Source organism: Trichomycterus rosablanca, chromosome 10, assembly GCF_030014385.1.
Source record: "Trichomycterus rosablanca isolate fTriRos1 chromosome 10, fTriRos1.hap1, whole genome shotgun sequence".
NCBI lineage: Eukaryota > Metazoa > Chordata > Actinopteri > Siluriformes > Trichomycteridae > Trichomycterus > Trichomycterus rosablanca.
The window spans coordinates 28301762-28373850 of NC_085997.1; the positions used below are offsets into that span (position 1 = coordinate 28301762).

Sequence of the window (72089 nt, forward strand, 5' to 3'; positions counted from 1 at the left end):
TCAGAGTCTTTTGTCATCACCGTCTTCTGACCTTTTGTGATGGGCAAATCAAATATGTTTCTATTTTTAAAGACCCAACATAAGCTATAGGCAGTTTAAAATAACTCTATATGACATTACAAGAAATCTACCTGCTAATATCTTATTGATCTTCCTGTCCCATTATGTGTGATTCTTTTTTACTCTTCTGATTTAAATGCAACAGGACCCTCTCTAGGCTCACTCAGTAGAACATGGTAAAGGACTTGTGTTTTAAACCTGTGTTACTGATAGACATAGAGTAAATTTGTAAGGATTCCACGTGCTATGGAATCTGACCTTTTTTAATTCTGAGACACTTTTGAAACAGACCCTGGCTTTTGGACTTGTTGCTGATAACAGTCTGGATGGTCCTTTCCGTCTTTGGTCTGGAGCACACATCATCTATTTTTTTCAAAAAAGACCTGGAATGCTGATTCGTCTGACCACAATACACGTTTCCACTGTGTGATGGTCCATCCTAGACGACTTGGAGCCCAGAGAAGTCGACGCCGCTTCTGGACATGGTTAACATAAGGCTTCTTTTTTGCACAGTAAAGTTTTAAGTGGCATTTGTGCATGTAACTCTGTATTGTAGTGCTTGACAAAGGTTTGGCAAAGTGATCCCTCACCCATGTGGTTATATCAGCTATTGTTGAGTGGCGGTTCTTGATACAGTGCCGTCTGAGGGATTGAAGATCACAGGCGTTCAGCTTAAGCTTGTGCCCTTGGCCTTTACGCACTGAAATTCCTCCCGATTCCTTGAATGGTTTAATGATATTATGCACTGTAGAGGGAGAAATATACAAATCCCTTCCAATCTTTCTTTGAGGTACATTGTTTTTAAACATTTAAATAATTTTCTCACACATTTGTTGACAAACTGGAGATCCTCTGATCATCTTTGCTCATGAGAGACTCAGCCTTTCCTGGATGCTGCTTTTGTACCAAACCATGATTACAATCACCTGTTGACATCACCTGTTTGGTATCACATAATTATTTAGTTTTTTCACCTCATTACTAGCCCTAAACTGACCCCCATCCCAACTTTTTTTGGAATGCGTTGCAGGCCTGAAATGCAGGAATGGATATTTATTATTAAATGAAATGAAGCTGAGCAGACAAAACATTAAATATCTTGGGTTCAAACAGTCTGTAATGAAATAAAAGACAAAGTAAATGTAAGGAACACTGCATTTTTATTTTATCTGCAATTTCCATACTGTCCCAACTTTTTCTGATTTGGGGTTGTACATCATTACATTACCGAATAGGCCTTCAACATAAAAACCTTTAATAAATGATAAAGATCAAGGGCATCTTATTAGGTGGAGGTGATGGGTTTAAATGAAAATGTAATACAAGGGGGCTCATTTCTCTTTTCTTGCTGGTTTCAGGTTTATTCTGGTGGACAACTCACAAGACTGTCTGTATGAATGTTTCTATTTGACAAACATTGATAACAGTATTATGTTTTTGGTTTTTAAAACAGGTAATGATGTCTGAGGTGTAGCAGCGGCATCAGTACATAATCCATGTGACAACAACAAACATATTTTACTCAAACATTAGAGAACATCAGTATGTTGTAGGTACCTGAATAACAATTTGGCTAAAACTAAGATTATTTAAATTAAACTACCACTTTTGACCAGAAAATTTCAAATCACAATTGAAACATTAATCATCATCATTCTGTTTTGCACCTTATCACATTAAATTGACTAAGAGCTACGGCAGAATTACAACTATTCCATGTCCATGTCACCAGGGTGAAACGGTTAGGGTTTAATAAAGATTATGGGTGTGTTCGAAAAACCTAGTGAGCTGCCTTGCTGTCTTACTGCCTACGTAGGCAGCTGCCTAAGTAGAGAGGATTCTAATAAGTCATTGACTTATAAGGCAGGTTATTCAAACGCGCTACTTAGACAGCGATTCCACAGTTAGCCTCATGCCATTCAAACCAATCAATTGGATGAGGTGGCACAACGTGCTAGCATGTCAACTAACATCTCCGATCTCTGTGTACCGAAAATTGTTAAATTCGCTGACAAGCCCGAATTTGCAAATAAATACACTTGTGCAAGTTTATACAAATTAAAAATCAATAATAATTTATTTACGATTGAAAATTCGGTTTCTCCGCACCGTCCGCCATGTTTTAATTTTTCTGTGAGAAAAGTTGTGCCGAGCCGCTCAGGTGGAGCAGAGGTAAAAACACACGCTGCAACCAGAGCTGGATTTCGAGTACGTCGTATCGAATCCAGCTCTGCCTTGCCGGCTCGAGGCTGAGTGGCTGTATGAGCAACGATTGGCCGGTTGTTCAGTTGGGGGGCGGGACAAAGAGCCGGATGTGGGTCTCTCTCTGTCAGAATGCGATTACGACCTCTGCTGGCTGATTGGAGGTGCCTGCACAGAGATGAGGAAAGAGTGCTCTTAGGGTGTGTCTCTCTGCATGCAACGCTAGGTGGCGCCACACTCATCAATGTGTGGGTGGCAAAGATGCATCCGGCTTGCTGCTCATGTGTCGGAGGGGATGTGGGTTAGCTTCGATCTCCTCGGTCAGGACGGGGTTCGGCATAGACAGAGAGGAGGGCACGATGCAAATTGGACAACTGGACGCGCTAAAGGGGGAGAAAATGCAAAAAAGAAAAAAAAAAAGAAAAGTTGTGCCGCACTGAATGCTGGGATTGCCTTCACTGCTAAGGCAGCATCGGATGCTCCCTCGTTCTTGGGTCAAAATACAGTTGAAATTTTAAGACGTCTTACTAGTGAGCATATTAAGGCATCAAGGATTTCAAACAGCCTTCTTCTCGGGAGCGCACGTAGGATGACTTAAAATGCTGTTTATGTAGAGAGCGCACTAGGTTTTCGAACACACCCTTAATCACTACATCCATCCTATTATGGTGCTAACCGGTAATACACCCAGCCTCCCTCAGCCTGGTGTCTCATTTCTCCAAGTTCAGTCTCTCCCTCCTTGGGCTTTGTAAAGACAATACGATCATGCAGTCTGTTGGTCTGACCCTGCCAGAACTCGATCAGGAAAGGTCTGACAATGTAGCCTCCCCTACACACACACACAATAAAAAACATGAACTGCAGCAGTTTGTAGAATCAAAACGCATCATCAAGAAAACATTGTGTATTCCGGTATTTAACTATTTAACTGATTATTTAACTGATTATCCAGTAAGTGTCTGCAAAGTGGCACAACTGATAGAGTTGGTTCCACACATTAACATAAGTCTTGAAGACCCGTGTTTGATTCTTGCCCCAATTTCTCACTGGGTATTGACTGACAGTACTGACAGTTTAATCACATGCAGTTTGTATGAAATATACAGTCGAGTCACATTATTATGACCAATTCCTACTTTCAACAGTGGAAGCGTGTAGCTCATGAAGGAAGTCATGTTTCATGAGCTGGCTTGGTGGGTATATAAGGTGTGTGATAGGCTGCTGCCTACATATACTGTATATCCCTCATTGCGGTCATGGGTAAAAGTACTATGGGTAAAATTGTCTTCCCAGTAAGACAATGCGACACGTCACACAGCTAGAAATGTCCGACATTGGCTGGAAGACCATGACCAGGTACTCCCCTTGCCCCCTAATTCACCAGACTTTTTTTGAGCATCTGTGGGACCACCTCGATCATCATGATCACTCTATGCAGCTGTGGGATGCATTACAGCCAACATGACTCCAGATACCTGTGACAACCTACCAGGACCTTATTGAGTCACACCCAGCCCATCTAGCTGCTAGATTGGGAGGAAAATTGAGGGAAAATGCAAAAGTTCAGGGTTTTTCTGAAACAGTGAGGATCAGTTTCTCTCTGACATGTCAGTGCTTTGCTACTCTCTATTGCATATAAACAATTTGTCTCATTGGTGGTGCTTTGTAATGGTCAGTGACAAACTGGTTCAAAGTTCAATCAGGCTGAACTTTGAGTGTAGCTGAAGGCTGTGAGAAATGAGCATCAAAGAGTTAAACTTTCACAGCGCAAGGCCTGACTCGCTTCATAGGAAACAATGGTATGGTCAATACAAAAGTGGTTTAACCGTGTATTATGTAAATGCAACCTTAGTAAATATAAATGATGTTGAATTTGCAGAATGTATCAGTTTAACCAAAAAAGTCCTCAGTCATTGGTATGATCATCATGGCAACATGGCGGCACGGTGGCTAAGTGGGTAGCACTGTCGCCTCACAGAAAGAAGGTCCTGGGTTCGATCCCCAGGTGGGGCGGTCCGGGTCCTTTCTGTGTGGAGTTTGCATGTTCTCCCCGTGTCTGCGTGGGTTTCCCCCGGGTGCTCCGGGTTTCCTCCCACAGTCCAAAGACATGCAAGTGAGGTGAATTGGAGATACAAAATTGTCCATGACTGTGTTCGATATACAGTGGGGCCAAAAAGTATTTAGTCAGCCACTGATTGTGCAAGTTCTCCTACTTAGAAAGATGAGAGAGGTCTGTATTTTTCATCATAGGTACACTTCAACTATGAGAGACAAAATGAGAAAAAAAATCCAGGAAATCACATTGTAGGATTTTTAAAGAATTTATTTGTAAATTATGGTGGGAAATAAGTATTTGGTCAATAACAAAAGTTCAACTCAATACTTTGTAACATAACCTTTGTTGGCAATGACAGAGGTCAAACGTTTCCTGTAAGTCTTCACCAGGTTTGCACACACTGTAGCTGGTATTTTGGCCCATTCCTCCATGCAGATCTCCTCTAGTAAGTAAGTAAGTAAATTTTATTTATAAAGCACTCTTAAAACAACTTACGTTGACCAAAGTGCTGTACATCGAATAAGCATACATAACACAACAATATATTAAAAAAGTAAGAACCAAATAAAAAATACAGAGTAAGAGACAAAATAAAACAAATACAAATAGACTAAACAATTATAATTACCACGGCTCCTCACTGTTCAAATGCCAGCTTATAAAGGTATGTTTTTAGGAGTGATTTAAAAACAGCGGCCGAAGGTGCTTGTCGAATATTAGGAGGTAGAGTGTTCCATAGCCTCGGAGCATAAACTGCAAATGCACGATCACCTTTTAGCTTCAAACGAGCCCTAGGAACAGTCAACAAATTCTGAGTGGCTGATCTTAAAGATCGCTGTGCGGTTGCGGGAGAAAGCATACCACTGAGATAAGCCGGGGCTTGACCATTAAGCGCTTTAAAAACAAATAAAAGCACTTTAAAATGAATCCTGTGCTGAACAGGCAGCCAATGTAGTGAGGCAAGGACTGGTGTAATATGGTTTCTTTTCTTGGTATTAGTCAGTAACCTTGCTGCTGCATTCTGGACTACCTGCAAGCGCCGCAACAGAGACTGACTAATCCCAATATACAGAGAATTACAGTAGTCAATTCTTGCAGAAATGAATGCATGAATAACTTTTTCCAGGTCAGAATAGCAGAGAAAAGGCTTAATCTTCGCAATATTTCTGAGCTGGAAGAAGCTATTCCTTACCACAGAGTTGATTTGTTTATCAAATCGGAGGTCAGAGTCAAAGATAACACCAAGATTTCTCACAGATGTTTTGACACATGTAGACAAGTGACCAAGGTTATTGGAGACACTATTGATGTGATGAGGACCCCCAAAAACGATAACCTCTAGAGCAGTGATGTTTTGGGGCTGTCGCTGGGCAACACAGACTTTCAACTCCCTCCACAAATTTTCTATGGGGTTGAGGTCTGGAGACTGGCTAGGCCACTCCAGGACCTTGAAATGCTTTTTATTGTCATGCTGGAAGACCCAGCCACGTTCCATCTTCAATGCTCTCACTGATGGAAGGAGGTTTTGGCTTAAAATCTCACGATACATGGCCCCGTTCATTCTTCGTCCTGTCCCCTTTGCAGAAAAACAGCCCCAAAGCATGATGTTTCCACCCCCATGCTTCACAGTAGGTATGATGTACTTGCGATGCAACTCAGCCTCCAAACACGACGAGTTGAGTTTTTACCAAAAAGTTCCATTTTGGTTTCATCTGACCACATGATATTCTCCCAATCCTCTTCTGGATCATCCATATGCTCTCTGGCAAACTTCAGACGGGCCTGGACATGTACTGGCTTAAGCAGGGGGACACGCCTGGCACTGCAGGATTTGAGTCCCTCTCGGCGTAGTGTGTATACTGATGGTAGCCTTTGTTACAGACCTCTCTCATCTTTCTAAGTAGGAGAACTTGCACAATCAGTGGCTGACTAAATACTTTTTGGCCCCACTGTAACCTTGAGAAGTGAATGAACCTTGTGTAACGAGTAACTACCGTGTGTCTGTCATGAATGTAACCAAAGAGTGTAAAACATGACGTTAAAATCCAAATAAACAAACAAACAAATCATGGCAACATGGATCCTGTGAACTATGGTTCAAGCCTAGTGTGTAGATCCTAGGCTACACAGATATTAAATGCAGATATTAAATTGGTTAGGTTTAAATAGTTTAAACAGTTTGAGTGAGTTAATGTGTAAGTGAGTGGTGACATGGAATTAACTGGTTTTCCATTTTGGGGTTTATTCCTGTCTTGGGCTCAGTGTTTTTTGAAAGATTCAAAGCAAGCCTGATTAGGAGTGGTTAAAATGAAAGAACGTTTTATTATGCCTTCAATTAAACAAATAAAATATACAATGTTTTAACACATACCAATAATCTGGCATGGGAACTTCTGAGTCCTTGTGTTTCTCCTCCAACTCTGCATTCTTTTCATTTAGGTACTGATAACAGAACATTAAGGCAGGAATTATTCATTGTCTGCCACCTAGTAAGAAAGAAAAAGAGAATGCTAGAAATAATCGACTTGCCTGCCTGTTGGGTATCACACTGCTCTGCCTGCTCACCACTGCACCGATCTGACTGCTTTTAGGTCTTGAGTGGAAGTATTCGACAGAGCTCTGATGTGGAATTTTCTCTACAGTACCTTCAATACGAACCTACATGAACACAAAGTTAAGATTTTCATTATATGTTTACAATTGATAGGAAACAGACATTTTAAGACTTAAAGTCCAAACATGAACAGCATGATTATCATATTAGTAACATAACCAGAGAAGACATCATCATGTCACTGTAAATTTATGAGAAACCGGAGCCCAGGTGGCGCAGTGGGATATTCCACTAGCACACCAGCACCGAGATTCTAAACACCCCGGTTTGAATCTCAGCTCTGCTACTGGTCGGTTGGGTGCCATCTAGCGGGCACAATTGGCCGTGAACTGGCCAATTTGTGTCTGCTGGGTGGGGAAATGACCGGACCAAGTAGGTGGGGTGCAAGAACCCTGGTTAGCAGACCGAGGCACCTGTGCAGAAGCATGTGCGTAAAGAAGGGGTCCACTAGGACTGCGCACATGTCAGAGGGCACATGAGAGGCAATATACCCTCCTCGAACGCAATCAGGGATCCACAGCAGCAGAACACAAGCCGTAGCCTAGTGTTTACGGTACTGGACTAGTAATCAGAAGGTCACTGGTTCAAGCCCCACCACTGCCTGGTTGCTGCTGTTGGTCCCCCAAACAAAATCCTTAACCCTCAATTGCTCAATTGTAACTGTAATGTAAGTTGCTTTGGATAAAGGCATCTGCTAAATGCCGAAAATGTAAATGTAAGACAAACTGACTATGCTAAATTTGAGCAAAAGATAGAAAATGCATAAATAAATACAAAAAAATTTGAAGTAGCTTTTGTAAAAAAATCTTTAGGGTGACAGCTGCACAACAGGTAGTGTTAGTGCCAGACAGGCAAAGAGTACTTTTTTTTTTTTACCATGGTTACTGGCAAATTTTTGGGGGTTTCTAATCTTTTACCTTGTGTTTAGTTTTTTCTAAAACAGGACTTTGTTTCAGCACCAATGTAAGATAAAATAATACATAAATTAAGTACTTTTAAAACTTGAATATTGGTGATGCGTTACCAAATAAGCTTTTTTCACTTCAGTGTGACAGTTTACACTGACTGCCTGTTATATTTTGCATTGCTGCTTATGTCGTCCAAACTCCAGAATAGTTCTGACATATCTTGCTGATCTATGGAAACAGTATAGCTCAGCCTAACCCTTTGCTCAGACAAGGTGAGATTACAGTGAATCCCTAGAACCTACACTTACTCATTTACATCTAGGCACTATTTCGTGTGGCCAGATAATTTTTTTCATGTTTTTGTGAAGTAGGAGGAAACCAGAGTATGCAGAGGAAATCCAAGTAGACACAAAGAGCACATGCAAAACTCTCCACATAAAGTGTTTCAGGGAACACTGGGAGCCTGGTACAACACAGTTCCCATTGTATCATTGTGTCACCAGCTAGGTCAATAAAGTATTATAGTAGTTACTATTGCATAGCTACTCTAACTGCCCAGGTGGTGCAGTGGTCTACACAGACATGATTGGATGTGCCTGGTGGGGATAGCTAAAGCCCTGCGTCCAGTGTTTACTGGTGAAAGTCAACTGGCTTACGCAACTGTGTCTGTACCCACCTGTCTATTCAGTGGTTCCCAGTAGAACATGAGGCAGGCATGAGGATTGCTCTCCTAGGAAAATTAATTAGAGAGTACCATGTAAGAATCATTGTGAACATAAAAAACTAGAATGAAAGGGAAACATTCAAGTAGTGCATAAGAAACTACTATGTAGGGCTGAGAAAACTCACCAGTTCTTTACCTTTACGGCTTTCAAAGTTTGTGAAAAAGCGAAAACCTTCACTGTTGTAGCCTTTCAGCAGTACCATTCTAGCAGAGGGCTTCCCGTCTCTTCACACAACACAGCAAGCAATGGTCAGGCCACATCAGTATGGAATAATTAGCAAATAAATCAGTCACAATGTAATCTAGCTATTAACATATGAATTTGTAATATTCAACAGTGTATTACTTTGAAAAAAATCTTACTTGGTGGCTGTTGCAATGCACATGGCATTGGCTTCGCCAATTTCTGGGCACTTGGTAGCTTGTTCAAACCACTCGCCAAACTGCTTTATAGGGTCAAGGGATTTGAGATGATCCTCTTCAAAGGACTTCAAGAAACATGACAAAAACAAACCTATTAATGTTATTAAATCCTAATTCACAAGCAGGAAACATCTATAAAAGAGCTGGTACAATGAACACCCTGATATGTTCTACATTTCAACATGACAAATAATGGGCAACTAAAAATAATAATAAAATAAATAGTGAGCCCCTAAACTACAGGTGAATTACCCCAAAATTATAGAATGTTTTAAAAGACAACAGCACCATATGAGACAGATGCCCCCATCCAGCAACACAGTATTAACCCCAGCACACAGTAACAACCTCAGTACAGTGTCAACCCCAGTACACAGTAGGAACCTCAGTACAATGTCAACCCCAGTACACAATACCAACCCCAGAACGCAGTATCAACCCCAGTACACGGACAGTATCAACCCCAGTACACGGACAGTATCAACCCCAGTACACGGACAGTATCAACCCCAGTACACGGACAGTATCAATCCCAGTATCAACCCAGTACACTGTATCAACCCCAGTACACAGACAGTATCAACACCAGTATATAGTATCAACCTCAGTACATAGTATCAACCCCAGTACACAGAATTACCCCCAGTACACAGTACCAACCTCATTATACAGAATCAACCCCAGTACACAGTACCAACCTCAGTACACAGTATCAACCCCAGTACACAGTATCATCCCCAATACACGGTATTAACCACAGTACACAGTATCAACCCCAGCACACAGTATCATCCCCAGTACACGGTATTAACCACAGTACACAGTACCAACTCCAGTACACAGTACCAACCTCAGTACAGTGTCAACTCCAGTACACAGTATCAACTCCAGTACAGTGTCAACCCCAGTACACAGTACCAACCTCACTCAGTACAGTGTCAACCCCAGTACACAGTACCAACCTCACCCAGTACAGTGTCAACCCCAGTACACAGTACCAACCTCACCCAGTACAGTGTCAACCCCAGTACACAGTATCAACCTCAGTACAGTGTCAACTCCAGTACACAGTACCAAGTCCAGTACAGTGTCAACCCCAGTACACAGTATCAACCTCAGTACAGTGTCAACCCCAGTACACAGTACCAACCTCACTCAGTACAGTGTCACAAACAAACCTATTAATGTTATTAAATCCTAATTCACAAGCAGGAAACATCTATAAAAGAGCTGGTACAATGAACACCCTGATATGTTCTACATTTCAACATGACAAATAATGGGCAACTAAAAATAATAATAAAATAAATAGTGAGCCCCTAAACTACAGGTGAATTACCCCAAAATTATAGAATGTTTTAAAAGACAACAGCACCATATGAGACAGATGCCCCCATCCAGCAACACAGTATTAACCCCAGCACACAGTAACAACCTCAGTACAGTGTCAACCCCAGTACACAGTAGGAACCTCAGTACAATGTCAACCCCAGTACACAATATCAACCCCAGAACGCAGTATCAACCCCAGTACACGGACAGTATCAACCCCAGTACACGGACAGTATCAACCCCAGTACACGGACAGTATCAATCCCAGTATCAACCCAGTACACTGTATCAACCCCAGTACACAGACAGTATCAACACCAGTATATAGTATCAACCTCAGTACATAGTATCAACCCCAGTACACAGAATTACCCCCAGTACACAGTACCAACCTCATTATACAGAATCAACCGCAGTACACAGTACCAACCTCAGTACACAGTATCAACCCCAGTACACAGTATCATCCCCAATACACGGTATTAACCACAGTACACAGTATCAACCCCAGCACACAGTATCATCCCCAGTACACGGTATTAACCACAGTACACAGTACCAACTCCAGTACACAGTACCAACCTCAGTACAGTGTCAACTCCAGTACACAGTATCAACTCCAGTACAGTGTCAACCCCAGTACACAGTACCAACCTCACTCAGTACAGTGTCAACCCCAGTACACAGTACCAACCTCACCCAGTACAGTGTCAACCCCAGTACACAGTACCAACCTCACCCAGTACAGTGTCAACCCCAGTACACAGTATCAACCTCAGTACAGTGTCAACTCCAGTACACAGTACCAACCCCAGTACAGTGTCAACCCCAGTACACAGTATCAACCTCAGTACAGTGTCAACCCCAGTACACAGTACCAACCTCACTCAGTACAGTGTCACAAACAAACCTATTAATGTTATTAAATCCTAATTCACAAGCAGGAAACATCTATAAAAGAGCTGGTACAATGAACACCCTGATATGTTCTACATTTCAACATGACAAATAATGGGCAACTAAAAATAATAATTAAATAAATAGTGAGCCCCTAAACTACAGGTGAATTACCCCAAAATTATAGAATGTTTTAAAAGACAACAGCACCATATGAGACAGATGCCCCCATCCAGCAACACAGTATTAACCCCAGCACACAGTAACAACCTCAGTACAGTGTCAACCCCAGTACACAGTAGGAACCTCAGTACAATGTCAACCCCAGTACACAATACCAACCCCAGAACGCAGTATCAACCCCAGTACACGGACAGTATCAACCCCAGTACACGGACAGTATCAACCCCAGTACACGGACAGTATCAACCCCAGTACACGGACAGTATCAATCCCAGTATCAACCCAGTACACTGTATCAACCCCAGTACACAGACAGTATCAACACCAGTATATAGTATCAACCTCAGTACATAGTATCAACCCCAGTACACAGAATTACCCCCAGTACACAGTACCAACCTCATTATACAGAATCAACCCCAGTACACAGTACCAACCTCAGTACACAGTATCAACCCCAGTACACAGTATCATCCCCAATACACGGTATTAACCACAGTACACAGTATCAACCCCAGCACACAGTATCATCCCCAGTACACGGTATTAACCACAGTACACAGTACCAACTCCAGTACACAGTACCAACCTCAGTACAGTGTCAACTCCAGTACACAGTATCAACTCCAGTACAGTGTCAACCCCAGTACACAGTACCAACCTCACTCAGTACAGTGTCAACCCCAGTACACAGTACCAACCTCACCCAGTACAGTGTCAACCCCAGTACACAGTACCAACCTCACCCAGTACAGTGTCAACCCCAGTACACAGTATCAACCTCAGTACAGTGTCAACTCCAGTACACAGTACCAAGTCCAGTACAGTGTCAACCCCAGTACACAGTATCAACCTCAGTACAGTGTCAACCCCAGTACACAGTACCAACCTCACTCAGTACAGTGTCACAAACAAACCTATTAATGTTATTAAATCCTAATTCACAAGCAGGAAACATCTATAAAAGAGCTGGTACAATGAACACCCTGATATGTTCTACATTTCAACATGACAAATAATGGGCAACTAAAAATAATAATAAAATAAATAGTGAGCCCCTAAACTACAGGTGAATTACCCCAAAATTATAGAATGTTTTAAAAGACAACAGCACCATATGAGACAGATGCCCCCATCCAGCAACACAGTATTAACCCCAGCACACAGTAACAACCTCAGTACAGTGTCAACCCCAGTACACAGTAGGAACCTCAGTACAATGTCAACCCCAGTACACAATACCAACCCCAGAACGCAGTATCAACCCCAGTACACGGACAGTATCAACCCCAGTACACGGACAGTATCAACCCCAGTACACGGACAGTATCAACCCCAGTACACGGACAGTATCAATCCCAGTATCAACCCAGTACACTGTATCAACCCCAGTACACAGACAGTATCAACACCAGTATATAGTATCAACCTCAGTACATAGTATCAACCCCAGTACACAGAATTACCCCCAGTACACAGTACCAACCTCATTATACAGAATCAACCGCAGTACACAGTACCAACCTCAGTACACAGTATCAACCCCAGTACACAGTATCATCCCCAATACACGGTATTAACCACAGTACACAGTATCAACCCCAGCACACAGTATCATCCCCAGTACACGGTATTAACCACAGTACACAGTACCAACTCCAGTACACAGTACCAACCTCAGTACAGTGTCAACTCCAGTACACAGTATCAACTCCAGTACAGTGTCAACCCCAGTACACAGTACCAACCTCACTCAGTACAGTGTCAACCCCAGTACACAGTACCAACCTCACCCAGTACAGTGTCAACCCCAGTACACAGTACCAACCTCACCCAGTACAGTGTCAACCCCAGTACACAGTATCAACCTCAGTACAGTGTCAACTCCAGTACACAGTACCAACCCCAGTACAGTGTCAACCCCAGTACACAGTATCAACCTCAGTACAGTGTCAACCCCAGTACACAGTACCAACCTCACTCAGTACAGTGTCACAAACAAACCTATTAATGTTATTAAATCCTAATTCACAAGCAGGAAACATCTATAAAAGAGCTGGTACAATGAACACCCTGATATGTTCTACATTTCAACATGACAAATAATGGGCAACTAAAAATAATAATTAAATAAATAGTGAGCCCCTAAACTACAGGTGAATTACCCCAAAATTATAGAATGTTTTAAAAGACAACAGCACCATATGAGACAGATGCCCCCATCCAGCAACACAGTATTAACCCCAGCACACAGTAACAACCTCAGTACAGTGTCAACCCCAGTACACAGTAGGAACCTCAGTACAATGTCAACCCCAGTACACAATACCAACCCCAGAACGCAGTATCAACCCCAGTACACGGACAGTATCAACCCCAGTACACGGACAGTATCAACCCCAGTACACGGACAGTATCAACACCAGTACACGGACAGTATCAATCCCAGTATCAACCCAGTACACTGTATCAACCCCAGTACACAGACAGTATCAACACCAGTATATAGTATCAACCTCAGTACATAGTATCAACCCCAGTACACAGTACCAACCTCATTATACAGAATCAACCCCAGTACACAGTACCAACCTCAGTACACAGTATCAACCCCAGTACACAGTATCAACCCCAGTACACAGTATCAACTTAGGGCTGGGCGATATATCGATATTTTAAAAATATCGATATATTTTCATACGCGATATAAGATAAGACAATATCGCATATATCGATATAAATGTTGCGTTCCAGTTAGATCCGACAGTTCGTCTTTCTCTTCTCCCAGTTTGTCTCTGCACATGTTCACCTGCCCCGCCCCTCTCCCTCACTGAACACAACTCCCCCCTCCCCACCGCTTCACCAGTAAGTCCTGCAGGCAGCGATAGCATGGAGACGGATAAAGACACGACAGAAGCTATCGAGAGGAGCTGTTTACTAAAAAGAAAAATAATGACTAATTTTGTAATTATTTGGAGACGGTTCGAATTCAAAGTGTCAGATGAGCAGCAGAATAATGTATTCTGTAGAGAACGCCGAAAACAAGTCCAGATAAAAGGTTCCAGCTCCGTGTACCTTCATTCGTTTTTCACTTCAAATCCCAAAGTTAAAAAACAAGAAAACGAGTCGTTATTCGTTTCAAAAACCAACACAAGCGCATGCACGCGCTGACATGCACGTATTTACTTCACATTAAGTGTTGAGAAAGTAATAATAACGTAACGGTGCGTCTCCTGTTCTTCTGACTCTTGTGTTTGTATATGTGATGTGCATATATTTGCTCTATCTGTAAAAACAAACATTATGGGGATTTCTGTACTGGATGTTGTACGTGGTCGTGTTAGTTTATACTGGACGATCGCCCGACGACCGACACGTCATTTATTTATTTATCTTCTATTATAGTATTTCTTGTTGTCGGCCAGTAAACAACCAAACATTATTAAATTGCATGAACTAACTCTGCAGTAAACAAGGAGCAAACAGCAATTAAACAGCAAATAAAGCTGTTAAATAATAATAAAGTGCATGAAGAAGAACGCTGATTAAAATGCATTAAATGTTGTAATAGTTACACAGTAACATGAACGATTAGTTCTGCCTGTATTACAGAACTGAGTTCTATACAGTAAAAGAAAATATTAATGTAAATGTTAATGTTGTGGCGACATATACATAAAATAATGTATAAAGTCCAAACATGGGGGGGTGGGGGTTAACGAGGGGTTTACTTTAACGGGGTTTTACTTTTAATGTCACACAAGCTCAGCCGGAAACCGTGTCATTCCAACATCTTCCCTACACACTCGCTCCCTGCGCCCTATAGTACACTTAACATTCTTAAAGGGCCAGACAATATATTTGTAATTCACGTTAGACAACAGGAGATGCCTTAGAACAGTGGTTCTCAAACTTTTTAGACCAAGTACCACCCATTATCAAACCAAAACTTCCAAGTACCACCTATGTTTCTCATCACAGAACCACATATGGCACACATTAATTAGGTGTGTGTGTATATATTAGTGGTGGGAATTATGGCTTCTTGAAGGGAGCCGGATCTTTTGGCTCGGTTCCTTTTAAAGAGCCGTTCAAAGAAATGGCTCTTTGTTCTTCGGGAGGCGCTACTTGGTAAACTATAAGACACCCCCGATATTAATATCAAATTTTGCTACCTTGCCTTAAATGAATTCCTAATTCAAACAACACTTAAACGAGAAAAAAAAGTTACTTCAAAAGGAAAAAAACTACAGAGAAGATACGTACTGTGATTGCATCGCATTAAGTTTCAGAACAATCCTCTCTTGTGCAGAGATGTGACTGTTTGTTTCTGCTTTAAAACATAAGCGCCATGAAATAATCAGATTTAACACAATTAAACAAGTTTATAGTTTATTTCTCAATTATTTGCCATTATACTACTAGCTCTCTCTCTCTCTCTCTCTCTCTGTGTGTGTGTGTGTGTGTGTGTGTGTGTGTGTGTGTGTCGCTCTCCGTGATACTGAAAGTGTTTCGGATTTGAATATCGACAATAAACAGCTCTTATTACAATTTACGATTAATTCCCTCTACTGATGTGAAGCTGAATGGGTGGATTACAGTCTAGAACTGCGCAGAAATAAAAGACTCGGTTCCTTTCGTTCATTTCAAAGATCCGTTCAATAGAATCGGATCGTTCGCGAACGACTCATCACTAGTATATCTGCAGTTACCACTGACCATTTCAGTGAGTGCGCCTGTTTAGCGGAGCAGCCTCGTGATGTCAGGAACGAGATCAGTGAGATTCAAACGCAGATCTGCTCTGATAAAAGCAAGAGAGCTACTGATAACTTTTCTGATAACTTTACTGATAACTTTACTGATAACTTTTCTGATAACTTTACTGATAACTTTACTGATAACTTTTCTGATAACTTTTCTGATAACTTTACTGATAACTTTACTGATAACTTTTCTGATAACTTTTCTGATAACTTTACTGATAACTTTTCTGATAACTTTTCTGATAACTTTACTGATAACTTTACTGATAACTTTACTGATAACTTTTCTGATAACTTTTCTGATAACTTTACTGATAACTTTACTGATAACTTTTCTGATAACTTTTCTGATAACTTTACTGATAACTTTACTGATAACTTTACTGATAACTTTTCTGATAACTTTACTGATAACTTTACTGATAACTTTTCTGAAATTTCGAGATGGAAACCGCGAACGTGAAGTATAGACGTAATGAAGTACGGTGGCTGCGTAGCCCCGAATATTTTTAAAAACACATTCGTTTTAATTAAACTGATTTTATTAAAACAGAATTATAAGAACTTTGAAACAGATTTTATTAGTAATTTCCACATTTTGTTTCATTTTTTTTTTTTTTTTATAATTATTAAATTATTTATTTTTTCGGTGCATGTAATTACTTTTCCGAGATTATCTGGCGTACCACCTCGTGCTGCTTCACGTACCACCAGTGGTACGCGTACCACAGTTTGAGAACCACTGCCTTAGAAAACAACTTTTTTTTTTCTTAGAATAGCTCTTTTTTTTTTTTTTAAGCAAAAATAATTCTTGTGTGAAGCTTCCCCAGCATGAATATTAATAAAAGTGCCTGTAAAAAAATTGGAACATGTAGCTTTGTCTCAGAAGTGTCTTTTTGTTATTACCTTATGGAATAAAAAAATATCGAGATATATATCGTATATCGCCATTCAGAAAAAAATATCGAGATATAATTTTTGATCCATATCGCCCAGCCCTAGTATCAACCCCAGTACACAGTACCAACCCCAGTACCAACCCCAGTACCAACCCCAGCACACAGTGTAAACCCCAGTACAGTATCAACCCCAGTACAGTGTCAACCCTAGTACACAGTACCAACCCCAGTACACAGTATCAAGCCCAGTACACAGTATCAACCCCAGTACACAGTACCAACCCCAGTACACAGTATCAACCCCAGTACAGTGTCAACCCCAGTACAGTGTCAACCCCAGTACACAGTACCAACCCCAGTACACAGTATCAACCCCAGTACACAGTACCAACCCCAGTACACAGTACCAACCCCAGTACCAACCCCAGCACACAGTGTAAACCCCAGTACACAGTATCAACCTCAGTACACAGTACCAACCCCAGTACCAACCCCAGCACACAGTGTAAACCCCAGTACACAGTATCAACCTCAGTACACAGTATCAACCCCAGTACACAGTACCAACCCCAGTACACAGTACCAACCCCAGTACCAACCCCAGCACACAGTGTAAACCCCAGTACACAGTATCAACCCCAGTACACAGTACCAACCCCAGTACCAACCCCAGCACACGGTATTAACCACAGTACACAGTATCATCCCCAGTACACGGTATTAACCACAGTACACAGTACCAACTCCAGTACACAGTACCAACCTCAGTACAGTGTCAACTCCAGTACACAGTATCAACTCCAGTACACAGTATCAACCTCAGTACAGTGTCAACCCCAGTACACAGTACCAACCTCCAGTACACAGTATCAACCCCAGTACAGTGTCAACCCCAGTACACAGTATCAACCTCAGTACAGTGTCAACCCCAGTACACAGTACCAACCTCACTCAGTACAGTGTCAACTCCAGTACACAGTATCAACCCCAGTACAGTGTCAACCCCAGTACACAGTATCAACCTCAGTACAGTGTCAACCCCAGTACACAGTACCAACCTCACTCAGTACAGTGTCAACTCCAGTACACAGTATCAACCCCAGTACAGTGTCAACCCCAGTACACAGTATCAACCTCAGTACAGTGTCAACCCCAGTACACAGTACCAACCTCCAGTACACAGTATCAACCCCAGTACAGTGTCAACCCCAGTACACAGTATCAACCTCAGTACAGTGTCAACCCCAGTACACAGTACCAACCTCACTCAGTACAGTGTCAACTCCAGTACACAGTATCAACCCCAGTACAGTGTCAACCCCAGTACACAGTATCAACCTCAGTACAGTGTCAACCCCAGTACACAGTACCAACCTCACTCAGTACAGTGTCAACTCCAGTACACAGTATCAACCCCAGTACAGTGTCAACCCCAGTACACAGTATCAACCTCAGTACAGTGTCAACCCCAGTACACAGTAGCAACCCCAGTACACAGTAGCAACCCCAGTACACAGTATCAACCTCAGTACACAGTATCAACCTCAGTACACAGTATCAACCTCAGTACAGTGTCAACCCCAGTACACAGTATCAGCCTCAGTACAGTGTCAACCCCAGTACACAGTACCAACCTCACTCAGTACAGTGTCAACTCCAGTACACAGTATCAACCCCAGTACAGTGTCAACCCCAGTACTGTCATATCTAATGAATCTTTTCTAGATCATTGATCAGGTCAACACACTCTAAGCGGTTTATTAAAAAGTTGCAAAGAAATCAGCTCTCCCCAGGCTCTCAGGCTGCAGCGTACACAGTACCAACCCCAGTACACAGTACCAACCCCAGTACCAACCCCAGTACCAACCCCAGCACACAGTGTCAACCCCAGTACACAGTATCAACCTCAGTACACAGTATCATCCCCAATACACGGTATTAACCACAGTACACAGTATCAACCCCAGCACACAGTATCATCCCCAGTACACGGTATTAACCACAGTACACAGTACCAACTCCAGTACACAGTACCAACCCCAGTACAGTGTCAACCCCAGTACACAGTACCAACCTCACTCAGTACAGTGTCAACTCCAGTACACAATATCAACCCCAGTACAGTGTCAACCCCAGTACTGTCATATCTAATGAATCTTTTCTAGATCATTGATCAGGTCAACACACTCATTTTAAAATAAGCGGTTTATTAAAAAGTTGCAAAGAAATCAGCTCTCCCCAGGCTCTCAGGCTGCAGCGTTCTGAGTCTTCACCCCTCGTGGGAAGTTGAAGCACAGACCCCGTACTGTGCATGCAAAAAGTTTTTATACCCCTTGCCAAAACCTTCTGCTCGCAAAGTGACACGTACCCCTAGTCACCAACCGGTCCTAACTGGTTTTTTTTCTTCTGGCTTTTAGCTGGTTTATGGTTTTACCAAATTTTTAGGGGTGTGTGTGTGCGCAGCTGTTACGGAGAGCAGGATGTGCCTAAGGCTGAGGAATTTAACGCTCGCACACCCCTTTATATGGGGTTGTTCTGTACCACGAGTTATTTACCACAAATTTTATTAGGCACAGTACACAGTATCAACCTCAGTACAGTGTCAACCCCAGTACACAGTACCAACCTCAGTACAGTGCCAACCCCAGTACACAGTACCAACCTCACTCAGTACAGTGTCAACTCCAGTACACAGTATCAACTTCACTCAGTACAGTGTCAACTCCAGTACACAGTACCAACCTCACTCAGTACAGTGTCAACTCCAGTACACAGTACCAACCTCACTCAGTACAGTGTCAACTCCAGTACATAGTACCAACCTCACTCAGTACAGTGTCAACTCCAGTACACAGTACCAACCTCACTCAGTACAGTGTCAACTCCAGTACACAGTATCAACCTCAGTACAGTGCCAACTCCAGTACACAGTACCAACCTCCAGTACACAGTATCAACCCCAGTACAGTGTCAACTCCAGTACACAGTACCAACCTCACTCAGTACAGTGTCAACTCCAGTACATAGTACCAACCTCACTCAGTACAGTGTCAACTCCAGTACACAGTACCAACCTCACTCAGTACAGTGTCAACTCCAGTACACAGTATCAACCTCAGTACAGTGCCAACTCCAGTACACAGTGTCAACCTCACTCAGTACAGTGTCAACTCCAGTACACAGTATCAACCTCAGTACAGTGTCAACCCCAGTACACAGTACCAACCTCACTCAGTACAGTGTCAACTCCAGTACACAGTATCAACCCCAGTACAGTGTCAACCCCAGTACACAGTATCAACCTCAGTACAGTGTAAACCCCAGTACACAGTAGCAACCCCAGTACACAGTAGCAACCCCAGTACAGTATCAACCCCAGTACAGTGTCAACCCCAGTACACAGTACCAACCTCACTCAGTACAGTGTCAACTCCAGTACACAGTATCAACCCCAGTACAGTGTCAACCCCAGTACACAGTATCAACCTCAGTACAGTGTCAACCCCAGTACACAGTAGCAACCCCAGTACACAGTAGCAACCCCAGTACAGTATCAACCACAGTACACAGTATCAACCCCAGCACACAGACAGTATCAACCCCAATACACAGTATCAACCCCAGACAAAATGATGGTCAAAGGTCTGCCTCACTACTGTACCTCTTTGTCGCATTTGTACTTCTTTCTCATGTTACTCAGATCCATGATTGTGCTGCCACTTGTCGATTTGGTGCAGAAACAGGGTGCAAATGCAGCACGGTGGTGAAGAGACAGGGAAAATGCAGGTGTGATCGCTTTCCCAATAAACTTCAACCTGCTGTACATCAACAAATGTCTCATGCTGTTGGGACCTGACGTAACCAGATCATGACGTAGTTACGTAAAATGTTAAAAAACAACAATTAAAAAAAACCTGGCACAAGAATATTAATTATAATTATAAATGATAACATTTCTTGTTTCGTTTTTAAATTATTTTGACAGCACGTAACGTCTCTAATTTGACGGCGTTTTCAAGCTGCGCAGGTTATGCAGATCTATAAATCATTTCCACACAATCGTCTTGGAAGGTAATGTTATGCTAATCGAATAATACTGCGCACCAGAGCGGTAGAGAGAACAGAGTGGCGACACTCCCATAGGAAACCGTTGTAACGGGGGCGGGACATTTTTCTGCGCAGCTTCCGGGTTGTGGAGCTCTGAATAGTTCCAAACATCCCATAGAGCCCCATTCATTTCCACTACTTATCAAACATTTTTAGCTGTATGTTGCTTTGTTTAAACAAAAAAAATGAATTTAATGTCATTAATATACTTAATACTGTTATTGTTTAGCATTTGCTCAGCACTAAATGTTACATGTTTATCTTAATTAATAGGTATAACCCAATTTAGCTTAGTCAGTTAAGCTAAATTAATGACACTAGAGTCTTTTCACCTAAAATGAGTTGATTAATCAAGAGTCTTGTTACAGAAATGATCATAAAACATTAGAGCCATAATAAATCATGCTACTTTTACTTTCATTCTTAAGTACATTTGAAGGTAAATACTTTAGTACTTTAGTGGAGGTAAAGAGTATTTTTACTTTTACTACTACTTTTACTGGAGTAATATGTTACCTCGGATATCTCTACTTTAACTCAACTACATGGTTTGTGTACCTTGTCCACCACTTACATTAGACAAAATGAACGTGTGCATATTCATAATGAATTCATTAATGTATTACATGTAGGAATCAATTCACTGATTCTTGAGATAAGGGACAAAACATGTCCTACATTAAAAAGTATTCTTGTTGTTAAAAATGTAGAAATTATAAATAATAAAAATCCTTTAAAAGTGAAATATGAAGGATCTGTGTATGCTCATTAAATTAATTTGATATATTTTTAAATAATTTCATTACAATTTGTTAAAATGCAGGCTCTGTACTTGGAAAGTACATGTAATTTCACCTGTCCTCAGCATGAGGTCATAATGTCAAAGTGACAAAAAAAGTGATTAAAAATAATAAAAATGCATACATATACATATCAAATGAAAGGAATGATTTAATAAGATATCACATAACGCATAAAGTGAACCTTATATTATATTTTCCATTAATAATTGCCTATTAAAGTTGTGTCCTCACTTTCAGTCAACTCCGTAAGATGTTTTTATAATTTAGAATAAATTAGGCAAGGTCATGGTCAGCTATGACTCTGAGGCCCTCTTTCCACTTCCTGTTCTTGGTGGATGTAACAGTAGTGATTGTGGTCTGGTAAGTTTTCAATTTTCTGATATATTAAACTAACAATGTTAATACCACTGCAGTCACAGCTTTATCATGTCAACACCATCTTAACATTATGATAATCTTAGCTAAGAACTGTAGAATAAACAAAATCATTTTAGTTTAGATTATGGAGGCAGCTGGGAATTGAAGTAAAACCAAAATGGCTCCAGTGTACAAGACATGGTTAAAATGGAAAAATATCTAATTTTGTCAATTCCGTCAGACATCAACTCCGTCAGGTCTTATGTCGGGGCTATGCACAATGCACTGCAGCAAGTAGATACACCCCCAGATAGTCCACTAGATCAGCAGACTGAAAAGCCAACTATGAGCAGACGTGCTCTTGCAAATGAAAGGGAGAAAAGAAAACAAGGAAAAGGCATTCAAGGGAAATACATATTTTGAAAGAAAAAATTAAGAAGATAACGAAACAGTTTTCAGTTAGTTTGTTGCTCTTCAGCAAGTGAAGCCTTCCTTCTTCACACCTGTTTACGGTGCTTAAACAAACACTCTTCTGGCACCAGAGAAAGGTGAAATCACTGTTGAATGGAAGCAATGGGAGCGAGTTCAAGAAGAAACAGCTAGTGGGATCCACTTCAATGTGAAGCTGAACTTGCACATTGGGAATCTCTCTGAGCTGCTCCATCTATATGAGAAGAAACTTATAAGCGAGACCACGACACATGTTTTCCAGTTCAATTAATGTATGCCAAAGATAGACATTAAGAGTTCTCAGTCACTGGATGCCAGGTATATCCTAGTCTCCTAGTGTATGCCTGGAGATCCTGTTGAAAGCTGTTCTTTGGGTGGTTTCTCTTCCACTTTCCTTGAGGGTTTTATTTCAAAACTAGTCTGATCTCAGTTGTTAGTAAAATACTTTATAAGTTTTCATCTCCATTAGTTATTGGTCAATACCAGTAGTTGCTTGTGAACATCAGCAGATTAAGGTTTTTGTCTTTTTTTCAAAGAAATATGTCACTGTTTGTTCAGTTTATTGTGTTTATATATTAAAACACCAGCAGAACTACATGCAATGGTGTCTTTTTTGCTTAAAAACATTGATTGTATATGTTTAATATTAACAATAAATATACAAAATTTAGAAATTTCACAATGGGATTTTTCAAATTAGTGTGAAATTTGAACAAAAATGTATACAATTAATTGTATTACTTAACTCTGTTACAGAACACCGTAATTAGATACTTGAGGTCTTTACACTCATGTAGTACTGATCAAATTAAAATAGCATACTTTTTTGTGTCTGACGGAGTTGACATTAATCAAGTTATGAAGTGAAATAATGTCAAATTTTTGTCCCTTATCTCAAGAATCAGTGAATTATTAATAACTCATGAAATAAGAGATGAATGAATGCTATTTCATGTACCTGCACTATAATGTTTTTGCTACGGTAGTGTGTTTATGAATCTGTTCATTCAGTGCAGGTAAATCTTATGAATCCAGCCACATGGCTTAGTGTTTAACCAAAATGATGATTATTATTATGAGTCCTCAGGAAAGTGAAGGGAGATTAGTTCATGCAAAAACAAAAAAAAAACTCTTTAATCTCTGTACTGTATATTGTCTCTACTACTTAATGATATCGCATGATGTAATGTATGCTAATATAATGTACTGTGTGTTAACAAGTCATTATAAACATCAATCTTCCACTTCTTATACCAAATTGACATTAAAGCAGATGCAGTAAATGTAAAGGCAGGTGAAAATACCCAGAAATTGTACAAATGTTTATTATTTAGCGTTTAATATTTCATTCACTGCTGCCTGTCCCATATGAGCACGTGACAGTGAAGGGTTTGTTTGGAACTATTGGAGGGTTACATGAACCACGTGGCGGCGAGATCAAGGAGTGTCGCAACTCTCTCTATCTACGGCTCTGCTGCGCAGCAAGCTCGAAAAGCGTCACATCCGTTTCAAGATGGCAGCGACCTTGTGTGGCAGGATTCTTCCAAGAACAGGTATTTTTGCTATTTAATTGTTTGAATAAGATCGTTTAGTGTCTGTATTAGTGCACTGATGTGATGAGTAAATAAAAAGTCGAAGTGATCAGTGTATACAGGTTTCTACACCAGTTGAGTGAGGCTTGCTATTTGGCTTGTTGTTAAGTTTGTGGTTTCATACACTGTACGAAAGTGATATTATCCTGCACAAATCTGTCTATTTACTTAATTATTATTAATATAAGACTAAAATTAGAGTGTATTTTAGTGTAGAGTCTGTAAAAGGATCAAGAATGACAATAATGTGCAGCGTATGGGAACTCTGTACTGGCATACAAAACCCAGCCATGATTTTTCCCTTTAGATATTTAAAATGTCATATCAGAAATGCTGTTATTAAAATGTATGAAGTTGCTTGACTTTATCCCACGATAGACTTTCTCTGATCCTGAGTGGTACAATTCTATCTACCTGTCTGTCTATTTGTCTGTCTGTCTGTCTGTCTATCTAATGTCTGTCTGCCTGCCTGCCTGCCTGCCTGCCTGTCTGTCTGTCTGTCTGTCTGTCTGTCTATCTAATGTCTGTATGTCTGTATGCCTGCCTGCCTGTCTGTCTGTCTGTCTGTCTGTCTGTCTATCTATCTATCTATCTATCTATCTATCTATCTATCTATCTATCTATCTGTCTATTTGTCTATCTGTCTATTTATCTGTCTGTCTATCTATCTGTCTGTCTGCCTGTTTGTCTATCTGTCTGTCTGTCTGTCTGTATCTATCTGTCTGTCTGTCTGTATATATATATATCTGTCTGTCTTTATATCTATCTGTCTGTCTGTCTGTCTATTTATCTATCTATCTATCTATCTATCTGTCTGTCTGTCTGTCTGTCTGTCTATTTATCTGTCTATTTATCTGTCTGTATATCTATCTGTCTGCCTGTATGTCTGTCTGTCTGTCTATCTGTCTGTCTGTATATCTGTCTCTATATATATATCTGTCTGTATATATATATATATCTGTCTGTCTGTCTGTCTGTCTGTCTGTTTATGTCTGTCTCTGTCTGTTTATGTCTGTCTATGTCTGTCTGTATATCTATCTGCCTATCTGTCTGTCTTTCTGTCTATATATCTATTGTCTATTTATCTGTCTGTCTGTATATCTGTCTGTCTGTCCGTCCGTCCATCTATCTTTTGTCTGTCTGTCTGTCTGTCTGTCTGTCTGTCTGTCTAGATAGATAGATTAAACTGCAAAGCTATTTCCATACAAATCCATGTCTATACAAACGGTTCAGCATGCTTTCAGAGTAATGATTCGGAATGTCTCATCTTATTAAATAATTAAACAATAATTTATTCTTATTGGCTAGAAGCTAAATCACAATGTTTCAACCAGACAACACCAAGCTAAAATATATGTGCTTGCATTGACTTGTATTTTTTTAATTGTCAATCAGGGAGAATGCTGTTTAAGGTTTTTTTAAGCTGGTTTATGGTTTAGTGAGAAACTGTTACTGAAACTGTTACTATATGGTACAGTGCAATGGAAAAGTGGCTAGTAGACCTGTACTGCCAACCACAGTACTTGCTGGAAGGAAGTATTTTAGGGCTAAAATGATACATGTTACAAGTATGTTTTGGTTATACTTTATGCTTAAAGGATGTCCTTTATTATCTTATGCAGGATGTTTGCCATTGGTTCAGAGTGTGCGTCATGGCTCTAAGGCAGTAACCCGGCACAGAAAGCCCATGCACTTTCTCAAACAGAAGTTAATGGCTGTTACTGAATACATTCCACCTAAACCTGCTTATCCTCCTGGAGCTCTGACTCCTCGAGTTAGGAAAACAGAAGAGGTGGGTTTTCTGCTTATACCACGGTAACACCCACACACATTTTTTTCTTTTGTTAAAATTCATTAATAATATTCAAAAAATGTTATTTTTCATGATTTCACAGAGGCAAAAAATATTTAATAAATAAAAAAACTGGACTGTGAAGATTAGGCTGCTTTGAATATGCATAGACACTTTAATTTATGTTTTGCTACCCATATCATTTCTGTTCAAACTTAGAACTTTACTATAACTGTATTAAGATTTGTTGATGCATGTTAGTTTTATTTTATATATATTATAGACTATATTGTGTAATGCAGAGCTTAAGAAATACAAGTTAATACCAGTAAATACATAGCATAGAAATAAATTAGTGCATTAATATACAACAGGACTACTTTAGTGAATGTTATTAGATATCTTTTGACCAATTAGGATCCAGAATTCAGTGGGATATAATGTTCTTAAAGATGCTAATGAATACACTGTTAAATTGTGCACTGTTTATTATCTTCATTTACATTTACATTTTCGGCATTTAACGACTTACAGTACTGTGACAGTATACTGTCAAAGCAATTGAGGCTTAAGGGCCTTGCTCAAGGGCCCAACAGTGGCAACTTGGCAGTGGTGGGGCTTGAACCAGCAACCTGTGGATTCTAAGTCCAGTACCTTAACCACTAGACTACAACTGCCCTTCAACCCACCACAAAGCTAAAAGTTCTGCCTTCACAGTGGTAGCCAAGCTTACTAATGATTAACCAAGCAATTGCAGTTAACCAGATGTTTCCAGCTGAACATGACCTTTTGTAATTGTTATTGAAGCCATTGTTATGTATGTATTTTTATGGGAAATATTGATTAATTTGAACATTTGATGAGAACCAAGTGGTGTTACCTCTTGGTCTTTAAATTCACACATATTGAATTGCATGTTGGATGTCCATATCATACTGCATGACTTTTTAAACTGTGACTTGTTGTCCTGCAGGAAAGTGGCATGGTGAGGATGTTAAAGAGAGACCTGGAAAATGTCTTCCAGGAGAATAAGATGATTGCTGTGCTGCAAAATAATGCCACCAACGCTGAGGACATGCTGCTGCTCAAGCACCGACTTCGAAAACACAACATCACCGTCAAATTTTTTCCCAACCAAGTAAGACCAGCCAGTGTCAAATACCCTACAACTTTTACTTTTCGCAGTTGTAGAGGGTTTCTTACTGATTATTTCTTTGCACTTTTTGCAGGTGATGAGATCATTTCTGCCTGGTAGCCAGTATTGTAACATGCTGCCTCTGTTCATTGGACAAACAGTTTTGTTTGTCAGTAAAGAGCCAAAAGTAAAAGAAATGTTACAAGTGTTAAGAAGAATGCCTCAGGTGGTCCTCTTAGGTAAGCTTACCATACACATCTAAAAAAAGTAAATATTTGTTATGCCAGGACATGTTTGCTGTATGTTTGTGTGAGTTCTGAAAGGGAGTGACCATGTCACTAATATGATGTGATTTAGTACACAGCAGGACTAACATTCATTTATACAGATAATAAGGTTTGTCATTTTCTCATAAATAATTTTGACACATTAGGCAAATAATTTAATCATTTTAAATTGATGTACATTTGAAATAAAAGAAGAGACAAGTGATTGAACTCGTATTGGTGCACACTCACTACCTACATGTAGTTGAGCACAACACAAAGCAGTGGAGGCTACCCTGCTCACACCATGGACTTTTGTTATTTTTTTTAAATTAGTCAACATATGGAATTTGTCAGCTCCACTTACCATATAGATGTAGTCCATCTGTTTCTCTACATACCTTTATAACCTTCTTTCACCCTGTTATTCAATGGTCAGGACCCCAACAGGACCACTACAGAGCAGGTATTATTTAGGTGGTGGATCATTCTCAGCACTGCAGTGACACTGACATGGTGGTGGTGTGTTAGTGTGTGTTGTGCTGGTATGAGTGGATCAGACACAGCAGTGCTGCTGGAGTTTTTAAATACTGTGTCCACTCTATTAGACACTCCTACCTAGTTGGTCCACCTTGTAGATGTAAAGTCAGAGACGATCGCTCATCTATTGCTGCTGTTTGAGTTGGTCATCTTATAGACCTTCATCAGTGGTCACAGGACGCTGCCCACGGGGCGCTTTTGGCTGGATATTTTTGGTTGGTGGACTTTTCTCAATCCAGCAGTGACAGTGAGGTGTTTAAAAACTCCATCAGCGCTGCTGTGTCTGATCCACTCATACCAGCACAACACACACTAACACACCACCACCATGTCAGTGTCACTGCAGTGCTGAGAATGATCCACCACCTAAATAATACCTGCTCTGTAGTGGTCCTGGGAGAGTACTGAGCATTGAAGAACAGCATGAAAGGGGGCTAACAAAGCATGCAGAGAAACAGATGGACTACAGTCAGTAATTGTAGAACTACAAAGTGCTTCTGTATGGTAAGTGGAGCTAATAAAATGGACAGTGAGTGTAGAAACAATGAGGTGGTTTTAATGTTATGGCTGATCAGTGTATTTTTCCATGTTTATTATACAAATAAATTGTTACAGCCATACCCCCAGCCTACACTGTAAGTTAGTGAAAACTGTATAATTGTTGTTTTTGCTGTACTAATTTTGAAGAATGTTTCCCCCTGTTTATTCTCAGGAGCCTGTATAGAAAACACGCTTCTCTCCCGAGAAGGAATCGTTGGCTACTCCAAGCTGCCGTCCATAAGAACAGCCCATGGTGAGCTGGTTGGAGGTTTGACCCTGATGGCCTCTCATACTGTGTCCATGCTACAGAAACACCCTGCGCACCTCTCTGCTCTCCTTCAGCAGTACGTCAAACAGCAGCAGTCTCCGGAAGCAGTACAGCAGGAGACGGCACCCAAAACAGAGGATGCCACAGCACAGGGTTAAAAAAATGTATCAAAAATACGAGCATAGACTCTGATGAGGACACTGATGCTCATTTCACATTACATGAATTTCTGGACTGATCTGTGTAACAATTGATTGTTAAGATGTAATTGATCCGTTATGACCTGCATTCATTTTCACCTTGTTTCTTTCTCATGCAAAATAAAATATTTAACTAATCATCAGTTGCACATTAGCGTTCAATGTAGAAACAAATGCCAGGAAAAGTGATCTTACTCTGTTATACATATTGTTTACTTAAGTTAAATATGCTGTTGTCACAGCCAAGGATACAGTATACACTGATTAGCCATTACATTAAAACCACCACCTTGTTTCTACTCTCACTGTCCGTTTTATCAGCTCCACTTACCATATAGAAGCACTTTGTAGTTCTACAATTACTGATTGTAGTCCATCTATTTCTCTGTATGCTTTGTTAGCCCCCTTTCATGCTGTTCTTCAATGGTCAGGACTCTCCCAGGACCACTACAGAGCAGGTATTATTTGGATGGTGGATCATTCTCAGCACTGCAGTGACACTGGCATGGTGGTGGTGTGTTAGTGTTTGTTGTGCTGGTATGATTGGATAAGACACAGCAGCGCTGCTGGAGTTTTTAAACACCTCACTGTCACTACTGGACTGAGAATAGTCCACCAACCAAAAATATGTCCAGCCAACAGCGCTCCATCGGCAGCGTCCTGTGACAACTGATGAAGGTCTAGAAAATGACCAACTCAAACAGCTGCAATAGATGAGCGATCGTCTCTGACTTTACATTTGCAAGGTGGACCAACTAGGTAGGAGTGTCTAATAGAGTGGACAGTGAGTGGACACAGTATTTAAAAACTCCAGCAGCGCTGCTGTGTCTAATTCACTTATACCAGCACAACACACACTAACACACCACCACCATGTCATTGTCACTGCAGTGCTGAGAATCATCCACCACCTAAATAATACCTACTCTGTAGTGGTCCTGTTGGGGTCCTGACCATTGAAAAACAGAGTGAAAGCAGGCTAAAAAGGTATGTAGGGAAACTGATGGACTACAGTCAGTAATTGTAGAACTACAAAGTGCTTCTATATGGTAAGTGGAGCTGATATAATGGACAGTGAGTGTAAAAACAAGGAGGTGGTTTTAATGTTATGGCTGATCAGTGTATGTTGGGCTAATGGTGGTTACTTGTAGTACATGAGTTAAATACAACAGACGTGGGCAGGTGTAAAGACATGAACCAACATAGGCCAAGTTGTTAGAGATTATGGCTGTTAAATTACTTACAGTACTCAGCAGTACTCACAGGCAACTGAAGTGAATACCCACTGACGGTGGTCCGAGGAGGGACAGGCCATGAACCGACGACAGCATCAAGTCTTCTTGGATACAAGCTCCAGTCCACACCTGGATTTTGGCAGTTTATTCTATTATGCATGGCAGATTCTCTCAGGCTTCATCAGATTTGTTCAATAGGGTCTAAGTCTGGCGACAATGGTGTTGTTTTGGCAGTATGCTTCAGGTCATTGTTGTGTTTGGAAGAGGTTCTCGGGGATGTTCCATTTTCTTTTACTGTGTTCATTGGTCCCTCAATTTTTGCCAGTTTCTCTATCTCTGCCACTGAGCAGCACCCCATAGCATGCTCCCACTATGTTACACAGTGCGGATGGAATTAACCACTGCCATCTCATGTAGAATTAAAGAAAACAGTTTACACCTGAACCCTTATTTGATTGCCACAGTAAGACTTCAAATACTGCTGTGAATAAGACATTTAATGTTTTGACTTTATTATGGAAGATAAAGTGTAGACTGATAAATAAATATAGCAATTATATTCATTCAAAATTGTATCCAGAACACAATAAAGTGCAGAAAAAATCAAGGAGTCTGAATATTTTTTAATCCAGTGTATTTATTCATGTTAGATAACTGATTCGTCTTGATAATGGTCGCACTGAGCCTACCAGAGCTCCAAATCCATTCCATGCCTTATATGGATGGTATATTTACACTACACTTTAACATTTCATTTATCATTATATGGTCATTATATAGTGATTAATAATTAGAAAAGAAAATGTATAAGTAACATAGATTTGACTCAGAACCAGCAATTAAACAAATGAACTTTGCATAAAGTGGGCAGAGCAGAGTGGCAGTATTCTGTCTATTCAAAGCCATTCTGCTGTACTTCTAATTCCTGTGGCTTTTCCGTCACTAATGCGGATAATGATTTGCCTTTGAGAATGTTAAGACAGTACTAGTAGAGGACATGTAAGGAGCTATTCATAGCAAATGTTTTCCTTTTGGAGTCTAATAAGCAGGAACATTTATTTGCAAATTGTGAAACTTTGAAGCTTTGAAAAGATAAATTCTGAACAGTCTGACGTGGGCTGCGATCAGGAGTCTTAGGTAAGTGTTAATCATATGCAGCATACTTATGTCAAGTGCTTTCTTACTGTGTATCATGATTAACCTATAGAATAAGGAGTGTTGTACATTTTGTAAAGGGTATATAAATATAATACAAGTTAACTTCTGAAATTGTAAATCTATCTTGATACCCATTATAAATGATGAACACACTTTAAAATATAAAAATATAAATATAAATCTGTGTTATACATCTGTGTTCCTTACCTATTAAGGTAAAACTAGTAATAATTCAACCCTCTCTTTTTATTTAATATATGCAATCAACACATATCAAGTACCGTATAACAAAATTATGGGTGTTCTTTCTTAGGTTCCCTGTTTTTAGTTGCTTTCAGGATATTTAACAACAGCTGCCGAAGTAAAGTTCCCTTTGATAGGTTGGGACACCTAACTTGGGCAGTTTTTATTTAGAAAATTTTTTATTCCCTAGTGTTCCTCTTGGGTTTTTCTTATCTCACCCTCAGGATCATCTTACTTTTGCCACCCTTAATTATAACATGCCCCTATGTGTAGGTTTTGCAGGGTAGAATCTGTAGTCATTTTTATACCTTTTTAAATCTCGAGCCGTGGGTAGAACTGTCGCCTCACAGCAAGAAGGTCCTCGGTTCGATCCCCAGATGGGTAGGTCTGGGTCCTTTCTGTGTGGAGTTTGCATGTTCTCCCCGTGTCCGCGTGGGTTTCCTCCGGGTGCTCCATTGTCCTCCCACAGTCCAAAAACATGCAAGTGAGATGAATTGGAGATACTAAATTGTCCAAGACTGTGTTCGATATAACCTTGTGAACTGATGAACCTTGTTTGATGAGTGACCGTTTCCTGTCATGAGTGTAACCAAAGTGTAAAACATGACGTTCAAATCCTAATAAACAAGCAAACAAACAAATCTCGAGCCAACCAACTATCCCAAAACTATACTGCTATATGCTGCTATGTTCCTGCATAAAATTATTTTCTTTTATATAATTTATAATTATAATTTTTTATTTTTTACCCCTTATGAGTATGCAAAACACCTTAACTTTGTCTCTGGCCATTAAGGGTAGCCATATGTTTTTCGAAGGTGTAGAAAACTAAAGTACTAAGAGAATGCTCACAAAATTCCTCACAAGAGTGAGCGGTGAGCTACGGATCAAATCCCACTCTATCCACTCTACCAGTTGAGCTATCATGCCGATGCCAAAACTTTTAAGGGAATTAAATTACTTGCAAAGCCTTTGAGATGGCCACTGTATGTCACTGTATTCACTCTGCTTATATTTTTAGTGCCCGCATCGTTTTGCTTCCCTGCTTTTCCAAGTAAGTAAGTCTTTGGCACCCAGTCAAATCCCTTAATCCTGTTTCCACCTCATTAAGATACTTAGGTCAATCCTTCCCAGTGGTGATGCTTTCTATTATTCTCACCTGGACAGGGTGAGGGATTAAAAAAGACTAAAAATAAACTCTTTACCTATTCATTTGTCAGGAAAAGGTCATTTTAAGCTTAGAGGCTAAAATTGTCCATGTGATCAGCAACAAACTACGATCAAGCTTTGACATATTATTGTCTTTGTGGCAGCCTACAAGTCCAAGTGATGCAAAGCTCGCTTGACTGTGGATGGGTGAATGGCAGACCTGTTTTTGGATTATTCTTGGATTACATCTGACCATGTGGACATATTTCCTCTCAGCATGAGATAAACAGTGACAATGTTCAGTGGACTGAAGGCTATATGATATGAGCACAGTGAAGTTACCACATGTAATCAATGTAATGGTTAACCAGAAATTAGGAGGCGATGTCATAACATTTAATGACGTTATATAATTTTAAAACCACTACAATATTAAAATGTATACGTAATTTATTACATTTTAAATTCAAATTATTTTTTAAGCTTTTTTGGGCAACAAAAGATGTTCCGACCGTGTAGTCTCTTAGATTATGTGAAAATCAATGAAATTCCAACAAACATCTGCAAGTCTCAATAAAAAGTTACTGTTTATTTGCAGATTAAAAAAACAATTAGGTGAAAATGCCATTTTTAAGTTTCATTTAGAAAACAGGGAATTTGAACAAGCAAGTCCAAATGTTTACAAAAGGCTGTACATCTTCCTTACCAGTGTATGTAAACTTTTGACTTTAATTGTACATGCAAGAGGTAACAAAAATTCTAATCCAATTACCATGATGACCTTAATCCTCTCACTCAAAAGCTACTGGTAGATTATGATCATGTGCTACCTTGCTGTCATCCCATATAATGACCAGCCTGACCAGCACAGCATGTTTTGACAATTGATAACTGGTCTGACAAGCCTAATCTAGAATGCTAACCAGCTAATCCAACTAGAGCTGTTTTTTACTTCTTTCTTTAAAAAAAAAAATCATATTATTATAGCACTGTAGTTTTAGTGACAGCTGCTAGTTTGCAAAATAACTTGCTTTTACATTCTATCTTTGACTTTTGGTGTAGAACTGGAAGTAACAGGGATAGCATGGGCAGTACTTGCTTTTACTGACATCAAACTGTCCAGCCAGTCCAGCCCTGTCTGCCTGTATTCATACATGAAATGTATTTAACTAAATATCAGTACATTAGGAATAAATGTAATTTTTTATCAGCATTAACTTATTTATTTCATAAAAAAGTGGAAAATGGCAGCTCAGGTGGCGCAGCAGTAAAATACACTAGCACACCAGAGCTGGGATTTCTAATACATTGTATCGAATCTCAGCTCTGCCATTCGGCTGTGCGGCCACATGAACAACGATTGGCTGTTGTTTAGGGATGGGATAAACCGGACCAGGGTTCCTCATAACTGGTGCAATTATGACCTGCTGGCTGATTGATGGTGCCTGCGCAGAGTTGGGGAATAATGCTGATCAGGGTGTGGCTGTCCATGCACAAGGCTGATCCGCATATGAACTAACCTCGTGCAGGTGAAAAGAGGCAGTCGGTACTGCACATGTGTTGCGAAGCTCCTCAGTCAGCGGTGGAGAGTTGTATCGGTAGAGGTGAAGTGTAACTCAATCAGGGTAATTGGGTAGGACTAGATTAGGGGAGAAAATTGGGGGAAAAAGAGGAAAAAAAGAAAAGTGGAAAATGCCAGGCTTTTCAGGTTTGGTTTTAATATCCAATGTAAAAATAATGTAAAATCATTAAAATATCTAAAGCTTTATTTATTAAATATTCTGGCTCATGTTTTTCTACTGATCTTGACATTTAAATAGTGTTATTCTTATGACATTGTGTGCAGCGACCATAAGGACAGCTGGGAAGAACTATCCTTATTGCACAAACTACATCTATACAAGAAGAAAATCAGAAGGATCTAGTTTGTTTACACATTGTTTTTCTTGTTTTAGGAACAGGTTCAAAATGAACATCTAGTGGATAATAAATGAAGTCAAAGGTCAATTAAGAAATACAGAAAAAAGTATTAGTTTCAATATGGAGCCCTATGAAGCCCTGCTGGACCACAGTCAGTCCCTGATAAGTGGGCTGGACAGATCAACTGCTGGATGGAATAAACCCAGTCACTCCAGGAGCAGCAGCACTGCATCATCCCGTCACTCTCGACAGGTGTGTTCCTTCAACGTCTTTACTGGGAACTAATCCTATAAAAAACAAGAACTGATGTGTAGACCACTGGTTCAATTTCATTTGAAATTAAACCACTCAACAGTTACTAGTTAGTTTGATGTACAACCCCATAGATCACGAGCGTTCAGCTTAAGCTTGCGCCCTTGGTCTTCACACACTGAAATTCTTCCAGATTTCTTGAATCGTTTAAGTGAGAACAATCACCTGTTGACATCACATGTTTGAAATCACATCATTATGGAATGTGTGGCAGAAATATCAAATATCTTGAGTTCAAAGTGTCTGCAATCAAATACTAGAAACACTGCATTTTTATTTTATTTGCATTTTCCATTTTACTGTCCCAACCTTTTCTGATTTGGGGTTGTAAATGCTTTGCTCTCATGCTAACACTGCCCACTTACTAGATATGCAAAATTGATGGTTATTACATTATTCTGCTTTAACTTTTAGAACATGAAGGAATGGGATATTATGGAGGATCTGCAGACAGATTTGGGTGCCAGTGAAGACACCATGCAGGACATGGGTCATCCAGGCATCTGTGAAGGCTACCTGATGAAGAGAAGAAAACGGCCCCTTAAAGGTTGGCACAAGGTTAGTAAAACTCATTTAAAGCACTAAGCAGATGTTACTGACCAAAAGATGCTAGTTAATTCATACTATATGGTCAAAATGTGGACACCTCTCCTAATTAGTGAATTGAAGTATCTTAGGCAAACCCATTAGCACATGTTTTATGTTAAGGAACTCTAGTGGCCTGCCCAGAGACCTGACCTTAACCATACTGAATGACTTTGAAATGAATTTAAAATGTTGATTGGCAGCCAGGCCCTTTCTGATGACTTCAGTGCCTGAGCTCACAAATGATCTTTTCACTAAAGGGTTCCCCATAAACACACTCCAAAATCTTGTTGAAAATCTATCTAGAAAAGTGTGGGAAACAGTTATAGCAGCAAAAATTAATTTACTCTAGTTTTACTCCAAATGTGGTTTTGAAATGGAATGTTCTACAAGCTCATAGTCGGACGTCCACATACATCTAGCCATATAGTGTAGGTGTGTTACCTAGATTGGAGTAAAGTTACAGATTTTACTGAGTGGCACAGAACCAGGATCCTGGAGACCTGGGTTTGAAATGTGCCTTTGTCATTGCCTTCTAAGGAGTTTGGCATAATTTTTCAGGTGCTCATGTGGGTGTCATCTGGTATTCTCTTTCCACTGAAAAACATGCCAGTCATAGCACTGTCTACTCAAAACTGCCCTAGGTGTGATTGATTGAGAGAATCTGCGTTATGCCCAACGTCATAATCTGCATTATGTCTCCCGACTTAAGAATGTATTCCTACAGTACATTGCACCCAGTGCAGGCTCTGACCTCATAGCAATGAAGTGATTTCTAAAGGTTAACAAATGAATAAACTTAATGCTTAGTGCAATTTCTATAAATAAAACATTAACCACCTCTTATGAATTGTTATACATTTTTATAGGTGTCATGGTGTCAGAGCATGTTTGGTATTTATTGTAGAATATTGGCACCCCAAAACATACATGTAGGTGAATGGACTATAGGAAATAACCCATACTTTTTATTTTAGGGTTAGGGTTAGGGAAAGGGTTAGGATTTAGGGTTAGTGCGAGTGTGTGAAGGCAGAGGGTTAGGGTTAGGGTATGCATTTGCTTGTACATGCTTGTATTTAGTGTTTCTGGGTTAGTCCCTGGATCCATACTACTCTGACCAGAATAAAGCAATAGATTAAGCAGACTCAATACATACTTTTTTTTACAGAGATACTTTGTGTTGGAAAAAGGAATTCTCAGATATTCAAAAAATCAACATGATGTAAGTGGTACTTATATTGTTAATTATGTTTTAAGCTTTACATCATGTACAAATGTTCACATGCCAGTGTCTTCTACTGCTAATAGATCTTTAAAGGGAAAGTAAGTGGCTCAATGGATGTCAGTCTTGCAGTGATGTCTGTAAACAGAAAGTCAAGGCGTATTGATCTGGATACTGGAGACACCCTCTATCACATCAAGGTGAACTACACTTACATTAAATATTTTAGTGTTTAAGTTAGTATTATACTATACATACAGTACCTACAATGGATTTAGGTTGTATCCAGACCCCTTGACTTTAGGCACACGTTAATGGGTTGTCAACTTGATTTTGACTAGAAATAATTGCCATTTTTCCATCAATCTATGACGAATCATCCATGTCAAAGAGTTTTGAGTTTTGAGCAGTTTGGGGCACAAGGTGGCAGCTTGGCTTAAATCAGCAACCTTCTGAATACTAGTCTAGCCTAAATCAGTTACTTACCACTGCATTTTGCCAAATGTTAAACATGCCAAGCATCTCCAAATGACTGAAGCCACTGTGGTCCTGGGAACAGTCAAACAACTTATCAAAAATCAAGTAATGTACTTGATGGTAATACTGACTGAATCCACTGAAAATGCACACTATTGCATGTGTTTTAAAGGCAAAGAACCATGACTTGTACTACATATGGGTGACCAAACTGAGTGCTTACAGGATGTATAAGAGGAATGAAGCAGTACATATCCACAATGGCTTCTTGCAGGCCTTGTCTCATAGCAGCAACACAGTACAGAGGAATGATGCTGTGCAAGATGCGGTAAGTAAACATTGGTCAAAACTGACAAAAAGTATTTAGACCCTATATTCAATACTTTGTAGAACCTCTCTTTTGGCAGAATTTACAGTTGCATGTCTTCTTGGATCCATCTTTAAAAATTGCTCACCTGGATTTAGGTAGTTTATTCTACTCCTCACAGCAGATCTACTCGGGTCTTTTCATATTGGCTTGTGAGCAGCTGTGAACTGCCATCTTTAGGGCTCTCCGCAGATCTATGACCATATTTAAGTCTGGGCTTTGGCTGGGCCACTCAAGGATATTCAGTGACTTGTCCTGTAGCTACTGCAGTGTTGTTTTGGCCCTATGCTTTGGTTTATTGTCATGCTAATAAGTGAACTTTCACCTGAAGTCCGATTTTGCATGTGCTCAGAGTGACACTGGTTTATTCTTACCTCCCTGACCAAGGCCTGAATGTAAAATTTTGCTGGATAGACACTTTTAAAGTTGTTTTAAGCTTCTATCATTTTAAAGTAATTAAGTGTCCTGGGAACACTCAAAGCCTCGGTTATTGTTTTATTACTGTTATTGCCACAGTTTTACTGCAGGGATCCACAGACTTTTGTTCTGACAATGCAGTGTGAGCCCTTTAGACCCAAGTGTGTGCTTTACCAAACTATGTCCAGTCCATTCAAACTGTAGCAATTAAAAGTTTAAACTTGAAAGATTTTTATTAGTCATGTAAATATTAATAAACTGACCTTATCAAAGGTATTGCATAAAAATATTATATTCTACTGTTCCAGGGCATGTCTGGCTCATACCTGGGTGATATAGCAGCTCAGAGTGATGATCAGCACTCTGCAGATTCTGTTGTCAATGGCAAAGTGTGTGCCTGGCTGCAGCAGTCTAACAACCCAGAGAACTGCACACAAGGTATTCTAATACATGTCTTTGTTTTTAATCAGGTGATAAACACATATTCTGTGTATACATATACTCATATAGTACATTACCAGTCAAAATCTTAACACACCTCACAAGTGAAATAAATATACTTGACTGAAGCTGATTCTTTGACAAGAATTTGAGGCTGTTTTAAACAAAATGTCATTATATAAGATGGTTTTGATTTATTTAACATATTTTGGGCTACTGCATAATTCCATATTATATAATTCCTTATTTTATAGTTTTGATGTCTCCTCTATTATTCTAAAAGTCTTAAACCATGGAAAACCCATATGGGTTATTGTGTAAATACTGAAACATTGGTTAATTAACATAGATAAAAATTATTAGGAAACCTTGGGTAAATTTTACTACTATTTTGATAATTGATTACATATGTAATTGTATTTTTCCCCTGAATTATTTGACATCATTGAACAAATGTAATATTACACAAATAAAACTTAAGGGACCAAATCCAACACTTAAATCAACCTCAATTATCCAGCTAACAAATTATTAACATCAAGCCAATTTATATATTAAAATACTGTTTTGAAAAATATACATTACACATTTAACCCTAACAGTCTAACCAACCTGCTACAGTCTCTAAGCAATCTGCCCTTATATACCTTAATTTTGTTGTTTACAAATTTGTACAACAACTGCAGTTGTGTAAAGCAGGCTACAAGAGGGAAGAAGAAAAACCTCATTTTTAAACATGAAATGTATTAACAACAGAGATATGCTGTGTAGCTGACACTGTGTCTTGTCTCCACACCAAAACACATTTCACTACATTGTAAGATCTACCACTTTTGGTTTCAGTGATGTATGTTCCTTAAATTTAGACACCTTATTAACTGAAGTATTTAATCTTACACACATTCAGTAACTCTAACTGCTCATTAATATAATTCATGATATTAAAATGTGTTGGAGTTCAGTTCATTTGACTTTTATGTACTGTCTGCATTGCTGTATAGAATTAAATCGGTGTCAAATAGAATTAAATGATCTGAATCGGCTGGTGCAGAAGTTGAATTCTCTTGAGTCAGGAAGGACTGCTGGAAATGGAGAGCTTCATAGGATCATCAGCATGCAGGTAAAATAAACACTGCACATTCTCTAGACCCTATTGGGTCTAAAATATGAAATGTACAGCACAGTCCTGTAATCAGTTAATTATGTTTAATCCACAGAACCTTTCACTTGAGAAGCCCAAAAAGAAACTTGGCAGGTTATGGGGTCACTCTCACACACTTTCTCGGGTTGAGACTCTCGGAATGGTAAGTTTGAAAGCTTTTCACCATGAGCTGATGTTTGTTTTGGGGTGGCAAAATAGTATTTCCTTTCTTTTTCTTTTCTTAATGTGTTTTTTTAGAGTTTTTAGTTTATTGGTCTAGTTGAAGTGTTTAAAAATGAAAACTTTTAATCATGTAGTGAATTCCTTCTTTTTTACATTAAGCCACTGCGTAGGATTACTAAATCGGTGAGTCACCACAAAACACCATTAGTGGGGCTTTAAATGACTTAAATTCAAAAATGATTTTCTATTTTCCACAAGAATAAATTAAGTAAATTCACCATAAACTCCAAATTTCTGAAATTTCTAAAATTCTAAGCTAGCTATTCTAAGCTATGTATATTCTCCCTCCTAAATTAACCTAGGGGGCAAATATTTTATAAAAAAGTACGTTAACATCTGACTGTTGCATGGCTTAAAAAAATTAAGGAAATTAAACATAAATGTCATATGCAAGTAAACTTATCATAAATATATTCATACATCTATGAAATGAAAATAAACTGATTAAATCTTTATAACTGTGCTTTCTTTTCACATTCAGTTATCATCAAGCCAGCTGAGTAGTTCATCCCACCTGGGTGCCTCTGTTTCCTCCATTCCTGATTATGTCTGCAACCAACTGACTCCCACAGTCTTCGGCTCTCCCGATCGCCGAAAGCTTCACCAGGACATCTGTACTATGTCCCAAAGAGGTAAAGAACATAAACAGTGTGGCTATATTTATCACAGCAACACAATGGTTTCTCTGGATTTCTGAATCTTTAACAATGTTATGCATGGTAGATGTGAAAGACCTAAATTATTTGCAATCTTGGGTTAAGAAATGTCCTTTTTGACAATTCTCTTACATTGTCAATCACAAAAGTGGTTAGCCATAAGCCCGGGCCAAGATTAAGCTTTGAACTGCTGCTTATGTAACCTTATAGGATATCTGAATAAGCTTAAAAGGTTAACAGCAGAACAAGGGCAATAATTTGTGGAGCCAATTATGTTTTGGACTCATCAGGGCTCAAGCTAAGAAAACCTAATGAAAGATTTTACTTTAAACATAATAACAACTGGCCCTCGTAGAGTTCCCATAAAACTGTTATGCTCCAGTGATTAATGCTTGACTTGCACACCAACAGACAAGTTCCTGTATCTCAAAAACTAAAAGAGATTAAATAGTTTGCTCTCTTTTTCCAAACAGTTCATGCCTCTCTCAGAACTGTGCATGAGTCTCTGGTTCAGGAGCTCCAGCAGCAACAGCAGGCCTGGTCCAGCAGCAGGCTCCGCCAAAACACAGCTGCCCAGATTAACAACACATCTACCACCCTGACTGAGGTAAATGATACTTAGTGCAGTGTGTTGCATGAAACAAACAAAAATGGCAACAGTAAACACAAACTGCATCCTATGTGCTTTGTGTCTTATTGGTGTTAATAGTGTAAGCTGTACACTATGTAGTACTATACTATTGACACCAATAAGACTCTCTATTAAGTTAATTGCTACCTATTTATGAGGTAAAGGTTTCTTCAGACCTTTCTTGTTAGATACCTGCAATGTTTTAATAATTTGCATCTGCTTTATGTGTTGTACACTACTGTACATGCATTTCAATGTGATTTGTAATTTGTTTACTTGAGTAAAGTAAATTTTTTTTGTCCTTTGACAGTCTGAATCAGGACAAAGTTCCTCAGTGGCAGAGTCAGAGACTGAGTATTTTGATGCATGTGATGACATTTGTAAAGGTTTCTCTAAAGTATCAGATGAATCAAGTCTGAGTGATGCTTCCAGTAATTCAGAGCCTGAGGAGGGCCATGGTTAGTACCCATATTATTTGCATTTCCTTGTATATTTGATCTGAAGATCTACAGCTGAAGTTAAATGTGTAATGGGTTTTTGTTTTGTGACATTAACATCCTGGTGTAATCTTTAGCAACAGCAACATGGAAGTACCGTGCCAGCCTTTCCAAAGCGTCAGCAAAACCCAGTCGTATTCTGCAGAGCCGTGGCCGCCGCACTACATTGCCTGCAGTATGCCCCGATAACAGCCACGTAGGCCTCATGACTATCCTTTACAACAACATTGGGAAAGACCTGTCACATGTCTCCATGCCAATAGCCTTGAATGAACCAGTCAGTCTGCTCCAGAGACTTTGTGAGGAGCTGGAGTACTCAGAGCTACTGGATACAGCAAGTCGCACTGATGACCCTTATCAGAGGATGGTAAGTGCACTTATTCGACATGAATTAAAACAGGTCAACATTTTATTATACTCCTCCTAATATCTTTTCATATTTCTAATTAGGTTTACATTGCTGCTTTTGCAATCTCTGGCTATTCTACAGCTACATACCGTAACCGATATAAACCATTTAACCCTGTGCTGGGAGAGACATTTGAATGTATAAGGGAGGACAGAGGTTTCCGCTTCATTAGTGAACAGGTAGGTAAACATTCATACTGAAGTCAATCTACAACTAAGCTCTGATTTGTGTCATTTATTATCATTATATCCCTAGGTTTCTCACCATCCACCCATCTCCGCTTGCCATGCTGTCTCTGACAACTTCAGCTTTTGGCAGGGTAGGTCCAATTTTTACTTGCACTGTTTATTACAATATATATAAGAAAATACACACTATTAATATGGATTTGGCTGACTGCTCTTTGCATAAAAATCTTATCGGTCATGCATTGGCATGCAGTTGATGTTCCAGTTTATCACAGTGGTGTTAAATGGGGTCGAAGTCAGGGCTCTGTGCAGGCTTATATAGTTCCTTTACACCATATACACCGATCAGGCACAACATAATGACCACCTTCCTAATATTGTGTTGGTCCCCCTTTTGCATGCCCCATACACAACAAAATGTGATGCACTGTGCATTTTGACTCCTTTCTATCAGAACCAGTATTCACTTCTTTAGCAGTCTGAGCTACAGTAGATCGTTTGTTGGATCAGACCACACAGGCCAGCTTTGGCTCCCCACGTGTATCAATGAGCCATGACCCTGTCGCTGGTTTACCACTGTTCTTTCCTTGGACCACTTTTGATAGAGACTGACCTCTGCAGACCAGGAACACCCCACAAGAGCTTCAGTTTTGGAGATGCTCTGACATTTTTCCTGCTTCTAACACATCAACTCTGAGAATAAAATGTTCACTTACTGCCTAATATAACCCACCCACTAACAGGTGCCGTGATGAAGAGATAATCAGTGTTATTCACTTCACTTGTCAGTGGTCATGATGTTATGCCTGGTCAGTGTAGTTCTTAAGATAATCATCCACCACCTAAATAATACCTGCTCTGTGGTAGTCCTGTGGGGGTCCTGACCATTGAAGAACAGCATGAAATGAGGCTAACAAAACATGTAGAGAAATAGATGAATTACACTCAGTAATTGTAGAACTACAAAGTGCTTCTGTATGATAAGTGGAGCTGATAAAATGGACAGTGAGTGTAGAAACAAGGAGGTGGTTTTGATGTTATGGCTGATTGGTGTATGATTTTCCTATAATTTGTCACCTGTATGCATGTTCTGGATCAGAGATAAATTAAGGGCAATGTAACCCTTCTGTGTGCAGACCAGAGATGGAAAAATAAATTCTGGGGAAAGTCTTTGGAGATAGTTCCTGCTGGAATGGTAAATGTGACTCTACCAAGGTAAAAGTGCAGTAGTATGGATTACTTATCATTTACGTATCATTTAGACCAGCAGTTCAAAGCCTTCTTACTATGTGTCCACAAATAAATATTTATTATTATTATTTATTTATTTAATATTTAATATATTTTAAATAATATTCATTCTTTTTTTGTTATGGCAATTTTCCACATATTTCTCCCTGTCTACTCATTTCTCCCTGTCTCCAATTCCCATACTGCAATTCTCTTCCTGCTTGTACCAAGTTATCATGCAGTCACTGGCTGCATCCTTTTACCTGCTAGTGGTGAAATCTATAATCTGATCTAATCTGATCTCTATCTGATCTTTGATATCTGTTTAGATATGGAGACCACTATGAGTGGAACAAAGTGGTGACGTGCATCCACAATGTTCTCAGTCAGCACCGCTACCTGGAGCACTACGACGAGGCCACAATCCGCAACCTAAACAGTTCTGTCTGCACCTGTAAAATCACGTTTGTCAAGGTGAGTTTGTTTTCAAGCTGCTTCATTTATTTTGTTTTATTAAAAACACTGAAGTAAGTAGTAATTATGTACAAAACAATAATTTATTCCTTTGTTGTCCTTTCTTTAGTCTTGTTATTGGGGGTCAGATGCAAATAAAAATGAGGTTCAAGGACAAGTACTTGACCAGAGTGGTAATGTAGTGCACCGATTTGGAGGATTTTGGCATGAAGGAATCTTTTGTGATACACTGCCCAACCCACAATGTATCTGGAAGCCATGTAAGTAATCTACAGCTTTATTTTGGTCAGTTAGTAAACACTCACTCACTCATTTTCTTAACCGCTTTTCCAATCAGGGTCATTTCAATGGGCACAAGGCACACAGTAACACCCTGGACAGGGTGCCAGTCCATCACAGGGCAGACACACATACACACACACATACACACACCCATTCACCTATAGGGCAATTCAGTGTCTCCAATTAACCTGACTGCATGTCTTTGGACTGTGGGAGGAAACCGGAGCTCCCGGAGGAAACTCACGCACACACGGGGAGAACAAACTCTGCACAAAAAGGACCCGGACCGCCCCGCCTGGGGACCGAACGCAGAACCTTCTTGCTGTGAAGCGACAGTGCTACCCACCTAGCCACCATTCAGCCCCAGTTAGTAAACACTGCATTATAAAAGGTAGAACAGTGGTGCAGCAGGTAGTGTAGATGCTGCACAGATTTAGGGGCCTGGGCTCAATTCTTGACTCTGTTAACTTCTGAATAGTCATCGTCGTTCAGGGGTGCCAATAGTTGGGGGGGACTGAACTATATGATTAATATATTAATATATTACTTATTTAAAGTAGTAAACTCGCCATCTGCAGTTTTTGGAAGGTGGGTGGAAGTCTGCTTACCCAAAAAACCCACCAAAGCATGGAAAGTACACCAAACTCCTCAGAGACAGTGAATGAAGGGCAGTGATAACTCAGTGGTTAAGGTACTGGACTAGTAAACAGAAGGTTGCCAGTTAACCCTCAATTGCTCATCGTGTTCAGCTCATTGTGTAAGTCGCTTTGGATAAAAGCGTCTGTTAAATACTGAAAATGTAAATGTAAATGAAGGCACGGATCAAACAAAGATTTCCAGGATCTATGTTGCTGTGCAGCACCCATTCTAGTAGCCACCCAACAATGCCACTATATAGTATACAATTAGCTGTAACATAATGCACTCTAGATAGAAAAATGTAGTAGTAAGTGTATTGTCAATATATGACCTTTACTGGGTTGTAGATTAGATAAAGCAGGCAGGCCTATGAAAAAAGATGAAGGAAAAAAAAAATCCACATTTAGGATTGACTAAAGCCTTTAGATAGCATTAGAAAAATGGTACTGATCGCTTTGGCGTGGTATAGCCTTTACAATTCTCAGCACTCGTCCCTGTGTGTGTGTGTGCAGACCCACAGCCTAAAGACTACATGCTGTACTATGGCTTCTCCAGCTTTGCTATGGAAATGAATGAACTGACCCCAGAGCTTGAACCTCTGCTGCCCCCAACAGACACACGCCTGCGACCGGACCAAAGGTAAATCTGTACATCTGTAAGATTTTAATAGTCATGGTTTGAATTATGGAATGATTGGGGAGGTCTGACCCTTCTAATTAAGACTTGGAATCCCCCAAGAAAGAAGTCAAAGCATGTGTCTGTGCTGTACTGGTTTCCTTTTACATCTTGGAGAACAAATTGATCCCCCTAATATCATTGTAGAATTTGCACTCTTATGGAAACCCTAAGCAGACAGTATACATAGTATTAATTTCAATATCCTATCCTTTATTTGGTCAGGATGTTGGAGGAAGGGAGGGTGAATGAGGCAGACAAGAAAAAAGATGAAGTGGAGGAGAAGCAGAGAGAACGAAGGAAACATCTGGCTAAGAGAGGAGAGGAGCATATCCCTCGATTCTTCAGGTAACTTCACAATACAAGTCATGTAAGACTCAATTCATGAGTGAGATTAAGAAACCTCTAAATTAAGACAATGGAATAGAAACATAATCTAAGCTGTCAGACTCTTTCTTTTTTGTTTTATGCAGGAAATCTGTTGACGCAGCTGGTAGAGAAGTGTGGCTGACAAATGGGACGTACTGGAAACTCAGAGAAAATCCTGGATTTACTAACATTAAAAATGTGGAATTATGGTAAAGTCTCCAAAAGAGTTAAGATTTAAAATAGGAAACATAACCATAATAAAAACAAGGACAGCAACTATAGCCCACTAAGCAAGGTCTCGTATTATAGACACAATTTGCAAAAAAACAACTTACAATTGTGACTAAATACAATGTAAGCCTTGCTCAGGGGCCCAGTGATGTCAGCTGAACCAGCAACCTTCATTTTACTAGGCCAGTACAGTAACCACTGAGCTACCACTGCCCCATAGCTAAAAAGTGAGTAAAATCACCTATACAGCCACATGAATGAATTCGATTAGTTTATTAGTTACTTTTTATTTTTTACTTTTATGGCTAAGCTAATGTAAAACAAAAACAATCTGTATTTGATGCAACACTCATGACCGAGTTGAACACTTAGTCAGCAAGCAATGTTATCCAAAAAAACATTCTTTATGCTTAATGTATTGGGTTTTCATGTTCAAGCAGCCACACACAAGCTTTATATCCTATCTGCTGGACTTAAGAATCATGGGTCAACGTTTGAGTAATAAATTGAAGTTAGAAGGATGCTGTTTTTGATTATTTGGGCTGGTTCCCTTAGTTCTAGTAAATAGAAATATTAAGGATACAGAATATAATGTCATTTTACAGAGTTTTGTGTTTCTAATTTTGTTGTAACAGTTTAAAGAGGACTTTGCTTTGTTTGGTGCTGATGTACTTGATGTCTGCACAAAGCACAGACCATAACCCAATCAAACATCTATAATTCATATAAATTAGATAAATTGGAATTGACTGAAAATTAATGGCTGATTTCTAGGGATGTAACGATGCACAGGTGCCACGATTCGAATCGGTAATTTCGAATCGATATTCACTTTAAACAGCAGAGGGCACTGGAGCTATTCACCTCGCCTGGTTGATGGCACTTCGCAAAGTTGCCAGGTAGATGATTTTCCAGCCAAATTGACTTATGTGAGGATACTTTCTTTATTTGTATTATTCATTTATTTATATAATGTTGGATTTGTTTTAAAATTTCATTTCGTTTTTTTTTTTTACACAATAAGCATTATTTGGCATAGTTTGTACCTACCTCAGAAATAAAATGGCATTTGTTAGATATTAGATTAGATCAATAAAAGATAAGCACAAATACAGTATTTTATTTTCTTAAAGAGAAATAATAAAAGGAAACTTATCATAATAAAAGTCGTGTCATGAATTGTACCACATTGTGGGTAGAGTGTATCGTTACATCCCTATTGATTTCAGTTATGCACCTGCTACTAAACTTTTACAGAAAAGCCCTTTAATAAGAGTGGAGGATTGCAGTACTTCCCACACTCATTTATACATAAAGAGTATAAACAGTGGGGGGCAAAAGTCTAAGTCCACTAGTCAAATGACATTATTTTTTAATTTAATACAATGCTTGTCCTTGTGAATCTAAGACCTTAAAGCTTTACAGTAGCACATCAGAGCAGACATCTCTAACTCTTGAGTTTGAATCTCAGCTCTGCCACTGGCAGGCTGGAGCCTACATGAACAACGATTGGCTTGTTTGAAGGAAGGATGCACAAGGAGCTTCCTCATAACTGATGCAATTACGACCTCTGCTGGCTGATTGATGGCACCTGCACAGAGACGGGGGATGATGGGATCAGATCCACATATGAACCCATCTCCTGCAGGTAAAAAGATGCAGTGGGCTACTGCACACGTGTTAGTCATGGCTCTCCTCAGTCAGGAGTGGAGGTCAGCAACAGAACAGAGGAGGCGTAATACAATCAGGGAATTGGGTACGACTAGATTTGGAGAAAAATTGGGGGGAAAATGCAAAAAACAGTGCTGACTTTCCTCAACCGTACATGATCTAAACCCCAACCAGCATTTATGGGGGCGCATAAAAACAAAGAAAGCCAAGCATTCAGTAATATCAAAATATGATTTTGGGAATATTGTTAAATCATGCTAGGATAACATGGACTATCAGATTTTGCTCAAACTTGTGAAGTCCAGGCCAGTTAGAGTGCATGCTGTCAGCAAAATAAGGAACCAACCAAATACTAAGAACTTTTAAAATACATGTGCTTTTTTAAGATTGAACTTTTTAGTCACTCAGGTGGCGCAGCGGTAAAGTACGCTAGCACACCAGAGTTGGGGTTTTGAATACATCGTATTGAATCTCAGCTCTGCCTTCCGACTGGGCTGGGCGGCTGCAAGAACAACGATTGGCTGTTGTTCATATGGTTAGAGGGTAAAAAAAAGTCGGACCATAAGTCCTCATAACTGGTGCGACTGCGGCCCCTTCTGTCTGACTGATGGAGCCTGCACAGGGCTGAGGAATAATGCTGATGGGGTGTGGCCCTCCGTACACAGTGTCCGTCAGTGTATGAACTCGACTCGTGCAGGTGAAAAATGCAGTCTGTACTGACTGTACATGCCAGAGGGGGCGCATGTCAGTTGAGAGGCGTTCTCAGTCAGCGGTGAAGGGTAGAATCAGTATAGAGGACGCAATCAGGGTAATTGGACACGACTAGATTGACTTGACTTTTTATCAAGTCAAATTTTAATGCTGATTATTTTCCACCAAGAACAAAACAACTCACAAGGAAAAAACATGATTTTTATTACATTTAAAACAAATTAACCACATTATTTAATTATGTACAATTATTTGCATTATATAGGGTATGGGCATCAAATAAATTGCCATAAATTGTACAGAGTATGTTGTTCTTAGCTAAAAGAGTTAAAAGATGATTTTTTAAAACAAGAATCCAGTGCAACGACATATAAATTAAAACATAAATGCAACATATAGCTGTATTTATTTATTACATAATGTGGGAATACTGGGAATAGCATAAGGGACATTTGTTTTGCAAGCTGGCAAAGCTGGTTGAGTAGGTGCCACAAAGTAACATGGGTCTTGAAAACCTGCATTTGATCCTTGCTTCACAATCCTCAGTTAAACATGTTCTCCCTATGTCTGCATGAGGTTTTTATTTACCTAATACTCCCACCGAACTCCAAAAACAGGCAGAAATAACTACTAATAAAGGTTGCTATTTATTGCACCTAGATGTGTGTATGTAAGTGGATGTGTAAGTGTGTTGCACTGCAAAGAACTGGCAAGCTGTCCAGGATGTGATCCCACCTTGTGCCTGGACCCACTGAGAGCCTGATCAGGATAAAGCGGTTGAGGAAAAATGAATGAATAATTGAATGAATATACACCGATCAGCCATAACATCAAAACCACCTCCCTGTTTCTACACTCACTGTCCATTTTATCAGCTTCAGTTACCATATAAAAGCACTTTGTAGTTCTACAATTACTGAGTGTAGTCCATCTATTTCTCTACATACCTTTTTAGCCTGCTTTCGCCCTGTTCTTCAATGGTCAGGACCCCCACAGGACCACCACAGAGCAAGTATTATTTGGGTGGTGGGTCATACTCAGCACTGCAGTAACAAACTCAAACAGCAGCAATAGATGAGCGATCGTCTCTGACTTTACATCTACAAGGTGGACCAACTAGGTAGGAGTGTCTAATAGAGTGGACAGTGAGTGGACACGGTATTAAAAGGAGCGCTGCTGTGTCTGATCCACTCATACCAGCACAACACACACTAACACACCACCACCATGTCAGTGTCACTGCAGTGCTGAGAATGATCCACCACCTAAATAATACCTGCGCTGTGGTGGTCCTGTGGGGGTCCTGATCATTGAAGAACAGGGTGAAAGCAGGTTAAAAAAGTATGTAGAGAAACAGATGGAATACAGTCAGTAACTGTAGAACTACAAAGTGCTCCTATATGGTAAGTGGAGCTGATAAAATGGACATTGTGTCTAGAAACCAGGAGGTGGTTTTAATGTTATGGCTGATCAGTGTATATGTTAAACATTTTACACTCTATACATTCAGTATCCTGAAGCAAGGATCAAACCCAGGAACGTTAAACTTTGAGGCACCTACACTACCTGCTGCACTAGTCCACTAATAAACAATTAAAGTTTATTTTAGTATGTATAGTTATTTCCATTGTTTGATGGCATTTCTGTTATTACTGAGCCATGGCTTTATAATAAACACTACAAGGTTTTTTTTCTTTTTAATTCATCCTATTAAAACTTTTTAACTGTTTAATGATAAAGGACATCATGTATTAAACAAAACCTTTTGTTTCCTAATTAGTTTCGATTGTTAGAATATTGGGGAGGGGCACGAGGGAAAACGGTTCATGTTTTAAAATAAAAACACACATGTCCACTAGAGGTCACTAAAACCATATCCTAACAGTTATTGTAAGATATTACACCTTAAAGTTCTAGGATTCATTCACCCTGGATTCAACACATTTTGTAACAAAGCTCTAACTGTATTTTAAAAAGTAATTACAATTACAGTATTAAATTACATTAATATTTTAATTGCACAACAATTTATATAATATCTCGGTTAAATTCGTACCAATTTATTGCCATCTTGTGTTGCTTGTTGAATATTTGTCAATGCATTATAAATTAAAAAACACACAATATTCTTAAATAATAAAAAGTCTCAATTGTAAATGTATTATAAATAACAGAACAAGGTATTTACTGGCACATATTTGCCCTGAGCATAATCTAACCATCGGTTTACTAGCCAAACAATAGAACTATGAATACCTTAATGTGATTGTCCTCTTGATTATATTGCTAACATATTATTTAGTTCAGCACTGAAATATATACAAACTGTTCCAATGTGAATGCAAAGTCACAGTTTAAAAGGTGCTGAAACACACACTGAAGATTCAATAATAACACTGAAGCGGTGTTTGTAACACTACAAACTCTAAACGAAAAAACACTAAACAATCAGAACACTGATTAACATTTCATAAAAATCCCCTTTAATTATATATATTACAATGTAATAGTAAGAGTAAGTGCAATCTTATCACAGAGATGGTTGCCATACAGTATACACACAGCATACACACTGGTGACAAATCAAAGGGAAAAACTAACACTAGGTGTGGTTTTGGGCCACCACAAGCTTGACATAGATTATATAACATAGATTAAGTCTCTGAAACTGCATTGGAAAATCATGCCGCTAAGAATGGAACCCCATTTTTTTTTAACCAATATTTCCTCTGTTGTGTTTTGATGGCAGTGAAGACCTACAACACAGAGATCACAAATCTTCTACTGATGTTAAATCAAGTTTTGGTAATTTAAAGCATATGATTTACATAACTGTAGAACCTATTAAGCCTTTGGTTACCCCTCCTGCATTGGGGCTTGAGATATTGTCATTCAAGTAGAAAGCACTCCTATCAGGATAGAATTATTTTATGATATTCATTAAATGCAGTACCTCTGTATTGATCTGTAGTGGCCCTTCCCTCTATGACCGCACAACACTGATTGTTTTTCTCGTAATTATTTGTTTTTGCTTTACATTGGCACCTATCTGTATAAATACCCAGAACAATTTTGTCACCCCTTTGACTGTGTGTATGAGTGTGAGAGTACAAGCCCTGTGTTTTGGTTAAATCATCTCAGATAACTTGCTGTGAACATCACATCAGTTAAAAACAGATGAACAGTATTTATTTTACTTTGTGTTTGTTTCTACTGTATATATGTTAACATTGTTTGTCGCCCACTGACCTGTCAGAGGCCATTTACATCTTTGAGGTCTGCAGACTCAGACCTGTTCTTCCTCTGTGTCATTGAGGTTTGGTTATGTAGGCTGTTGTCTGACTAAAGATGATGCCCGGTCACCACAACGCCCCTTCCAGGTGTCCGTTTTTCCACCCTGTCTATCTGTATGTTGTCACCAGTTTGTGAGAAGCCCCTGGACTTGCTGATGCTGGTGGAAGAATGTTCTTTTGAGATTAATCAGAATGACACTGCTGGTTTTGGCTTGGCTGTGTAAACACTGTAATACCTGATCTATACTGCAGCTGTGTAAAAATATTTAAAGTTATTTTGTTTGGCAGTGGGTAGATCAGTGAGATCATCTGCATGTGTCCAATTTTATATATATATATATATATATATATATATATATATATATATATATATATATATATATATATATATATATATATAAATATATATAAATATATATATTTATTTTAAAAACAATTAGGGTGCATTGTTTTCAGTACTGTCTTTATGTAACCATGTATATGTCAAAATTATTTTTACTTTAGGACTAACAAAAGTGTGAACATCCTGACCATACTGTGTGCAGTCAACCAATAAAAGTGTGTGAGTGATTTACTTGTCCAGAAAATCTAAATCATGATATATATAAATTATAGAACGTCTGGAAAGACTGCAAATCAGCTGTGAACAAATGTAAAAAACCCCTGTAAGCACTAAAAACTGTATTTGATTTTTTTTATTTCTATATATTTAGATTTCAATATCTATGCTAAAAAAGTAAAATAAGTAATAGTTTTTTTTATTATGTATTTTGTTTGCATTTTCTTCCTTTTTTCTCCCGACTTTTAGCACATCCAGTTGCCCGATTGTGTCACTCTTCCTCTCCACTACTGCCGACCCCCGCTCTGATCTGAGGAAAACGAAGCTAACCCACGCCCCCTCCGACACATGGGCAGCCGCCGTATGCATTTTGTCACCCACACTAGGCGAGAGAGCCACACCCTGATTCGCACTCTTTCCCCGCCTCTGTGCAGGCGCCATCAATCAACCAGCTGAGGTCGTAGTGCCTATCTGGCTTAATACCCCACCCCTATATGAACAACAGGCCAATCGTTGTTCATGTGGCCGATGGCAGAGCTGAGATTCGAAACAATGTATTCAAAATTCCAGCTCTGGTGTTCTAGCGTGTGTTTTTACTGCTGCGCCACCTGAGTAGCCAAATAGGTAATAGTTTTAATAACCTCTTTTTAGGTCTAACTAGTACAGTGACACAGCTGGAAGAGTGAGTGCTTTACAGCTAGGGACCTGGGTTTAACCCCCTTATTTCCCGTCACTTTCTGTGAATAGTTCCACATGATCTTTTTCTGGGTACTGATTTCCTTCCAACTCCCAAAAACATACAGGAGGTGGATTGGCTGCTCTAAATTGCCCCTAGATGTGAGTGAATGCTTATGAGTGTATGCAGCCCTGCTTTGGACTGGCAAGGTGTATTGCCACCTCACTTCCAATGATTCTCAATGATGCCAGAGCCGTTATGACCCTGAACAGGATGAAGCAGTTGGTGAAAAACGTTAAAATTAATAATTTACATATAAGGTTGGGCCATCTGATATTGTAAGTGGTAAATTTGGCAAATAATACCTGCTCTGTGGTTTTCCTGACCATTGAAGAACAGCATGAAAGGGGGCTAAAACAGTATGTAGAGAAACAGATGGACTACAGCCTGTAATTGAAGAACTACAAAGTGCTTCTATAAGGTAAGTGGAGCTGATAAAATAGACAGTGAGTGTAGAAACAAGGAGGTGGTTTTAATGTTATGGCTGATCGTGTATAAGACAATAGTTTACTTCAGGTCACTGAATATTTAGGGTCTAAAAGTCTACAAACAAAACATAATTATATTAGGGGCTTTTAGAGCTGTTCGTACTGGACATTAACAGTAGACTTCATATTAATAATAGTTCATTAACGAACAGAACAGGTCTGCTGATGCATGCACACGGAGATGAAATTACAGTAAGTTCATCTGGTTGAAGCATAACCTACTGAGAGTGATTTAGGAGCCAGAGTGAAAGGTCTACTGCAAGACAGCTGACATGATGAGTGGAACGAGCACTCTTCACTCAGAGTAGAAACATATATTGTTTCACTAATAGTACTTACTAATATCTTATGATTTTAAAGCCCATTAAAGGACATTTACTGGTCATTTACATTTAGGGCCTTAATGATAATTTACTACAGTTCGACCCATTATCATATTTCCCTCGAACACACTACGGTATGTGTGATATTAAATCTCACCTACATTGAATTTTGAGGAGTTGTGGAGAACTCATTCATTTATCTATATATTCTCACTGACTGCTTTATCCTGGTCATGGTCGTGTGTGGCTGGTTTTTTCTGAAAACCCTGGGTGCAGAGCAAGAATACTATCTCAGGGCTGTTTCAAACATATATGGTTGTTTATATGCTGCATCTTGTATCCACTTATGTAGCATTTTCAGAGAAATATGGGGTTAATTGGGTGATTGACTACATTGAATGTTTGTTTGCTTTGTTTTATTAGGATTTTAACGTCATGTTTTACACTTTGGTTACATATACAGTGTATCACAAAAGTGAGTACACCCCTCACATTTCTGCAAATATTTCATTATATCTTTTCATGGGACAACACTATAGACATGAAACTTGGATATAACTTAGAGTAGTCAGTGTACAGCTTGTATAGCAGTGTAGATTTACTGTCTTCTGAAAATAACTCAACACACAGCCATTAATGTCTAAATAGCTGGCAACATAAGTGAGTACACCCCACAGTGAACATGTCCAAATTGCGCCCAAATGTGTCGTTGTCCCTCCCTGGTGTCATGTGTCAAGGTCCCAGGTGTAAATGGGGAGCAGGGCTGTTAAATTTGGTGTTTTGGGTTCAATTCATACTGGCCACTGGATATTCAACATGGCACCTCATGGCAAAGAACTCTCTGAGGATGTGAGAAATAGAATTGTTGCTCTCCACAAAGATGGCCTGGGCTATAAGAAGATTGCTAACACCCTGAAACTGAGCTACAGCATGGTGGCCAAGGTCATACAGCGGTTTTCCAGGACAGGTTCCACTCGGAACAGGCTTCGCCAGGGTCGACCAAAGAAGTTGAGTCCACGTGTTCGGCGTCATATCCAGAGGTTGGCTTTAAAAAATAGACACATGAGTGCTGCCAGCATTGCTGCAGAGGTTGAAGATGTGGGAGGTCAGCCTGTCAGTGCTCAGACCATACGCCGCACACTGCATCAACTCGTCATCCCAGAAGGAAGCTGACGCACAAGAAAGCCCGCAAACAGTTTGCTGAAGACAAGCAGTCCAAGAACATGGATTACTGGAATGCCCTGTGGTCTGACGAGACCAAGATAAACTTGTTTGGCTCAGATGGTGTCCAGCATGTGTGGCGCCGCCCTGGTGAGAAGTACCAAGACAACTGTATCTTGCCTACAGTCAAGCATGGTGGTGGTAGCATCATGGTCTTGGGCTGCATGAGTGTTGCTGGCACTGGGGAGCTGCAGTTCATTGAGGGAAACATGAATTCCAACATGTACTGTGACATTCTGAAACAGAGCATGATCCCCTCCCTTCGAAAACTGGGCCTCATGGCAGTTTTCCAACAGGATAACGACCCCAAACACAACCTCCAAGATGACAACTGCCTTGCTGAGGAAGCTGAAGGTAAAGGTGATGGACTAAACCCAATTGAGCACCTGTGGCGCATCCTCAAGTGGAAGGTGGAGGAGTTCAAGGTGTCTAACATCCACCAGCTCCGTGATGTCATCATGGAGAAGTGGAAGAGGATTCCAGTAGCAACCTGTGCAGCTCTGGTGAATTCCATGCCCAGGAGGGTTAAGGCAGTGCTGGATAATAATGGTGGTCACACAAAATATTGACACTTTGGGCACAATTTGGACATGTTCACTGTGGGGTGTACTCACTTATGTTGCCAGCTATTTAGACATTAATGGCTGTGTGTTGAGTTATTTTCAGAAGACAGTAAATCTACACTGCTATACAAGTTGTACACTGACTACTCTAAGTTATATCCAAGTTTTATTTCTATAGTGTTGTCCCATGAAAAGATATAATAAAATATTTGCAGAAATGTGAGGGGTGTACTCACTTTTGTGATACACTGTATGACAGGAATGGTAGTTACTCATTACACAAGGTTCATCAGTTCACAAGGTTATATCAAACACAGTCATGGACAATTTAGTATCTCCAATTCACCTCCACTTGCATGTCTTTGGACTGGGGGGGGGGGGGAAACCGGAGCACCCGGAGGAAACCCGCTATACAAATAAATGTGACTTGACCTAAGTAACTGCGTTTTTCCCCCGAAAATTTCCTCCCAATCTAGTCGCATCCAATTACCCAATTGCATTATGCTTCCTCTCTCCTGATGTTTATCTCCACCCTGGTTGAGGAGAGCCGAGACTGACACACATGTGCATCTTTTCACCTGCATGAGGCGAGTTCATATACGGATCAGCTTTGTGTACAGAGAGCCACACCCTCCCTGATCAACTCATTATCCCACGTCTCTGTGCAGGCACCATTAAACAGCCAGCAGAGGTTGTAACTGCATTAGTTATGAGGTCCCGTCTGCCACCCCCCTTAAACAACAGCCAATTGTTGTTTGTGTAGGCACCCAGCGAACCAACTTGCCTAAACTAATAACACACCACCTAAGCTCCCAGTAACTGTGTTTTAAAATGATGTTCCATGTTAGTTGTCTGCATATGGATAAATATGAATGCATATTTCATTCAGCTTTTGTTCATAATTTTGTTTAACCATAAGTTTGACCTGTTTAATTGCCTAATTTGTGTACCCAGGACTTTGAGGTGTAATTAAACAACACATACATAGTCATCTACAAGTGACTTCTCAGATAAAAATGCATGTGGATGGGAAAGTGGTTTTAGAGTAATAAGAATACACTAAACAGTGTGGAATCATTAGCTCAGACCTCATGTAAGTATAAAATAAGGTTTTAAATAAGTATGTATCTACCTGTATACTTTTTGACATTTTTGGGAAACTTACTTATGTGTATGTGTGAGATAGTGTGTACTTCTATGAGATGTGGGGGACTGGACAGGTCCTTGAGGGAAGTGTCAGCAGGTGTGTAAACGTCTTTAAACAACTACAGCTTTTGAACTGACCCAGGTCTTTGTGTGCATGTGTGTGTCTCCAGGCCGATTTTTCGGTACAATCACATCGTCTTGACTTGTGGGTGCTTATCATGGTGGTGACCTTCAGAGCACCTTCACCTGACCATTCTAACACTGACAGCTACCACAGGGAAGCACCACCACAAACATGATAGGACTAATGATAACACACAAGGGGTAGACTGTGAATGGCACCTATGCTATGTCTAAAAAATGAGAGTTTTTAAACCTCTTACTGGCCTCTGTTCAGGCTCTGACCCAAAGTCGGTGCAGCTCTGTGGGTGGGAGGCAGCAGGAGTGCCACTTGTGCAGAGGAAACATCTTTCAATGGTGGTAGAAGCCGTAATAACCAGCGTCACTGCTGTTGTCCTTCTCACAGGATTCGCTGCTACGGATAGAAGGGGAGTTCTCAGTACTAGAGGTGTACGGTGACACTCGTTTCTTCTTGCTTTCTGCTGCATCATACAGGCCAGAGTCAGCTGAGTCCACTGATTTGACAGAGGGCGTCTCCATCCACAGGTCCTCCACTACCTCTTTTGGCTTGTCCTGTAGTAACTGCAGCCTCAGTGACTCTAGAGGTGATGGAGAAGGGTGCAGGTGGGAATTTACTGCTGGAGGAGAGGAGGACACAGAAGGGGAGGACATGGGCCGAAACCAGCTCAGGCTTGATGTGGGTTTCCCGGGGTGGGCATGATTGAGGTACTGTGGTGAAGGCCTACCTGTGCTCCATGTGCCAGGGCTGGCACTAGACATAGGACCAGAGGTAAATGGGTTCTCAGGGTAATAGCTCAGTGGATGGTGCGGAGACGACTGCAGAGGGAAGTGCTTGTATAGGCCGTTGGCTGAGTAGTCAGCTTCATAAGAGCTAAAGTCCAGAAGATTGGAGGGGGTCCCCTGCTGGCTGGGAAGGTACCAGCGCCCATGGGGGCCGCCATTTGGGTCTTTAAGACACGGCTGTGCCATGCTGACAGGTTCGCAGCTGTAGAAGCGACTGTGCTGCATTGGACTCATGTACTGCTCAGAGAGGTAAGGTTGGCGTGGATAGCAGCTAGCTGCCATGAGCTGCTGGCCCTCTGTTGGGGAGGGGGTGATACGTTCTGAATCAGGCAGTGCATATAACCTGTAGGGGAACATCAAGGTCAGTTTCAATTTAAAAAGTTGGTGTCTATATTAATGCCTAAATTCAGTTTAATAGAATATGTGGATCAACAGTTAAAGGACAAGGGTTTATAAAATGTGGTCTGATCTTAATCCAAATTATAATACAAGACAAACACATTCATGCCAAACCAATAACACATAAACAAGTGTACTTTGCATGTCTTTAATAAACAAATGTATTAATCATTCACAGCACAGGCTGGGAAAAACCATATTAATCTCTGGAACTCCTGGTGGTCCAATTAATGAGATTATATTAGAGTTGTGGGATGTGGAAGTGCCCTGCCCTATAAAACGTGCACACAGTCAATCTTTTTCTCGTAAAGAACAATCCTTTCTTGTTACCCATGCAGATGAATTGTAATTTTAAAAAAGCATAAAGGACTTCCAAAGACCCATGTGTTTATCAGTTCCGAATAAATACAAGCATCTAACAATCATTACACCAAAAGCGATGTTGGAGGTAAGAAGTACCCCAAAAAAAACAGCAAAACATGCAAAAATCAAGAAGAAATCAACTATTCTGTTTTTTTATTGTATAAACAAATAAAATAAAAGATTTTGCATGCTATGTTTGAAAGAAAAGGCCATTGCAGACCAATATTAAAACTGCATTTATGACCGCAACAGTGAAGCATAGGGAAAGGTGCACAATGGCACTTCTAGACCAGAAAAGATACATTCATTTATTCCTTCACTGTCTGTTTTTTTTTTTTGTTGGGCCCAATTCATTGGCCAAAAAGCAGAAAACTACCCGAACAGTTCGGCAGTCCATCACAGGGCAGACACACACTTAGGGCAATTTTCATTAGCTCCAGTTAATCGGACTGCATGTGTTTGGAATTGTGAGAGGAAACCAGGGCACCCAGAGGAAACCCACGTGGATGTGATGTATTTTGTAAGCATTGACCTTCCTGTTATACCGTAGTTGTGGTAATGCACTGAATGCTGGGATATGTTGTTCTCTTACTCAGTGGTTGTAAACTGTGGAAAACGCTAGTAACCATGCACCTGTTGCGCTAACGGTACACTCGTACTCTTTCTGATTATTTATCGTATATCCGGTACTTATGGACGTACTGCCGATATAACAAGTGGCGACGAGTGGAGAGAAGTAAACTATGTTGTTTTGTGCGTGTAAAAAATGGCGTGTAAACTTTCACAGGGAGAACATACAAACTCAAGACAGAAAGAGCCCTGTCCACCCTTCTTGCAGTGAGGCAACAGTGCTACCCATTGCACCACCATGCCAGCCACAGAATCACTCACTCACACACTTTCTTAATCTATTATCCAATTAGGGTTGCGTGGGGTGCTGGAGCCTATCCCAGCTTTGCGATGGTCGCAAGGCACACAGTAACGCCCTGGATGGGGCGCCAGTCCATCGCAGGGCAAACACACATACACACACACATACACACACCCATTCACCTATAGGGCAATTCAGTGTCTCCAATTAACCTGACTGCATGTTTTTTAGACTGTGGGAGGAAACCGGGGCTCCCGGAGGAAACCCACACAGACACGGGGAGAGCATGCAAACTCCGCACAGAAAGGACACGGACCGCCCCACCTGGGGATCGAACCCAGGACCTTCTTGCTGTGAGGTGACAGTGCTTCCCACTGTGCCACCTCCACAGAAACAATCTGAACTAAAAAATTACAAAAGAATGTCAGGGTAGTGGTACAAGTTAAACAATGTAACTAAGCAATCATTCAAAACACAAGTAAATCCACTACAGATAAAATTACATTTGTATTTTTCATACATAGAATCTTTACCCTAAATAAATAGAAATCATGTAGTATAATTAGATGAGGGCTGGTAATACAGGAAATCCCCAAGTGGTCAAGTGTTTCTTTGCTCGCTCTCCACTGTGCAAGTTAAAACAGCACATCTAAACATGCTGTAACTAATAAAATATTCAAGCTGATATTATATACAAATGCTTACATGTTTAAGTCTGGACTCTGAATCATTGATATACAAGCATATTACAAAAAGCATAGTACAGTTGTTTGTGTTGTGTTATTAATTTAGGCAGGAGGTTTGATGCATTTTCTTCTTTTATTATGACTTGAATAAAGCTCAGATCACATTACTAATTAGTTTTGTTATTAGTAAGTGTTAATATTTATTAGTATGATTTTATGCATTTTCTGTTTCAGTTTACTTACGTCTCATAATTGTCCCTGAAACCTTTGGCAAACGGGTTGTGGTCTATTTTCAGCTGAGTGATCTGAAGCAAAAAATACCAAAGCGGGAGACAGAAAAAGTAAGAAGGCATGGACAGAAAAAAAAAAATGAGGACAGCATTTCATAAGAAATGGATACAAACATTTCAGTGTCAGCAGGAAATAACTGATCTAGGCATAACTTGCAAACCACCACCTTATGCTCAGTAAATATGCAGCTCTGCAGCTCATATTACATGTACCAACACTGTTTCCGGAAAAGTTTGAACACTTTGTAAGACGCATTAAAAAACAAGACTGTGATTTGTTCATTTACTTAAATCTTTACTTAAATGACATAAGAAAAACATAAGTAAAGATGTTCAATGTTTTCAATGATCAACCTCATTGTATTTTGTAAACACATTTGTAAAAAGTTAGGACAGAGGCATGTTTACCACTTTAACATCACCATTCATATTAATTATACTTTTTAATGGTTTGGGAACTGAGGACATTGTAGTTTTACAAGTGAAATTTTCACTCATTCTTGCTTGGTGGCCATGATTTGATTCTCTTTTTAATGATGCACCATGTATTTTCAATAAAAGAGATCTTGATTGCAGGCAGGCCTGTCGAGCACATGCACTGTCAGTGTCAGTAACGCCACACTGTTGTAGCGCATACATAATGAGGGAGGCCTGCATACGTCTTTCTAAAATTCCAAAATGTGCCCCCACTCTCTTAAGTAACAAGCTCATGTAGCTATATTTATCATGATACATGGCTGTTTATCATGCAATACCGTCTGAGAACTTTCCAATCTGAGGAAATATTTACAGATTCCTGAATCTTTTCCAAAAATTTTGAATTGTAGATGGTGAAAGACCTAATTATTTGCAATCTTGAGTTGAGAAATGTTCTGTTTGGACTGATTGACAATTATCTCACGACGTTTGGCACAAAGTGGTGAGGCACAACCCATGGAATACACTTACCTGTTACCAGTTGTCCATCTCTAAACTTTGCCCCATTTCAACTTTTTAAATGAGTTGCATCAAATTAACAATGTGTTCATATTAATAAAACACAATCAAAAGAATGAACAAATCACAAGTTCTTGTTTTATTGCATTTTACAAAATGTCCAATCTTTTTAAAAATTGTATAATAAGTTTGTATACAGTGCTGTGAAAAAGTATTTGCCCCTTTCCAGTTTCTTACACTTACATATTTGTCACACAAATGTTTCAGTGCATCACTAAAAACTATTTTTAATATCAGACAGAGGTAATCCAAATAAACACAAATTTCTTTATTAAAGAGAGATTTCATTTATTGAAGGAAAGGAATCATGAAGAATGTCCGTCCATCAGTTTGTGGATTAAGCCCAGTTGGGTTATGCAACTAGACTATGATTTAAACCATACAAGCTAGTCTACCTCTGAATGGCTGGGCGGCCTGGTGGCTAAATGGGTAGCACTGTCGCCTCACAGCAAGAAGGTCCTGGGTTCAATTCCCAGGTGGGGCGGTCCGGGTCCTTTCTGTGTGGAGTTTGCATGTTCTCCCCGTGTCCGTGTGGGTTTCCTCCGGATGGTCTGGTTTCCACCCACAGTCCAAAGACATGCAAGTGAGGTGAATTGGAGATACTAAATTGTCCATGACTGTTCGATATAACCTTGTCAAGTCAACTTTATTTATATAGCGCTTTTTACAACAGACATTGTCTCAAAGCAACTTTACAAAATCCAGGACCAACAGATACAAAAACCCCTGTTGAGCAAGCCGAGGGCGATTGTGGCAAGGAAAAACTCCCTGAAAATTACAGGAAGAAACCTTGAGAGGAACCAGACACAGCAGGGCCCATCCTTCTTGGGTGGCCTGGAGGATACTTTAAATAAATACACCTTGTGAACTGATGAATCTTGAGTAATGAGTAACTACCGTTCCTGGCATGAATGTAACCAAAGTGTAAAACATGACATTAAAATCCTAATAAATAAACAAACAAAACCTCTGAATGGCTAAAAAGAAACAAAATTACGGGTTTGAACTTGCCAGGTCAAAGACCTAACTTGAATCCAATTGAGATGCAGTGGCAAGACTTTAAACAAGTAATTCATGCTCAAAAATTTACCCAAATTAAAACCCTCCAATATAGCCAAAATAAAACAATTCTGCAAAGAAGGCTGGGTCAATTTCTCCAAAGCAAAGTAAAAGACTTATCACAAGCTATCACAAATGGTTAATTGAAGTTGTTGCTGCCAACAGTGGCAGTCATTAGCTTTAAGGAAGCAATGACTTTTTACGTGGGCGATTTTTATCTTATTAAATCTTTATCTTCAATAAATGAAATGATCATTTGAAAATGCATTGTGTCTTTTTTATATTACAATTACTTAAAAAGTCTGAGACATTTAAATGTGACATAGCAAAAACGGAAGAAATACTTTTTCACTGTATTATATTACAGCATCAATACATTACAGTCTTGATCAATTTCACTAGTTTCATTAGATTGTTTTATCTAAGCAGTAATTGCATTGTAGGTTACATCTGATAAAAATAGAGAATAAATTCTACAAACAGTTAAGGATTGTGTGTGGGGGTATGGGTCACTCACATCTGCATTCTGGTAGGCTGTAACTGCAATGAACTGGGTCTCGGGGAAGATGAATGTTTGTGCCTTAGAACTAGGGAAGGAATCTTCTGTTCCATCTTCCTTCACCTCCATGATATGCAGGCGTGGCTGGTACTTGTGGAGAGACTGCAAAACTATCATCTGTACAGTGGACAAAACAATATAACTTTAGATAAAGTAGATATTAGTAGGAATTGATACCAACTGAACCAATTTTATTTGCATCCATTTATTATAAATCAAACAACACATATTTGAATAGTACCTGTGCTGTGTTGTTGGAGCTGCCCTTGTTGTTGGTGAGTTTGAGTTTGCCAAATGAGACCTCTTGCCTCATCCAGTGACTCCCAGTGTTAGGAGAATCAGGATGCATATAAACCCTGTTTCCTTTGCAAAAAAAGAAGCCAGAAACAAGTCTTTTTAAAATTGTAATATTCAATCTGTCCAGATTTATCTTTTAATTATGGTAAAATGTAAATACATGTTTGACTTATTGACAAAGCATCAATGAGATTGCAGTTTTATGTTTAATATAGTCATTCTTGTCAATTTACAGCAGTTTCCACAGTAGCATGTCTGTAGGAAAATGGTTAATCTAATTGTGGTATACAGTGACACCAGGTATATCTTCTCATGGCCACAGGCCTATCATCAAAACACATTTTTTTTTCTTCCAGCATACTTACTGTCACAATGCAAAAACCACAATAAAGACAAAACTCAAGTGAGTAGAGACTAAGCAGAAGCTTGTGACTATCGATTAGTGATTGTACCTGGCATGTTGCCTTCTGCTTTCCCACACTGCACCCACTTGCCTCCCTGGTACCTCCAGTGGTGTTGGTCAGCAAGAACCACATCCACATACACATTGTAATGAGCGGATGGGTCGAGAGCACTTATATTAAAGCTGAGAAATGGGAACATCCTCCTGTTTGAAGAATGGAAAACAGAATTTAGATCATGGGGACAAAGATTAAGAAATGCTTTAGAGTTCTCTATAAGATATAGATATACATATTTTAACCTAATACTGGGGTTAGTGCTGGCCTAAATGCTAGCTTGATGCATTTTCTTATCTGATTTACTAAGATATGCTATAAACATTTATCATTTTTACTAATATAATACAGATCATGTCTTTAAACATTACAATGGCTTTGACTTTGTATGACTTGCTTGATAAAGAGCATTAACAATGGAATCCTAAAAAACCTAATGAAAACCTAAATAAATACTGTAACTTAATTTGACATCTCTGTATTTGTTCCAAAAAGTTTCTATAAAGCTTTTACATTTGTTAAAACTGTCAGTAAGGGCAAGCTGTAGCCTAGTTGTTAAGGTACTGGACTAGTAATTAGAAGGTTGCTGGTTCAAGCCCCACCACTGCTAGGTTGCTGCTGTTGGGCCTTTGAGCAAGGCCCTTAACCCTCAATTGCTTGTATACTGTAACTGTAATGCAAGTCGCTTTGGATAAAGGCGTCTGTGAAATGCAGAAAATGTAATAATTGGTTTTTAGTCTGTCTGTTTAGATGCTCCTGCATTTAACACTACTGACCATAACATTCTTATAAGCAAGCTTGAAAGTAGGCAAACAAATTCTTGTCTGATTTAGATCTTACTTGACAGACAGTTATCATTTGTAGCAATCTTACAGCCTAAAAAAGTGCAGTATGGTGTCCCACCATGTTCTGCATTAGTACATTTGTTCTTCCTGTTATATAGAGCACTTGAGACTTAGCAAATTCAGTGTTGGTGTTTGAATTAATGTTTACTAAGTTATTGATTCAGTCAGATTCAGCAAAATACATGAAAAAGACACAAGCTTAAATTAATAGAAACTGTCTTATCCTAAATGTACACTAAACAGAAGTAATATGTTCAGTAATAAATTGGCCTGATATTAGGTTGTTAATTTTACAACAGAGATTGATAACTGTTCTGAAATATAAAATAAATAAATATAAATATATATAAATAAATATTTATTTTTGCTTTTTTGTATTATTTTTTGTAAATCATAGAATTTATTACTATAAATTATTAAGCAATTAATGTAAAAATATTATGAAACATAAAAAGCTGTAAAATCAGGACATGTAAAGGGTGCTAGGATTTTAAAGGGACTAAACTGAAAAATTATTGCTTTATCATTTTTGCTTCTGTTCTAGGGTGTATAGGGAAATCTTACTACATTATATTTATTTATTTATTTATAATTTTTTTTTATTATGCATTTTTCCCCCGTTTCTTTCTATTTCAGCGTGTCCAATTTTTTTTTACCCAATTGTGTTATGCTTTCTTTCCACTGGAGCTGACCCCCGCCCCGATTGAAGAGAGCGAGACTTTCACACACCCCCTTCGACATGTGAGCAGTAGCCGACTGCATATTTTCATAGTTCATATGCGGACCAGCTTTTGTGTACGGAGAGCCACACCCTGATCAACGCATTATTCCTTGGCTCCTTGCAGGCACCATCAATCAGCCAGAAGAGGTCGTAATTCGCTCAGTTATGAGGAGTCCCTATTCGGCTTATCCTAACCCATGAACAACAGTCAATTGTTGTTTAAGCAACTGCCCAGCCCAGTCAAATGGCAGAGCTGAGATTCGATGTGATGTATTTGAAATCCTAACTCTGGTGTGGTAGTGTGTTTTAGCGCTGCGCCACCTGAGCGGCATGATTTATATTTTTACAGCGCTGGACACTGATGATAGATGTGAATGTTTTTTTGGCCAAGTGTTGCTACAGCTGTACAGTACGTGAATCTCTGTAAGAATAGATTATAAAACGTTAGTGTCCATGTTCTTAAATAAGCTGTTCATATATTTTAAATCCACCCCATTAAATAAACAAGCAACATAAATTAATAACAGATAATGTAAATTATATTCTATAAGTGTCAAATGAATTATGTAAAGTTGCTTTGGGATGATGTCTATTCTAAAAACCGCTATACATATAAATTAGACTTGACTTGAAATGCTTAAATATGCAGATATAACAGTAATACAATAATTGCCAAAAACCATAGACCTAAGATTTGAACCATTTTTTATAATGATTTACTCTTTAGAACTTAGAGGTTTTATGCATTAGACAAAAAATACAGGAGCTTATATTATCTTACAGCAGCTTTGAGAGGAAGTATGAATGCAGTGCAAATTAATCATATGAAAAAGCGAAAAAAGTATTACCTAAGCCAGGTAAAACAAATACTGTCTTAAGCCTAAAACGTTGTTTTTGTTTATTAGAAATAATAATCTGTCTGACTACCCTGATGCAACCACTGTTAATCAGTATATCAGTTGAATACTTGTTATTGTAAAGCACTCTGATGCATAACAGATAATCAGTTTCCTCTTTGCCAACAGCTATCAATATAAGTGAAAACTGAAACTAGTGGCAAACTTTTGTTTTTACCATTTTACCTCTGTAAAATACACAATTACTAAACTACTGTCCCCAAAATCTGAATCATTACCAAAGTCTGCCGCCGCCTCTTCCCTCCCCTAGCAGGGCTACAGTGTTGGTCTTATCTAAAAGAGACGATTTATAAGAAATCAGTACTTGGTGAGGGGGAAACTGAGAGTTTACCACAGAAAATTGTGTTTTGCATGAGTAGGTGGCTAAGGTTTACTATGACAAAAATGGTTAACCTTTGGAAATTTCTTAGCGGCTCACTGACTCAGTGGTGAAGTCAAGACTCTGCCGGTAGGTGGTATGCCATCACTGCTGTCTAGGTCTGGAGATAAATTCCATTCATTCATTCAGATAAATTCCATGGCTTTTATCTCTTACAATGATTTTAGTAGGATTTTAATTTCATTGTACTTGCTAGGACATTGGTGGTTCTGATTGAAGGATTAGGACCTTGAACACGACCATTAAACTGGCATTTGCTTGGACTGTATGTCTTAACTGTAGGTTAATTTGGACTAAAGCTTTTGCCAAATTCTAAAATGTAAATGTGAAATAAGACTGGCATGTAATTGCCAAACAGTACAGAAACATGTTTAGGAACTGGCCACTTTAAAATGCAGGAAAGTCAAATGTCATAGCATACCAGAAGCAAATTATATTATATAATAAAGATTTAGATATCGGTGATCGTTGTGTGTGGAGTGGTGTTAGCTCAGTGGTTAAGGTACTGGACTAGTAATCAAAAGGTTGCCCCGCCACCACCAAGTTGCCACAATTGGGCCACTGAGCAAGGTCCTTAATCCTCAATTGCTCAAATCGTGTTCAGTCATAATTGTAAGTCACTTTGGATAAAAGCGTATGCTAAACGCTGCAAATGTCAAAAATGAGCAGCGATGGGAAACAGTCAATATCTAAGTGACTGGACATTTAGTGGGGTGAGATTTTTCTCTTAGAATGCACTCTGTGATTCACTGGGGCAGGAGTTCATGTCCAGTTTATGTCACTGTGCTTACACTTGATCATTTGTAATAAAATATGCCAGTCTGCAGCTGCTGGTGGGCACATTTTTTTAAGATATATGATTTGATCGGTGGGCTTTGGATATGCAATGCTTTCTTGGGATTATATACATCAATCAGCCATTACATTAAAACCACCTCTAAGTTTCTACACACACTGTGCATTTTATCAGCTCCACTTACCATATAGAAGCACTTTGTAGTTCTACAGTTACTGACTGTAGTCCATCTATTTCTCTACATCCCTTTTTGGCCTGCTTTTACCCTGTTCTTCAATGATCAGGACTCTCCCAGGACCACCACAGAGCAGTTACTATTTGGGTGTCGGATCATTCTCAGCACTGCAGTGACAATGACATGGTGGTGGTGTGTTAGTGTGTGTTGTGCTGGTATGAGTGGATCAGACACAGCAGCACTGCTGGAGTTTTTAAATACCGTGTCCACTCACTGTCCACTCTATTAGACACTCCCTCCTAGTTGGTCCACCTTGTAGATGTAAAGTCAGAGATGATTGCTCATCTATTGCTGCTGTTTGAGTTGGTCATCTTCTAGACCTTCATCAGTGGTCACAGGACAGACCCACGGGGTGCTGTTGGCTGGATATTTTTGGTTGGTGGACTATTCTCAGTCCAGCAGTGACAGTGAGGTGTTTAAAAACTCCATCAGCATTGCTGTGTCTGATTCACTCATACCAGCACAACACACACTAACACACCACCACCATGTCAGTGTCACTGCAGTGCTGAGAATGATCCACCACCTACTCTGTAGTGGTCCTGTGGGGGTCCCGACCATTGAAGAACTGGGTGAAAGCAGGCTAAAAAAGTGTGCAGAGAAACAGGTGGACTACAGTCAGTAATTGCAGAACTACAAAGTGCTTCTATATGGTAAGAGGAACTGATCAAATGGACAGTGAGTGCAGAAACAAGGAGGTGGTCATAATGTTATGCCTTATCGGTGTATGTTTGGTGACGCTACTTATAAAGCGGTGTGACTTTACAAGACACCAGTGGAGCTTTTCTGCTAAAAACAGAGTAAGCTTAGTAACCACAGACACATCCCTCATAACAGACAATCCCTTTGATCTCGATGCTGGTTTACTGACTTGTCAGTCACATCTATCATACCCATTCTTCTGGATTCTCCATTAGATGTAAACACATGCAATAGACGAGTAACTGCAAGTCCTTCATGTACTGACTACTTTGCCTCTGAGGCCAGGCTGTTCAGAGTAAAAGTAGTCTACTCCAAACTACCAAACAGATACAGGAAGTGAAGAAAAAAAACAGAGAGCACAAATGCAGACATCAAAAATAGACTGAAATATCCTCTTGACTTTGCAGCGCAGGGCACAAGTGGTACAGGAAACAGGTTGCTTTTAATGTTTCTAAACAAACCTTGATAACTTTGCTCTTATAAAAATAAATTAACATATCATGTAATATCTAATAGCAGGTTGGGGTGTAACTTTATGCATTTTCAGAACAACTATTCTAAATACAAAAATGATATGCAAAAAAGTTAATTTGCCATTTTTAGAAGCATTTTTACATACTTTGCTGCTTAAAAAAAATGCTTGAAATTGCAAAACACAAGTCGTTGTCTTACTGTTCCCATACTAAACATTTGGCTTGTTGAATGCTTATAAAATCAATCTATTCATTTTCATAGCCAAAAGTATAATATAATAATATGATATGATAATATATACTAACAAAAGAAGTGCTGATTTGTGCCCACCATACATTTACATTAACTTATTCCAAAGTGATCTACCATACTGTGACAGTATACATTGTCTAAGCAATTGAAGGTAAAGGTCCTTGCTCAAGGGCCCAACAGTGGGAACCTGGCAGTGGTGGGGCTTAAACCTGCAGCCTTTGGATTACTAGTCCAGTGCCTTAACCACTAGGCTACAACTGCCCTACGATACCATTTATATAATGGAATACACAAATCATTTCAGATCAATAGAGCTATATTGTGATTCTTCTGCAAGTTCAATTAACTGAGCAGAACCTACCTTATGTTATTCTGAACTGAATAAGTCTAAGATGTGTGACACTGAACTGTGAGAATTATACTATTTTATATGAGTTTGGGATTAAATTCTGTAATAAAATAACACAAGTAAGCTTTTCCACCGTCTTAAAATACATCCACAGTGTATACATTTTGTGGTAGCCGTTAGTAGTAAAAAAAAATTGATTTTGTGTAAATAGATTTATTACGTATGTAGGGGGTATGTTTTTTACGTTACACACCTGCATGTAGAGCACGTGATAAAAATGCCAGAAAAGGTGTTTATGGGGTGCTAAATGTGGGTCACACTGTGGCAGTAACAAACCAGTTGAGACCACTTATTGGAAACTTCTCAACCATACAAGACATTTGTAAACCCTAATATACATAATTTATTAACTAAAGATGATCATTTTATTTTGTGGATGTCACTTACTTCGTTGGAACAATAAATCACTATGCACGATATATAACACGTCGACTGAAGTGTGTGCAAAACAAAACAGCAGCTACCACACATTTATTATTTTTGTCATTAAATATATATAAATCCACAAGTCCTTAAAAAAAATTTGGTATAATGTGCCTCATACTCTATTATAACATTGAGCCTGTACAATGAAATGTGATTGTATATAACAAAGTAAACCATCATGATATATAATTACATATATAGAGATAACAGATTTTGGCTCTATTGTCAAATGATTCGGACCTATAAGTTTTTGTTCTCATCGACCTTTCAAACCCTACCTCCAAATCTTATTGTCTTTTTCCATTTAATGCCCTGCTCTGCATTTCAAAATACAATAAAAATATATAACAACTTATAATTAGCTAAATTTTATTATCATGTTATTCATGTTTGAAATTTTAAAAACAATATCCTGATGTTTTACCATGACATATAAACCTTTTATTATAATACTGTGACACAGTATATAGTATCCGTGTGTCTGCGTGGGTTTTCTTTGGAGACATCAATGTCCACCTACAAGCTTCCGAAACACGCAATGGTTTGGCTGGCTATTTAGGATTGCCCCAGATGTAAATGACTTTGTGAGTAAATGTGAGAGTGTGTGTCACTTTCCAATAAACTTGCACCCTGTCCAGTGTCTAGTTCTACCAAAGGTACAGTGTTTCTGGGTGGTGCCAAACCCAGTGCAACCCTCATCAGGATAAAGTAATTAGTGATTCATGTCTAATAAATGTATATTAATGGAAAACATTACAGAATACAGTGTGCACTATATTTCAGAATTTTACCTTGAATATGCAGCACAAATATAGGCAATACAGTGACTTGTGGAGCAAATGATGACGGGTTCAATTCCACAGGCAACCACTTCACCTACAGTCCACAATCTATTAATCTACACGTCAGACTTTATAAATGGAACACCATAAATAATTACAGCAAAATATGCATTCTTGTGAATTACTCCTCTGTATCAGATATCTAATCAGATAAGTCAATGATATGAATCATAATTTACGTTTAGAACAAAGTTTTAATGCAACACATATTTCTTCAAATGCATTTAGCAAGAGAATGAATTGACCAAAGCAACGCGTTAATAAAAAGCAAAGACAGGACAAAATCTAATTTGAGGAACTATTTCCGCACTGGTCACAGCAATTCTTAACTTTCTTTTTTTTTTCTAAATGAGTACTTTGAGGAGTTTTATTGCTGGATTCCTTCCTAGACACTATATTTCTGTTTTTATTATTTTTTTAAAATCCAACATCCATTAACATTTTGCCTACAGAAGAACTATAAACAAGGTCAGTTTTATGCAGAACAAAAAGATCATGTGGTGTCTTGTTTTTATTTAATAATTATTAGAAACTCTATTATTTAATGATACTATTTGTCACTATATTATTAACATCACAAGACAGCCAAGACATAAATTCACCTGATTAAGCTTGAGACCATAAAGAGCATATTTAATCAAGAGTTTGGCAGATATGGTACTGGAGAATCTGAGGGCAGATTTGGAGACAAACATGAAAGGGACTGAAGACCTACTGCACTCATTTTAGGTTCTTGGTCTTATAGCAAAAATTTCAAAGCCTCTGCTCGGACTGCATCTTGCCACACTTCTGAGGAAGCCTGCTTCACTGCTCACACACTAACAGACCAGTGGAGAGAGCAAGAACGGGTGCAAGAGAGGGAAAAAAGCACCTGTCTTCATTTCCTGTACTTCAAAGCCACCTTTACTGATGTGTATGGCCATCAGAGTTTTAGCCCCCAATGGCCTTACCACCAGAAGCAGAACTATACCACTACTGCACTCTTCCACCTTCTTTAGAATGACCTGAGTTCCTGAACTTACTGGCAAACATTCCTACTTTAAACCTTCATTATGTAAAGCTTAACATAAAGATGGCATATTATTTTTAATAGTGTCTAATTAATTAATAATACTTTTGATGTTTTTACATTAAAAGAGGTGATTAATTAGTGAAAAAAGTGAAAAACGTATGTGA

General features: G+C 39.3%; 4 protein-coding genes across 5 annotated transcripts in view; 2 read left to right on the forward strand and 2 right to left on the reverse strand.

The window, feature by feature from the left end:
* Positions 1-1203: 1203 nt before the first annotated feature.
* pnpo (pyridoxamine 5'-phosphate oxidase) lies at positions 1204-20894 on the reverse strand. 2 transcript variants are annotated; one of them, XM_063003075.1, is made up of 7 exons: positions 20723-20894; positions 8928-9052; positions 8690-8789; positions 8517-8570; positions 6848-6976; positions 6690-6760; positions 1204-3091 (listed from the first exon to the last, which is right to left on the reverse strand). In XM_063003075.1, exons 1-7 carry the CDS (start codon positions 20885-20887, stop codon positions 2926-2928), a joined length of 810 nt encoding a protein of 269 aa, XP_062859145.1. In that variant the 5' UTR covers positions 20888-20894; the 3' UTR covers positions 1204-2925. The 2 variants fall into 2 exon arrangements, with proteins under 2 accessions (XP_062859145.1, XP_062859146.1); XM_063003076.1 differs by lacking the exon at positions 20723-20894 and adding an exon at positions 14475-14673.
* Positions 20895-24209: 3315 nt separating this feature from the next.
* Positions 24210-29251, forward strand: mrpl10 (mitochondrial ribosomal protein L10). The gene is made up of 5 exons (XM_063003760.1): positions 24210-24331; positions 25993-26162; positions 27136-27300; positions 27392-27536; positions 28816-29251. Exons 1-5 carry the CDS (start codon positions 24292-24294, stop codon positions 29067-29069), a joined length of 774 nt encoding a protein of 257 aa, XP_062859830.1. The 5' UTR covers positions 24210-24291; the 3' UTR covers positions 29070-29251.
* A 5685-nt stretch (positions 29252-34936) lies between these two features.
* osbpl7 (oxysterol binding protein-like 7) lies at positions 34937-46284 on the forward strand. Its single transcript, XM_063003761.1, has 21 exons — positions 34937-35068; positions 35543-35686; positions 36882-36935; positions 37022-37135; positions 37585-37738; positions 38497-38634; positions 39639-39757; positions 39855-39941; positions 40121-40144; positions 40503-40653; positions 41151-41284; positions 41619-41766; positions 41883-42172; positions 42256-42393; positions 42470-42533; positions 43539-43617; positions 43962-44106; positions 44216-44366; positions 45540-45666; positions 45928-46050; positions 46176-46284. The coding sequence occupies exons 1-21, from the start codon at positions 34937-34939 to the stop codon at positions 46282-46284; spliced, it is 2625 nt and encodes an 874-aa protein (XP_062859831.1).
* An 11200-nt stretch (positions 46285-57484) lies between these two features.
* The window catches only part of tbx21 (T-box transcription factor 21), an 18033-nt gene continuing 3428 nt past the window's right edge, over positions 57485-72089 (reverse strand). Inside the window, exons 2-6 of the mRNA XM_063003762.1 lie at positions 63910-64064; positions 63402-63523; positions 63119-63277; positions 60500-60561; positions 57485-58280 (exon numbers count right to left, since the gene is read on the reverse strand). Coding sequence (XP_062859832.1) covers positions 57485-58280; positions 60500-60561; positions 63119-63277; positions 63402-63523; positions 63910-64064 — 1294 coding nt within the window. The remainder of the gene's footprint in view (positions 58281-60499; positions 60562-63118; positions 63278-63401; positions 63524-63909; positions 64065-72089) is intronic.

What these genes read in the sequence shown, in the direction of transcription:
- pnpo (XM_063003075.1), bottom strand. Translation starts at nt 20,887, where the DNA reads ATGTACAGCAGGTTGAAGTTTATTGGGAAAGCGATCACACCTGCATTT. An exon ending in AGTACAAATGCGACAAAGAG is followed by an intron (nt 9,053 to 20,722) that starts GTACAGTAGTGA and finishes TGTTTCTTGAAG; the next exon opens with TCCTTTGAAGAGGATCATCT. An exon ending in GTGTGATACCCAACAGGCAG is followed by an intron (nt 6,761 to 6,847) that starts GCAAGTCGATTA and finishes TTCTGTTATCAG; the next exon opens with TACCTAAATGAAAAGAATGC.
- mrpl10 (XM_063003760.1), top strand. Translation starts at nt 24,292, where the DNA reads ATGGCAGCGACCTTGTGTGGCAGGATTCTTCCAAGAACAG. An exon ending in CAGGATTCTTCCAAGAACAG is followed by an intron (nt 24,332 to 25,992) that starts GTATTTTTGCTA and finishes TATCTTATGCAG; the next exon opens with GATGTTTGCCATTGGTTCAG. An exon ending in GAGTTAGGAAAACAGAAGAG is followed by an intron (nt 26,163 to 27,135) that starts GTGGGTTTTCTG and finishes GTTGTCCTGCAG; the next exon opens with GAAAGTGGCATGGTGAGGAT.
- osbpl7 (XM_063003761.1), top strand. Translation starts at nt 34,937, where the DNA reads ATGGAGCCCTATGAAGCCCTGCTGGACCACAGTCAGTCCCTGATAAGT. An exon ending in ATGACCCTTATCAGAGGATG is followed by an intron (nt 42,173 to 42,255) that starts GTAAGTGCACTT and finishes ATTTCTAATTAG; the next exon opens with GTTTACATTGCTGCTTTTGC. An exon ending in CATATCCCTCGATTCTTCAG is followed by an intron (nt 46,051 to 46,175) that starts GTAACTTCACAA and finishes TGTTTTATGCAG; the next exon opens with GAAATCTGTTGACGCAGCTG.